The sequence below is a fragment of the Schistosoma mansoni genome, chromosome 3 (assembly GCF_000237925.1).
Source record: "Schistosoma mansoni strain Puerto Rico chromosome 3, complete genome".
Taxonomy (NCBI): domain Eukaryota; kingdom Metazoa; phylum Platyhelminthes; class Trematoda; order Strigeidida; family Schistosomatidae; genus Schistosoma; species Schistosoma mansoni.
In genome coordinates this window covers 14009531-14070744 of record NC_031497.1, presented here as the reverse complement: position 1 = coordinate 14070744, position 61214 = coordinate 14009531, and the positions used below count along the sequence as shown (strand labels likewise).

The 61214-nt window shown below is 35.7% G+C and overlaps 2 protein-coding genes across 3 annotated transcripts; one reads left to right on the top strand and one right to left on the bottom strand.

The window, feature by feature from the left end:
- Window positions 1–1917: 1917 nt before the first annotated feature.
- Window positions 1918–45796, top strand: Smp_150220.1 (putative receptor protein tyrosine phosphatase n,(ia2); the record flags this gene model as incomplete). Of its 2 annotated transcripts, XM_018799326.1 has the most annotated exons (19): window positions 1918–2072; window positions 2116–2163; window positions 2196–2367; window positions 8696–8899; window positions 9390–9853; window positions 21401–21578; window positions 23902–23982; window positions 25027–25109; window positions 27888–27946; window positions 31781–31996; window positions 33523–33650; window positions 37351–37405; window positions 38516–38666; window positions 39098–39159; window positions 40993–41220; window positions 42010–42176; window positions 42846–42899; window positions 44312–44450; window positions 45600–45796. In XM_018799326.1, the coding sequence occupies exons 4-19, from the start codon at window positions 8886–8888 to the stop codon at window positions 45666–45668; spliced, it is 2148 nt and encodes a 715-aa protein (XP_018651125.1). In that variant the 5' UTR covers window positions 1918–2072; window positions 2116–2163; window positions 2196–2367; window positions 8696–8885. The 2 variants fall into 2 exon arrangements, with proteins under 2 accessions (XP_018651125.1, XP_018651126.1); XM_018799325.1 differs by lacking the exon at window positions 8696–8899 and having other exon boundaries at window positions 45600–45668.
- Window positions 45797–48235: 2439 nt separating this feature from the next.
- Window positions 48236–51251, bottom strand: Smp_052390 (putative origin recognition complex subunit; the record flags this gene model as incomplete). Its single annotated transcript, XM_018799324.1, has 6 exons — window positions 51152–51251; window positions 50787–51111; window positions 50379–50749; window positions 50068–50343; window positions 49786–49839; window positions 48236–48592 (listed from the first exon to the last, which is right to left on the bottom strand). The coding sequence occupies exons 1-6, from the start codon at window positions 51224–51226 to the stop codon at window positions 48236–48238; spliced, it is 1458 nt and encodes a 485-aa protein (XP_018651124.1). The 5' UTR covers window positions 51227–51251.
- Window positions 51252–61214: the final 9963 nt, after the last annotated feature.

Here is a 61214-nt window from a genome sequence, read left to right as displayed (position 1 = left end):
TCCTTGATTAGTACGTCACCTCATTTGTCCTTTATTGTCGAATCAACTTATAATGCAATCTTTCCTAGCCTCCTGTAGACATATATTTTCCATATAACTATATATACGAATGTACAGCTTAAGTAAATGATTTCGTCGAAAAGAAAGTTTTCTTCACTGAATTCTCTTTTTCTTATTCAATGACATTATGAGTTATTTTAGTTATACAATGATATTCCTTCCATGGAAAAACGCCTCGCGAGATTCCTTAGGGATGTTCCGGATGAGATTTCGTTCAGAATACGGTATGTCGGGCAGTATTCTTACGTTCCCATCGGATTTCAGTAAGTGACTGGCTAGCAGGACGTCCTCAACGTCGGAGGCATTCTTAAGTGTAACACGAAACAGCCTCAGGTGGTTTAGGTGGTTAGAGTCCTTCCCCCGAGTGAGCCGTGTGACGGTCAAAGTCTCTATTCTAGGGAGTTCAAGCCTCCTGTTCAATTCTCCCCAGAGCATCCTATCATTTTTGTCCTGCATACTGAGAGGAAGGTCGGAATTGTCAACAAGGTTCATGATTATGACAAAGTCGTCACGAACCGTAATTGATTTCCCAGGTTTTCCAGGGCGCCTAGGTTTGATACCTTGTTGTTTGGATGTCGAAGCGCGTTTTCGATTCCTGGGCTCAGTGATCACCGGGCGGACAGTCTTAGGTGTAGAATGTGCGGCCAAGTCACTAACTGATTTCCGCATGGTACTTGGGATGTTCAGCTTCGGCGGGGACGCTTGGGCCTTTTCACTCCTGTCAATGTGTGTCCAACCACCCACAGGGTTTTCGGGAACCACTGTCTCGTTCAAGGACCCTTTCCTGGGGGACCCAAGTTTACTGAGGGAGTCGATCACCGTCGATGTTAAGATGGTGCTGAGTTTCAGCACGTCATCACTCGTGCTTTTACCTGCACCATCGATAGCCAACCTATCAATATCCATTTTCTTATTTGCCCTGCGCGTTCCAGTTTTCTTTACCCGTCACGATACTGTCATCTAGCAAACTCTTAGACAACTTGCCTGTTAGTAAAGTAATGATGGTACCCAGCATAACTACGGTATCAGTGTTGCACGTAACACATACCCACCTACGATCAGACTTGCTGAGTCTGCTATAGGCTGCTGCTGTTCGATCTGTACACGCTTCGTGGAACCAACCCTTGCAGTTGTCACATAGCATGCCAGACGTAACAGCGAAACGGTAACCAGGCCTTTGCATGAATTTTTCATGGCTAATGATTTAGACTGTCTTAAAAATACAAGCAGTGGATATAGGACCGTTAAAAAAACACACAGTACGCAAAAACTGGCAAAACTGGATAAAAACGGTTAACGATAAGCTAAAAGCTAGTCTTTACATGAAAACTAAAAAAAACCGATAGTGAGCTGAGGCAAAACCTAAGTTAACTATTAAGTTGAGTGAAACACAAAAAAAGAAGCAATCCACTAAACGTATAGCTCAAAATAGATTCTTTAGATCGAAAATGGTACTTTTTGCGTAAGAATACAGCGAAAGTTTGAGAAATGTAAATCACGTTAGGACTAAACTTCCCGTTCGAAAAGCGCGCGTCAGTGTCGTCCAAGATCTTCATAATCTTTACCTTGCTGTAGGTTAAATTCAGTGTTCTTTTGCGAAAATTATTGATTTAGGCCGATTAATTAATTTTAGTGTGGGAAGACTACAAAAAATGTTCACATTTTGAGTTTCTGCATATCACTTTAAATCACCATGTTCGGAGAATGAGTGAATGAAAAGATATTAGATGAAAGCAAAAAAATGAATCAGCAAAGAAAAAGATGTTCAAAAAGTTTTGAGCATCAGTCAAAGGATTTGTAGCCAAAATGTCTACTGATTTGTTTTTATGTATTGTTTTGAATGAACTCCTAACTTTTAAAAGGTGTTACTTTTGAATTGCTGCAGATGAATTAATAAATTTTAATGCATTGTCTACGAATATGGTCAATAATCATACCAATAGTTATGATTGTTGTGAGACACAACACAGGCTTTAGTTCTAGGGATGTTTTATTAAATGGTGGTTACATTGGTAAGCAAAAGTTCAAAAAATTATTTCACATATGTTTTTGAAGGCTGTCTGTACCAAGAAGTGTGTCTGACTGGGGAGATATGTCACAATGGTGAGTGACATTTATCTGTTACGGAGTTTTAGATTCTCTCTTCGGAAGGTGTGTTCCTGATAATGTTCAGGATCATTTATTTGATGCTGGCTACTCACAAATGTACAAACTGAAATCTCTTCCTTTGTTTAATAAACCACAAAAATACAACTGGGCTGACACAACTCTTCAATGTTTATTGAGAGCAATGATTCTGGAGTATGAGTAAGCGGGTTTGAATTCAGGTGTTTACACCTAATGTACATTTTTTATTTGGAGATCAATATTTTGTTTTAAAAACGAAGCAAAGTGGCTAATTTTTTTCATGATCTGTTAGTGTTATGGGCTTACAATTTTTATTTGACCCATTTATGATTTTTGCGCAAGTTTAGGCTGAATCGTCTGGAAAAAACACCATTTGTATACTTTCATCCTGGAACATTGTTTTATACTTTAGGTGCATACTATTTGCTTATTTAACTGACACATTCCGTGTATAGTAATATTTTAAATCTATCTAGTCACTGTTTCGACATACGAAAATATAGATGTGAGAATAATTTGATTTACGGTAGTGTGAAATTTCCGACAAATGTTTGCAGTCAAATTATGTAATCAAGAAGTAGTAGGTGAGCACAAACCAATGTATTTCACTTGCAATTCAAAATCAAACAGTCGTGAAGTACAAAGGAATCACTGGTCCATATAAACACCAAAGGTGTACCGTTGTAGTTCTTACGAGATTACGGTAACAAAACTTAGATCACGCATATAGGAAAGTAATTAAGTTCTTAACACTTAAGTGGCAATAGATTGTGTTTGAATATTCAAAAAGATGACACCTGAAGCTAATATTAAGACCAAATAACCTGGTATTTTCTTTATAAGCTAAAGATAGTGAGTAAGCTGTTTATATAGAAAGCCAGATAAATTTACACCACTTTTAACTGACGCAATCGGAACGCAGTTTTCCAACTTTTATATCGAAGATACATTTTCGAAATGTCTAATGAGACTCTCTTTTTCAGACAAAATGTTATTCCAAAAATACAATTATTTGGATTAGATGTTCTTCTGATAGATCTTTCATATTGTTTAACATTTTGAGGTCTTGAATTCAGTGATAACGTCCTGTTTGTAAGTAACTTTTGCCTTGAGAAGAAGTGATCTACAAATATATCATTAATGCTATCACTTAATCATTAAGAAGGTGGTTATTTTTGCAAAGGCATCCATCAATATAAACTTGTGTGAAGCAATTTATAGCTAAACTACGTAAAGTTAATCAACTTTTCCTTGTGCAATTCTTTAAGCACTTCAACCATAACGTTTTCCCCCCAATTTTATTACTTATCCAATCAATTCTATGGTTTCTTGTTGTGAAAAGCCACCCATTACTATCTAAAACTTCAGAATTCTAAAGCAAACCCAAGATCTTGATCAGATTTATTTTGATGTATGTTGTTACAAATTCGACATCTGTTTACTTGAAAATAAAATCAGTATATTGACATATTACTAAGAATTTAATGATTACTGATATATTTGGTTGCGTACAGGGTGACGAATAATCACATCAATACACCTACTTGATCAGTTATTTGAAATATGACTGACCAAATAATCCTATTACTTACAGATCTTTTAAAAACTATGGACGGAAATACTCACGCCTGAACGACGGTGATTGAAATAACAAGCAGAAGGTGCAGGTATAAAAAAATAAACTACCTCAAGAAAAGACTCATTGGGGTTTCAAAACTAATCACTGAAAAGACGATCATAAAGTCAATTTATTGAGAAAATCTGACAAGTATGGAAAAGCACCTCAGTCAGTCAGTCAGCGACAACGTAGGACCTACTCCAAAATGGTTTAAACTACAACACAAGTGAAGCTTTAAACTGAAATTCTTTGTCTTACTAGACTGATAACTTAAAATATGGGGAGAGACAAGAAATAGCGCGAAATAAGATCTATAACTAGATGTAAGAAAGATAACACTTAACTGATTGCACAAGAAAAAATCTGTAAAGAGACTGAGAACTACAAAAGTGATTTTCATAGTTCAAACGGACAAAGGATGCACTGTACTGATGGTCGATGATAAAAAATATTTCAGGAAAGCCACGAAGTTAAATGTTGATCAAAACACATACAGATCAATAAAGAGGATCCAATCGAAAATCCGGAAAACCCGATCTAAAGTATTTTAAACAAGCTTCACAAAGTAGGACAGATATCAAAACAAAATCGATGGCGAATGCAATCTAGTGGACCAGTTCTCTCTTGATCCTACAGTGAAACGAAACTACTCAGACCGAACGTGTCACTCTGTGGAACCATAATGTGCAATTTATCAGAAGAAAGTTCAAGAATATCAAAACACTTGATGGATTGGTTCAATTACTTCCTTGAATCTCTCACGCTATTTTTGGATAAGATTATTCAGATTGAAGCTAACAACGACGAAGTAATGATACCATCCCACATTACAGCGTTATTTACCAAGATTAACGAGGAACATCTTTGTAAGCATAAATGCCGACTAGCATTCAAAAGCCATGATTTATCCCCGCTTACATTAATTCACGTGTACAATCGTGGAAATAGGTTTGATTGGAAAATTGTTAGGATTTTAAATAGAGGACATATAAGGTATACCAGAAAATGTTTAGAAACGTGCACTAAAATAAATCATCAATCAATTAACACTGACATAATTTATCAACCAATTAGAAAGGTCATGGACAGATATAGAATCAATAATCAGGTTAAAGCGGGAGATTAACCGGGTCAGTATGCGGACAATGACAAGGTAAAGGAAAAAATCACCAACCAAGATTGGGTTTAACGGGACAAGTCATGTTTGGGGAAATCCGAATTGCTCACTTCTTCCAGAAGTTTCTTCTGATGGTGCTGTTTGGAAAAAAACAATGATAGCCTCACGAATAAACATCTAGCTTGGAGAACAAAATTTGACCCAAATTATCCATCTAACATGCAGGTATTCACTACCTCAAAGCTACTATTTCACTGACAAAGAAAGTATAAATGTCTGTAAACACCCAGATAATTATCACTAGTAAATAGTTCAATGAGATTGACAATCGAACATATTCTATATCTGTTTCTTTATACTTTGTGGTTATTAGAACAAACTTATAAGCTTGAATTCACTTAGTATTGTTTGTTTGGATCTTCCCATCGATGTGTTTAGGACTGCAACTGGTCAGTCTCTAATTGGCATATGTGCATACTGTGCGTATTGCCTCGATAAACTTATAAGCTGTTCTAAATAAATGTTAACGTGTAGGTTATAGTACAATGAATGAAGTGTGTAGTGAGTGTATTAATTCGAATTTTCTAACTAAATTTTAAGTAAAAAGCATATGTGCGTTCAAATACATTTTCAAGATCAAGTTTAATATAAATTTATAAATAAAGCTGACACCCATTCTCAAAAGCAAATAACGCTTATGTTCTGCATATCTTACTTAAAAATGATGAATCTACTTCATGGACTACCATGATTTTGGATATTCAGGTTTTACTAACACAGGTTTTTATGACTGTTTTGAGAGGAGATCATAACAAATATTTGGTAGAAATTCCTAAAGTAATTCATGATCACAATTGTGTAGTATAGAATGTTAGCTAATGCCCTAGAAAATAACATTTTAACCTATGAAATGAGTTTCGTTCATCAGATCAGTCAGCTACAACGTAGGACTAGGTACACATATGCATCGGTCCAAGTTGTCATGCCTCATTAGCACAACAAGATGAGTACGGAATTCATAGAAGTAGTTAATTTAGTGGTGGTAATATGTAAAAGAAAGGTTGTATATAAGGATATAGTACAGGAAGAAAGACAGATATGAAGCAATTTTAATCTCAAGTTTTAAAGGAAGATAAAGAGTGTATACACCTACTCCGTTGTGATCGATTCTGAGCTATGCCACCCAGAGTCTCCAACCATTGGTTACGATGATCACGCGGACCACAACCAAGTAGTCTGCATCTATCAACATGGCTCAGACCAGAAGATAGTGATTTCAAGCACTGATGCCACGTTTTGGTTTGACCGCCCCTAACTCTCTTCGAACCATCCCTGATACTAGTCAGCATAGCGCGTTGTGGTAATCGGTGTTCAGGCACACGTAACACGTGGCCCAACCATCTCAGTTGATAAAGATTCACAACCTCATCAACTGACTTTCCATTATTCCCTAATACCCTGTGTCTGACCTCACTATTACTTACCCGGTTATCCCAGCAGATGCGAGCAATATTTCTAAGGTATCTGTGGTCAGATACTAGTAACTTACGAGTATCTTCTACTCTTAATGGCCATGTTTCACAGCCGTAAAGTAGAACAGAGCGAACTCCCGCGCAGTATACTCGTTCCTTAATTGATAGACAGATATCTCGTCTTCGCCATAGGTGACGTAAGTTGGCAAAAGCCAAACGAGCTTTTTGAATCCGTGCTGAGATTTCGTCAGACACCAACCCATTAGGGCTGATCAGACTTCCAAGATAAGTGAAGTTGTCGACGCGTTCGACTACTTCACTCCCTATCCTTAGTTCAGGTGTTGACGCAGGCCAGTCCTGGAGTAACAATTTACATTTAGAGGGGGAGAGACGCATCCCAAATATCCTGGCATTGTTACTCAGTGCTAACAGAAGACTCTGCATTTTGTCAGCGTCTCCACCAAACAGGACTATTTCATCTGCGTATTCTAAGTCGATAAGTGGACCTCCTGGTAGGAAATCAGTTCCTGAAAATTCAGTCGACGAGAGCGTTATTTCCAACAGTAGTTCCATAATGAAGTTAAACAAAAATGGGGATAGTGGACAGCCTTGTCGGACACCACTTGAGGTTGTAAAATTAGAGGGCAGTTCGCCATAAGCTCTCACTTGACTGGAAGTGTTCGAGTAAAGAGCCTTTATAAGGTTTCTGTACTTCTGAGGTACGCCTTTCAGTGACAGACACTGCCAAAGAACCTCTTGATCTATAGAGTCAAATGCTGCTATGAAGTCGAGAAAGTGCATCAGATCACAATTCTTTCGTAAATTTCTCTTATTCCGTCCGGCACCTAACATCCTCAGTTGGGTTGATTACTTCTCGCTCATCCAGATATTATAAATCGCCTCTTTTTATATGCAAAATTTTATGTCTAGATTCATGTACTAGTCTATTTGAGCATCCATCTTTGTTAAGAGTTTGTACAATAGATTTCCAGTGAAAAGGATAATGCTTACAAAATAAAAAATAATTATGCAGTTTTAAATGTTATCGACAATCATTAATAATAGTTTGCTGATTACAACAGATTTTATGTCTTACTCGGATTATCATTGATAGAATACTCAGCAGATGCGTGGGAGTATCTTATGTGACTCCCAGTAGTAAATCGGGTAAACTAACGTTATCAATTTCGAAATTTAAAATTATATATCTCTCCTGGTTCAGAAGGATTTCTGTTATGTGAATGACTTACATGATCGTTTATTTTATTAACAATTCTGTCGATTAAATCAACTATGTGTCAAAACTAGTACATCTAGAAACGTTGTCACTGAAAACTTTTTTTCAGGGTTCTCAAACGAATAAATTGAACTGGGGAAAAGATGTGCTGGTGTTGCTTTATAAAACGTAATACTCAGAAAAATGTCTCAGTTCTGAAAAGTTTGATAAATGTTTGCAGACAGTATTTTCATGTTTCAAAATGTTTAGCTTTCACATAAACGTGGGTTATCATTAAATGCTATGCAATTTTCTCCTGATCAGAATGGTTTTACGCTTGCTGACTCATAACTTTACTTTGATAGATTTTTAAATCAAATATAGTATATGGAATAATGCTATGTAGTGTTGTCCAAATCAGGGACTAAATATAATTTCTTGAAGTTTAAACATTGGTGGAAGCTGGTGATCTGAACATGAAATTAATTGATATTTGCTAATCAGATCATTCAAGCAGAACCTTTCAAATTTTGCATGAAATACAGAAAGCCGATTATACAAAGCTTCTTGACGAGAACATTTTTATGTTAACTTATCTAATTTGAGCCTTTATAGTTTCCCGATTGTCTCATATAAGACGCTTTTATCATTATTACAATCGTTATTATATCTCGATAAAAAAAACAATCAATGGAACGGTTGACTTAATTTCTCAAGGACGGTGAAACTTTGATTTTTACTTATCGTTTTAATGAACGAGATTAAATGGTTTTGTGTTTAGTAAACTATAATTTATTAGAAAGCTGATAAAAAAAATTATTTTGGATGTTGAGAAAAATTAAATTCCCTACTATATAGGATAGAAAAAAATAACTCACAAGTAGATGTGGGAAATCAGATACCATCAAATCCTAGTGTCTTTCAATTAGATTCTCTTCGATTGTGAATAAAACTAACCCATTTTCTGATGGAATCCATCACATCTCACTTCTCTATTTGAGTAATTTTCTTCATAATTAGTAGGCCAAAATTGAGTGATTAATACTTTTGAACTTTTGTATCATTTTGATGGTGGCTGGAAAAAGTTAACAGTAGATCTGAAATCGAAGTTTGACGACGGATGGAACTGGTCGAAAAAAATAATTTGGAACTCTAAGAGAATTGATACTTCTCCATAGCTCTGAAACAGCACCATCAATCCCTACAACAAATTTAATACCTTCGGTGTTTCTTTCTGAGACTTTTTGACGTAGTTGAACCCTGTCACTGACAGTAATGCAGATAAATGAGTAAGATTACTGCTTTTTTTCCAAATGCATGAAGAAAAAATAGTAATTTTTGAGTTAATTTTATTTGTTTACACCATATTTTACTTATCTTCTTTGTATAAAGCCATGGGTTTGCTGACCAAAGTTGTTCAGCTAATCATTCAACGCTTACTTCTTCGCACTTGAATGCAATTGATCTTTATTCAAGCACAAATAGAATGCTTCAGTATACATAAAAGTTTGTGTTTAGATTATGTGTCTATCGCCGAAGGCTTTTTATTCATATAGTATTTATCAAAAATGGAAATTGCTGAACAGAATATAATTCAGGCAGTATGGTGCTTTATCCATTACATTTGAATATAACTTACTGATATGAACTGCAGATGGCGATATTTTAGTCATACTGTTTCAGTTGAGATATTTAGTAAATTCTTATCACAATTCGAAACTATTATTTTTATACATCAGAACATTATAAAAAGTGTTACATTTACTGTTTGATTTACAGATCTCATTCAATCTTTGTTGATCCCAAATCGTTTTGTTTATACCAGTATGATATAGAGGATGGTGATAATATTGATGGTCAATTTCATAGTCAGTATGTAAAACGTGATGTAAGGAAAAATCGTGGATATCCAAATTTTATGCTTAGCAACCCACTGAAAACTATAAAACCTTATTATTTTCCTGAAAATTCATATGAACATATGAATAATGACAATGACTATAATCGGTGGACTGATAATCCTATTAATAAGGGAAAGAATGCAGAAATGAAGAACAATGAAGAATTAGATCACTTCAGTAAAAACATTCAGCAAATGATACGTTTATCTGGGAATTATGAAAATAATGAGAACATAGAATTTGATGGAGAACAAGAATTAGCGAATAGATTGACGGATGATTCAAACAAAGACAACGGTGATATGGCTGACAAATTAAATCAGGATTATCTACTCTCAGGCAGTAAGTAGTTTAGTTGAATTTCTGAAATTGTTTATGTTATATCTTGTAGGTTTGTGTCTCAATCAAAATATGACTTGACGATGCCGCCAATACAGTGAATTATCGATCGGACCACTGACGCATAAAACCCGTACGAGCAGTCTAGAGTCCTTATCGGCCCTTGATTCCCGCCTAGCCCTGCCTGTTAAGTCCAGAACTCCAACAACAGCCTCTGCAGTATGAATCATTATATTTTAAACATATTGAGTTTATATACCAATCAAACAGACCACATCGTACCATAAAATAGACAATAACATTTGTACAAGGTTCGGCCAAATGTGGCTGTGAATATGGGAGGCAGTAATTAATTGACTGGATATTACTCAAGAATGGTAAATCGTATAATAATAGCTCATAGGTCAAAATAAAGCTTATAATGAGAGGAACACGAATACGGATAGTTTAGTTGCTTGACAATCATACAATAAAAATATATGTGTAATACTAGTCCAGAAATAGATTACAACAGTTACCATTCATTCTTCTCATCGGGATATAACAGTTTAATAATCCTGTGACAAGATCAAAAAGTAATTTTGACCATGATCAGATTACATTCGACAAGTGTTTTGTATCACAGAATAGCGAATATGTACCGAATACTTTTCTTATGCCGAACATTTAACTTTCAAATTTTTTAAAAGCAAACCAGCTTTTGATATCCTAACGTTACCGTACTACATAAGCAATTATTACGAAATGTTTTATATTTCTAATTTAAAAGAAAAAAATTTTACTCATCAATTTTAACTCCTGGATAGCTTCCATCGAGAAAACCAATGATCTATGTGTCTTTGTAAAATGGTATTCAGTAATCGTAGGTATTCAGCAACTATTTCACTCAGCTAAAACTATAATTTAACCAATAAGGAATATGTAATATTTTATCAGTTCATCATCAAATATGAAGTCTTTAAAAAAATGTATTTTTAATATTTATCTCTGTTTCTGATCTTATCAAGAATCTTTGGAAACAAGTGACGTACTTAGATGTGAAACTAATGTTTTTATTAAAACAATGTTGTGATACCTTGAGAGCTTTGAGACATTGCAGATCCTCATTTTATGATTTTACAATTGACTAGGTTATAGGAGTAGGAGAATAACAAATCAGTTCACTAAAATGTCCAATATTCCCCAATGATAAAGGTTTCTTCTGGAAACATCGATTGATGAAACCGTAACAATAAATCATTGGTTACGTGTAATCATTGGTATTGTGGTGTATACTACTTATGGCCGTTCTTAGTTGGTGGAGCGATTTGTCTGGTTAATTCCGATAACGAACGAGACTTTAACCTGTTAGATAGTAGACTGGTCCTTTGTGCTGAGAAGATCGAAGTTGAGAAAATCGAATTGAGAAGAACAGAAATTTAATGTATGGTTTTCGTATTTTCGCAAAACATTCTGTAATTTTGTACTACACCATAAATTGGTCTTCCTAATGTAAGGGTACATCCACTGCAGTATGGATTTGGGCTTTAACGTGACTTACCAAGTATTCCGACCACTGAATTATTTATTAATTGAAAATCTATTGCACAAGAATTTGATATGTCCAAAAGTCTTTTATTATGCATTAGATATGATTGTTTGAATTTGATTCCATTTGGAAGTATGGGAAAAACTATGTATATAATATCGAGCTTTTTCTTGTATTTCACCAAGTTTGAAGCTGGTATTAATACAGTTATATACAATGCACGTACATGGTGCTAAATCTGTTGGTTTCAGTGATTCAGTTTGCTTCTGTATAATATTTATCACAAGTGCATACCAACTAAAGATATTCAAACTGAGAAATTCTGAATGATAAATTGTAACATAAACCTATTATTATGATATATCCATGGTTATGGGTTTCTTAGTAATTTAAGGACTGCATCACCCAACCCCAAGTCTCTTATTTCAGGAGACAGTTAAAGTGAGAAGCTTAAGAAATATGCTTAATTTCTCGAAACAATTGCTCGATTTCTAACTAGTTAACTGATTGTGTAGTTTAGATTCTCTAAAAATATTAAGATTGTTTATTCGAAATAAAGATTGGCTGAAATTTCAAACTATTCAAATTACCCAGATTTAGTAAAATTTAGATTCTACCAACAGTTTACTAAAAAAAATTTTTGATTTTAGTGTTCAGAAAATTTTTATTTATTGAACAATAGACTGAAAATTTGAAGTTTAGCCAATGTGGGTTGAATATGTCCAAATTATACTGTATAGATAGTCATTAGAAATTTTTAAAATGTCCTCCTTGAAATGAACTAATTAGGAGTAGTGGATTATAGCTATTCAACTTAGTAGTTTGTGAATGGTCATTCGAAATCATTTTATGGTGGAACCTCTCAAATAAAGAATTTTGGCGAACTGTAGCTTATAATGAACGTGGTTAATCGATAGAACTGATAATTTTGAAATCTGTCTTGTAAAACCTAGACAGTAAATACCATTGGATTCGAGTTTAGAAAGAACGAGTTATTGAAAGCTTCTGTTGACTTCACATTTTGACGATTTCATCAATTTCTAAAATGTTCAATGTTAATCGGGAATTTATGACCAGTTAAAATTGTTTAAATGGCTACTAAGAATTATTTATTGACTGATTCATACGATTTTGGGTATTAACATTGAGGCTATAATTAATCAATAGGAAAAGTCAATTAGAATGACATTCATGTTAGGGATAAATATTAGACAGACAGGTTTGATAAACCAGTAAAATTCATGTAAACAAAAATTTTTGTACTTCTGATAATTTAGAAAAAAATTCTTCCTCCCTATTTGTTTTATAATTTCTCACTCGTTTCGTGCAGAAATAAAACTGTTCAATAAATCAATTTCAAGAAATACTCCCATTTTATAAATGAGATAATTTGCAGTTTGAGCAGATACACGTACTTGTTCCGTCGATCTTTCATTAAACTCAGATTTTTAACTCCAATAGTTTACACTAAGAAATATCTATCTATACATTGCGTGAATATAAAATTTTGAAAAGTGAAAATCATGTGTAGAACTAACTAGACTGAGTCTTAAAAAGTACTGCCAAATAACTAACATTACACAACCTTACAAGTGTCAAATATAATTAACTGGTATTTAAAATAGTAGGAGATGAAGACGAGGTTGAGGTAAATAGGAACTGTACACTCAATGACTGCTGACACACTTGCACCTCCCTACAGATGTTACTCTACCAATAATTGAAGAGATCAGCATGGCCATCAGACAAATCAAGGGTGGGATAACAGCAGTACCAGGCAACATACCAACCGAAGCACTGAAGCCAGATATGGAAGTAACTGCAAAGGCGCTCTAAGTCTCATTCAGAAATACTCGAGATGAAAAACAAGTGCCGACCGACTATAAAGTAGGACCACTCATCGAGACACCAAAGTAATGAGATCTCAGCCAGCGAGCGGACTACAGCGGCATCACACTACTATCAGTACTAGGGTGTTGTTGAGCCAAATGGAAGACTCATTGGACGCCCAACTGCGAGATCAACAGGCTGGATTCTGTAAGGATCGGTCATTCATAAATCAAATCATGACACCACGGATCATCGTTGAACAATCAACTGAATTGAACTCATCACCATACATCAACTACCTTAACTATATGAAGGCGTTTGATAGTGTGGATGGGAGAACATTATCGAAACTTATTCGACACTCTGAAGTTCCTCAGAAGATTGTCAACATTATCCAGAACTTATACGACGGACTGTAGAGCAAAGTAGTGTATGGAGGACAGCTAACATATGCATTTCCAGTAAGGACCAGAGCCAGACAAGGCTGTCTACTCTCCCCCTTCCTCTTTCTTCTGGTGATTGACTGCATTATGAAGACATCGACATCTAACAAGAAGCACAGAAATCCAATGGAAAGCTCAGAATCAATTAGACAAATTGAACTTCGCAGATGACTTAGCCTTCCTATCCCATACACATGAACAAATACAGATGAGGGCAACTAATGTGGCAGCAGCCTCTGCATCAATAGGCCTCATCATACACAAAGGATAAAGCAAGATCCTCAAATACAACACGGAGAACGCCAAGTCAATTACACTTGATGGAGAAACTCTGGAAGATGTGGAAACATTCACGTACTTGGTTAGTAGCATCATTGATGAACAAGGAGGATCTGGTGCAGACGTAAAGGCGAGGATGGGCAAAGCAAGGACCGCATTCCTACAATTGAAGAACATGTGGGACTCAAAACAACTCTCAACTAATTTCAAAATCAGAATCTTCAACACGAACGTCAAGATAGTCCTACTGTACGGAGCTGAAAATTGGAGAACTACTACAACCATGGTCAGAAGGTACAAGTATTTATAAACAGTTGTCTACGCAAAATACTCAACATTCACTGGCCGGATACCATCAGCAACAGCCTTCTGTGAGAGAGGACAAACCAGCTTCGAGCTGAGGAGGAGATTAGGAAAAGACTTTGGAGGTGGATAGGACATACATTAAGGAAATCACCAAACTGCATCACGAGGCACGAGCTAGCTCAGAATTCTGGAGGTAAAAGGAAAAGAGGAAGACCGAGGAACACATTGCTTTGAGAGTTGTAAACAGATATCAAGAGAATGAATTGCAACGAGAAAGAACAGAAAAGGAGAGCCTAGAACAGAGTTGGTTAGAGAATGTTAGTGGGTGACATATACTCTTTCAGGAAGAGTTACAGGTTGATGTAAGTGAGTGTTCTATGAACTCGCTAACAATTAGGCCGAGCTATGTTAATAAGTTTAGACGACACTGTTCCGATTTATGTAACCAATGGCTAGAAGTTATCAATGATGTGGCTAAGAATTCTTTGCAATTTTTCTGGTGCATCCGTTCTTTTTCTTTCCGCTAATCCAGAGTTCTTGAATTCCTCATATTTTTTTGTCTGTTTTTTTCACTATTTTATATTTTCTTGAATTGTAACTCCGATCACTAGTTTTTTATATCACTGCTCATTCTGTTACTAACTCTACTACTTAGGTATTAGGGCGGAAAATCTGATCTATCTGTGCTAATGTAGTATGGCAACTTGAGCCGAGGTGACTTTCAGTCATGGTGATTTGAACAACCGTGAAAGTGAAAGCTGTGATCCACCGATCAAACAGAATGAATATGTGGAGATAGTTTCGGGTGATAAACGGTTTTAGGTATTTGGTTCGAACAAGTTACACTATATTTCACAGTATTGAATAGTTATCCTAAGGAATTATCTTTATAGTCAAACTAAAGAAATGTTTTTATAACTGAATATTTTTCAACTTCCAAGTAGCAAAGCGTATGTTGAAATCATAGCTTAAAAGTAAAGCTAAATTTTTATAATTTTGTACAAATTATGATCTCTTGTAATTTATTTATAATTTGAACATTGGGCTTTAAAAAAACTGATTTATATTAGGTATTCCTATGTTTAATATTGTTCTCATTATACTGTAGTATATTTCAGTCACGTGGTGATGATTTCGACTCTATCTTAAGAAATGCGGCAAATCATCGATCACCGATAAATATTTACTCTATGTTAACTGTTTTTAGTTATGTAATATTAACCTGGTTGACTACTGTTCGCAATTTGAAAATAGGGACTCCACATTATGGATAATGAACTTACATAAGAAAACTACATTTATTCTTCAGCAAGCGAAGGGTATAAACAAATCGGAAATAAATTATGGTAAAGTTGATTATGAAGTTGGAAAAAATCAACTTTGCTTTCGATTATCTCATATTCAGTTTAGGAAGCATTCACTAGTGGATTTTTTGTCAACTGAATATTTTGAATGAGCCTGTTAGGATTTAGCAGTTAATACGTTTAACTTACAGCATCAGTCATGACTACTTGAATAATGTATAGGATCAGCTGAGCACTTTTGAAGAATTCAGCAAAATGACTAATTCAACAGTCAAAGCAATGGAAACACTTTTGTAATACACCGCCTAAAAACTCACATTGATTCGACTCCACTATGAATGAACGGGAAAATTAAAACAGGAACGTTTGTAAGCTATTCTCTAGTAAATCAGCATATACTTGTTTGTTAAATAATTGATTTGTAGTATGTTGATATTGTCTTATCTGTAAGCTTTCATTTGACTCATTAACTGTTGTCATACGTTTTTCCATTCACATGTTACTATTAATCAATTATAAACTTTTTCATAGTTGGAAGCGTGAGTCAATTGAAGCTTGACCACCATGGAAAACCTGGAAGCACTGTGCGGCCGTTTCGTCCTATTATGGGACTCCTCAGCCTATCGTGTGATTTATTATTTATGGTCCATCATAGTCTTGTATTTCGTGCATATAGACGCTTGGGTTTTACAGCCTGAATAATGCAAAATAATGTAAGGTACTTTTCTCGGGGTTCTGGCTGGTAACTTAAGGAATGGACTAAGACATTTCATTTTTTAACGTAATTTTTACGATATCAGTCAACTGCGTTAACAGATTCCTATCTAATGAGGCTTAAGCAGAAAAGAGACATAACAGGCTCAGTTGTATAATATTAATTTAGTTACCGGTAATGTTTTAATGGATATAATTTTACAAAGACCATATTAAATACTGTAACCGATCCTTTTCATAGATAAATTGAAATATATACTAGTTTTTTTTACCGCTTTTTAGTTCACAGTATCCTTTTTCCAATGCATTATTCAGATATTTCAAATAATAATCCATCAGTAAATTTCGTTGAAGAGACTCAATACTACTTTATTCCTCAATAAAATAGTTATACTGAATGTTGAATTTAATGTGATATCATTATGAGTGGATTATTATCTACCAACTGACTTGTATTCAAAATCCAATAAGTATATCGATTATTCAAGGCATGAGTAGCATTAGTAATGTACTTAACCACAACATTGAATGACATATATTGATAATAGCTTTAAGACTAATAATTAAAAATATATCTTGTTGATCAGTGCTAATGTTGCAAAAACATGTGCTTGACACACGTCTATCCCCTCAATATATTGGGATAGATACATTCTAGTTATATACTTTTTGTCTCACTTTCCTCTCTCACTATTTTGTATTGGTCCGGTAGTTTATCGTCACTCACGTCAAATATATTTTCAACATGTATACATGTATATGCACGATTAAGACTAACTATAATGCTGTCCCACTGAGTTCAGAAAGCCTTCATTTTTACGATACAGTTATGTCAGGATATTGTTTAATTGATCTAACTTTGTTTCACATTTGTCGGCAAGAAACCTATATTCAATTTGTGTTTGAATGCTAGATGATTGAAGACAATCAAAACGAACATCCGGACTCTGGTTTTGTGCGTGTTATGATATCTCTCATTACGACCGAGCTACTCTTATTGCTTAGTATTCTTTGAACACTTCACTCGAAATGTCCCCAAATCAGAACGCAGATGAAGAGGAACGTAATGGTATTCCAACCAAACACGATCAAATGGAATTGTGAATCTTAATAAGAAAAACTTCAATATATTCATAATTTAACAGAAGAGTACTCTAGAGTTTTCTCCAAGTATCCGCTAGCGCTGGTTGGTTGAAAAAATGACTAATCAGCCTGGCACAGGACAATCCTAAACGGAACATGTGTTAATCCAATCCATATCTTTCTAACAGAGCTCTTCAACACTAGTCATTGAGACTTTTATGCAATCCTAAAGGAAATAACATTCGCCAAAGGATATGAGCGTGCGTCAACCAGTGTCATACAAACAGTAACACTAATCTATTCAAACTCCGCCTGTAGACCCTCCGAGGGCTACTGCCGGTCCCAAGCCCGGATAAAAGAGGAGGGTTGAGCATGAAGTTAGTGACCCCATCCCGTAGAAAACTAACTCGCTAAAAAATGCTAACCAGAAAAAATAATTCAAACCATTTAGACTCTGTCCTGGGAGTCAGAAGGTCTTCATCTAGAACAGTGATTACGCCTCATGGCGAAAGCCGAGATTCTTCGGAAGCGACGAGGTCGATGCCTCTTCTGACAACCAGAACAACAATTTTTATATGTACATGGAATGTTCGGACAATGTGGGAGACCAGGAGAGTCATCCAAGTTGCTGCAGAAATAAAGATACAATCTGAAGATGCCTGAAATCCGTGAAACACATCGGACGCAGGTTGGACAACAAAGACTAGCTTCAGGAGAGCTGCTGTTATACTCCGGCCATGAAGAAGAAAATTATCCACATACGCAAGGCGTTGCACTGATGCTATCCAAACAAGCACAAAATGCACTTATAGGATGGGAATCTCATGGACCCAGAATAATCAAGGCCTCCCTCAAAACAAAGAAAGAGGGCATTACAAGGAACGTCATCCAATGCTATGCGCCTACCAACGATTACGATGAAGACGTTAAAGATCAATTCTACGATAGGCTGCAGTGAATCGTCGAGAAATGCCCAACAAAAGACTCTACCATTCTGATGAGAGACTTAAATACCATGGTTGGAATGGACAACACCGAATATGAAAACATCATGGGACGACACGGACTAGGAGAAAGAAACGAAATAGATGAGAGGTTTGCAAACCTATGTGCCTTCAACAAATTGGTCATAGGCGGCACCATATTCCCACACAAACGCATACACAAAGCCACGTGGACTTCACCGGATCACACTACACAGAACCAAATCAACCATATCTGCATCAATAAAAAGTTCAAACAGACGAAAGAGGATGTGAGCACCAAGAGAGGAGCTGATATAGCCTCAGATTATCGCTTGCTGGTCGCCAAGATGAAACTGAAATTCAAAAAGCACTGGACAATGGGGTGGATAGCATCACAAAAGTTTAATACGGCATTTCTTCGACATACTGACAGACTCAACGAATTAAAGATAGCCTCCAACAATAGGTTCTAGGCTTCTTCATGACCTACTCAGTGTAGAGGGAACTACTATGGAGAGCAACTGGAAAGAGACCGAGGAGGTAATCACTTCAACATGTCATGAGTTTCTGGGCCACAAGAAGCGCCATAACAAGAAATGGATCACTGTCGATACACTGGATAAAATTCAAGAAAGGAGGAACAAGAAAGCAGCAATCAATATCAGCCGAACAAGAGCACAGAAAGCCAAGGCACAAGCTGAATACACAGAAGCAAACAAGCAAGTAAAGAGAAGCATCGAAGCCAACAAACGTAAATATGTAGAAGATTTAGCAATGACGGCGGAAAAGGCTGCAAGAGAAGGAAACATGAGTCGAATGTATGATACAACAAAGAAGCTCGTTGGAAATTATCGTAAACGAGAACGATCAGTGAAAAGCAAGGAAGAGAAAGTAATCACCAACATTGAATAACAGTGAAACAGGTGGGTAGAGCACTTTAAGGAACTCTTGAATCGACCAGCTCCACTGAACACACCCAACATCGAAGTAGCACCCACGGACCTACCAATCGATTGTGGCCCATCTACAATTGAAGAGATCAGCATGGTCACCAGATAAATCAAGAGCAGTAAACCAGCGAGACCAGACAACGTTCCAACAGAGGCAGTGAAAGCAGATATAGTAGATACTCAACATTCTCTTCAGCAAGATTTGGGATGAAAAACAAGTACCAAAAAACTGGAAAGAAGGACATCTGATCAAGATACCAAACAAGGGCGATCTCAGCAAGTGTGAGAACTACAAAAACGCCACTCTTCTCTCAATTCTAGGAAGTCTTCAACAGGGTTTTGTTAAACAGAATGGAGGACTCCGTAGACGCACAACTTCGAGACTAACAGGTTGGATTCCGTAAGGACCGATGATGGACTAACCAAATCGCAACACTACAAATCATTGTGGGACAATCAATTGTATGGAATTCACCACCCTACACCAAATTCATTGACTACGAGAAAACATTTGGTAGCATAGACAGGACAACACTATGGAGGCTTTTTCGACACTACGGCGTGCCTGACAAAATGGTCAACATCATACGGAATTCTTATGGTGGATTGAACTGCAAAATTGTGCACGGAGGACATCTGACAGACTCGTTCGAAGTAAAGACCAGTGTCAGGCAAGGTTGCTTACTCTCACCCTTTCTCTTTCTCCTGGTGATTGACTGGATTGTGAAGGCGTCAACATCTGGGTGAAAGCATGAGATACAATGGACAGCTGGGATGCAGTTAGACGATCTAAACTACACAGATGATCTGTCCCTTCCATTGCACACGTAACAACAAATGCAGGAGAAGATGACCAGTGTAGCAGCAGTCTCAGCATCAGTAAATCTCAATATACACAAAGGAAAAAGCAAGATCATCCGACATAGCACAACATGCACCAATCGAATCACACTTGATGGAGCTTTTGAGGATGTAAGAAAGCTTTACATATCTGGGCAGCATCATTGATGAACACAGTGGATCTGATGTGAACGCGCAGACCGGTAAAGCAAGAGCAGCATATCTACGATTGCAGAACATCCGGAACCCAAAACAATTGTCAACCAACACCAAAGTCAGAATTTTCAATACAAGTGTCAAGACAGTACTACTGTATGGGACGGAAACTCGGAGAACCACGGAAGCCATCATTCAGAAGATATAGGTGTTTATTAACAGTTGTCTACGCAAGATACTTCGGATCCATTGACCAGACACTATCAGCAACAAACTACTGTGAGAGAGAACAAACCAGATTACGGCGGAGGAAGAAATCAGGAAGAAGCACTGGAAGTCAATAGGACGCACAATTTTTGTTCACTCTTCTCATATTTGTCTCCATTTCTCGGTGTAATGTGTTCTTTTGTCTTCCTCTTCTCCTTTGGCCTTCAGGATTCCATGTGAGGGCTTGCCTTGTGACACAGTTGAAATAAATTTCAACTTCCTTTGTGTCTCTTTCCAGATATTTTAACGTCAGGGTCTACTTTTGTTTGCTTTTTTGGTTTTAACTGTTGTATTCCCGAAAGTTTGTACAAAAATCTTTCACGGAATAATTTTTCTCTGAGTCAAAGAGAATTTCTTTAATTCTACAGTTCACAATTTTTTCGGCTTTTATTTTTGTCTGTAATTCGTATAATGTCTGCGTTTACATGTTCAGAACTTTTGTTTTTAAAATCAAAATATCACGGTTGAATGTTATTTACTTAGATATGTATTTGTTCGCTGTTTTTAAAACAAGGTTATCGGGATTTTACCATGAATCATTTGTCTAGAAAGTTTGTAAATTTATGCAATTCCGTCATTTCATAGAACAAGTACTTCCTTTTTGTTTTATTGTAACAAGTCAACGTAAAAATGGGTTTGAAAACCGTGCGTCGTTGAGACTAGAATTGTTCTGTAGCTTGACTACAAAATGTTTCTCAATCAGTAAATTATGTGATTTTCTCATTTATAAAGAACTTAAAGGTTTGTTTACTGATTTCATTTTCTTCACTTATCTGTCGATTCCCTTCGTGATTGAAATATTTCTATTTTCGAAAATAAGCTGTTCAGCTAAGAATTCAAATGACGTCTCATATAGTTGATTTTTTTGACAAATAATTCATTCAGAATATATGCAAGAACCATTACTTGGTGAAAAATTACCTTCTGAATCGCAGGCACAACAACAAGAAGAAACGATCATACCATCAAAATCAGTCACTAGATTACGAGCACAAAAGGTGGGGTCTGGATCATATAAACCATTGGAACGTAGATGGATTTGGGTTAAATTTGTAAATGGACCGTAAGTTATTATAATATTCAAATAAAAATTAATGAATTTCCCCATTAATGTTCACTGTTTCATAGTTTGAAGATGGAATGTAATTACTTAAACGCTTCGCTATCTCTGATGTACTGATCAAAGCTGTCACCAGGTTACTAGACAAGAAGGCTGTTAATATGGACTGGCTATTATGAGTGAGTGGACTATTAGTCTAGTCATCATCTCGGTCAACATGTTCTTGTTATTCTAGAAATCAGCGACTAAGAATGACGTGGGGATATTATTATTTGACTTTTGGGAATAAAGTTTCTCACATAATCTTGGCCTGCTTCCTCTTTACAGATGACTAGTCAAAAGTTATGAATGTGGCAGTGACTGAATTGAGACCATATAGCATAACAGTTTATCAAGATATTAAAAGATTTGATTCACTTCTTTTACTTAGTAGTTTATCTGAGTAGGTGGTAATACTGTTTCCTAGATATAAAGCTCATTTTATAACCAAGTCTGAGTGATTTGGCAGAGTAACAAGTGCTTCTTAACTTCATATGCTATCATGTCTATAAGAAATAAGTTGCAAAAGATGCACAAATTGAAGCTCATAAGTTATTTACGGATATTAAAGCTAAATATTTCGTTAACTTTTAAGTAATGAATATAAAATGCTGTTTATTTTCTTATGACATTGTTTATCTATTTTTTGAAAACTCCACGTTTATATCCTCCTAAGTAACTTCCTATCCTAATTACAAGCGTTTGGTTTATAAACGTCCCAATTTCTATGGACCTAAATTATCCGATCTCTTGGGAAGGATAATGTAATTAATTGTATGTAAGGCTGTTACATTTTGGCACATTTGTAGTCAAAATATGAGTTTTCTTTTTTTTCAAAGTTTCGAATACGATATTTAGCAGTTATACCTAATGTAACTTCGATGAAACTACATATATTTAGTCAAAATTTAAAATTATCACGGGGAATATTTCATATCTAGGATACTCTTAAAAGCGAACAACATCGAACAAGTTTCCCTTTCTTTTAAATGTAATTAACGTATTTAACAACTGAAAGAAATCCACTTTGATTATCATAAAACCTATTATCACAATTGGTCTATTATTATTTGTTTATTTCACATGAGCTAATATACCCATTCGTAAGTGTAAATCAATGTCATAAATTTAACTAGGAATCATAAATTTTTTCCTCAATATAGGTCAACTATGACAGTTAAAATATGAAAGGACACATTTTCCTCCCTCCCAGATATAAATAGAAGTTGAACGAAGAGAAATAGAATATCTAAGAAATAACTTTTCATCTTTAAAATTTAACCGAACCAAATTCGCCAGTTTATGTTTTGTTAGTGAAACCCCTTGCTTGGACTGAAACACCAAATTACCATGAAAATAAGAAACCAGCCTGTCCACGGTATTCGAAGTCGACATGAAATAGTGATGCACAAGCAATTTTATAACAACCTGATTACTCAATATAATATAAACTTCAAAAGGATATTAAAAGCGAAATCGTCGAATCACTTAACAAGTGTAATATCTGCAGCATGTCAAGTATTCAGACCAAATTGACTCTTTTCAATATAAACCAACCAAGCGATAAGTTTGGGTAGATCAACGATAGTCAAGAAACCGATATTTCCTGTAAAACTCAAGAACTTCCAAGTTCATCACAAAGTAATGCGCCAATATTTATTCCAGGAAAATAGTAAATTCGTCAATAAATATAAAAACTGGAAAAGTATTTCATGGCTTATCACATCTGAGATAGATTATATCTTGAGATGCTAAAGAAGATTTAAAGCTCGGGCAGATTTCATTGAAATTATGTTTCCTAAGCTTGGCAGTTCAATTCCAAAGCTTTAATTTGCTTTCTAGACAAGGTTATAAGCAGGAAACTTAAGAGTTCGTCCTGATGATGCTGTCTGAAAAAAAAGTGAAAGTTTGATGATTAAACCGTTTGGCTCAAAGAACACAACTTTAACAAAACAGACCATGTCAGTATTTTTTTAATTAGAAAATTTGGCTTCTTGACTTCAAGTAATATACTTCTACATGGCCAAATTATATTTTTTAATCGGTTAGCCAATCGATTACACACCTTGATTGTACCAGTATAAAATTCATTTGCCAGTAATTCATTAAAGAAATAAAACTATATCAATTTACTCAGTTGAAAATGACAGTTTCAGAAAATTATCAACACAAATTTAATAGTAAATTAAAATGTTAATAGATCAGTAATTTAGTAGAAATTTACATACACTGGAAACGATTTGATCTTAGTTACTTGATTTTATCTTTACTTTTTTCATCTCAATAGAATAACCAATCAAGAAGCACAACTCATTTTACTTAAAATATCACATGATTTAAAGCTAACATCTCCAATTTCATTTTTTTTGTAAGTTTCAAACCTTTTGTTTTTCTCAGTTATTTAATGAGTATCCATTTTTCATAGTTGAAATCATGAGTCAATTGAAGCTAGACCACCATGGAAAACCTGGAAGCATTGGACGGCCGTTTCGTCCTATTATGGGACTCCTCAACAGTGCGCATCCACGACCCCGCACTCGCGAGATTCGAATCCAGGACCTACCAGTCTCGCGCCACAGCACTTGACCGAAAAATACTGAAATCTTCACAAAACCTCTTCTGAGTGTCCATTTTGTTTTATTCTCATTTTATTATACTAGTAGTTTATGATTAATTATTATCGTTACTTTTTTCTATTGCCAAATATAATTTACACTATGTTACTTGAAAGTTAAAACAGTGAATATTTTTTAGATTGTACAATTCATTGATTGCATCATTTGTCTCTAAGATAAATGAAGAACTTAATATTGAAATAAGCATTACAGGAGAATGAAAAGTACGATCAAACTTTATTTAATTGATTAGTTTGTGTTAATTTTCTATTTTATTAAAAAATAGATTTCACCATGGACTAATGTTATCTGTAAGAATTATATCTGAAATAATTTTAAAGATTGAAATTCAAATAGTTCCAAAGTTTCACCAGGCAAACTGTCCCGAGCTTTTTAAGGGAATAATTAGTTTTCACGTTAATTATCGGGCGGAGATTTAGAATCCAATAAATTTTATTCACTGAGAACATTTCAAATATAATTTTTACATATCGTCCCTTTCAATTACTTAACCCCTAATTCCTGTCAAACTGTTCGTTCAAATTCTGATATATGTTCGTATGAAATAGACTTTTATTCGGAGAATAAACTTGTTCTATACTACTCTGGTTTTGTTTAGCACAAAACGTTTTATTTCTGAAGTTAGTGGTCTCTGATTATAAAGGGACCAGAATAATATTAGGACTTATCATCCTGGTTCATGATAAACTTTTGAATACCTATTAATCGAAACAAAATTAGTCTCTGCTATCTTCTTCTACATTGTTGTTCTCTACGATTTTCTTTAACAAATTTAGCCTTGATAAATCGAGACGTGTATTATACTTCCATGTTCCATCTAGTGCTGGAGTTTCCGCTGATACTATTGTTGATGCCCTTAGTAAGCTAAAGCAATATTTTTTAATGATTATTATTTCATTCTGTTCATCATGATAATATAAAATTAATTTACATAGGATATTTTGTAAAAAAAATATTGATGTAATTGAATAGGTATGAAGAGCACTATGTTTTGAAAGAAAAATGTAAACAAACAGAGAATAAACAGTACAATGAATGATAATTATTTCAGAATATATGCTAAATTGCTTATCAACATCTCTAAATGTCAGGAAATCTAACACTATTTCTGAATTAAAACAAGCGTGAAAAATATAATTTGGCTGATTAATGCATTATAAAGATTATTGTTCGCTAACCTATTTAGATTATTAGCATTTTTCGTCAATGGCTTGTTTCACTTACTCGTAAAGATTTGATTTCTAGAAATACATATGGGACATTTCAAAAATTTTGTTAATACTACTACAAAAGGTTGGTGATACTAAAGATTTTGATGATCCGCAACTGATAAGATTACATATCTGACTAGTTAACTAGCTAACTAACTTTGTATGGTATTTTGTACGTCACAAACATAAATTTACTGATTTCGTAAAGAAATGTCTATTGGCAACTTAGTGTATTTAATTTCACTTAATTTTAAGGTAGACATCTATTAGACTGGTTCCTTTCCTTGAGTCAGTAAAATATTTTATCATTTACTAAACTTAATTTGCACCTTACTAACTAAAATCAAAGCCGCACCTTCAGAAACAAGATTTTTATAAAAGGGTTACCTTTTTTAAATTCGCTTTTCTCCTGCCCCGTTAAAAAAGATTGAAATTTATTTGTCAAGTTAATAACCATTCTTTAAAAGAAAGTTAAATCACTGAGATGGTTACAGTATCTCAATCAATAGAAATTTCCCGTTTAACATTTTATGTAGACTTAGATTTAGTTGGAATATGAAATGGATGTGACTGATTTACGTACTATTGTCTAATAAGTAATATTTCCCAGTGGATCTTGTAAAAGGAAGTGAATATCTTCACACAATAATGTTTGGAATAATACTAAAAAGTTGATGATTAGAGTTAAACGTACAATATGTCGTTTGCACCGTGACTGAAGATTATGAATCAAATATTCATACCAACTAATAGAAGCGATTTAGTCGGAGCGAGATGCTACTTGAATACAAATCACCATTGACATGCTACATTTATTCTAGTTTCTTAGAAAATAATATGTCATTCAAGTAAGCGAAAAAACGAAATCCAAGTAAGTCCTGGCTATTGTCTCAAAAGATGATCTGATTTCTATGGAGCCTAGTGAATTTAAGTTTCATTGTGGCAATAGTATTGGAAACAAGTAATTGTTCGGCCTTAATCTTCGTCTTATCTATATAGATTTGTAACTTGAAATGTATTTATTAGTTAAAACCATTTTATTTATGAGAAAACAATGTATTGATCCAATATTATGTACTTGATTATCACCAAATCAGAGATTCTTCATTGAAATTGTAACTTTCGGAGTATTTAAACAAACCTATATATCTGTACGTATGTTACTGATCAAATCGGGTAGTTAAAAATAATTTATAGTTTGTAAAATACCCTTGTACGGCTATGGTTCGTTATTAAACTAATATGAATGGTCTCCAAACAGTGATGCGTTCTAATAACATATAAAATAAATACTTGGTTCTGACTTTATTAACTTCGCTACTAATATGAAGGTGTTTAATTTTTGTGATATGAGCTATGGAGTTTTACAAACTAAATAACAGATACTTCTTAAACAGATTTCACACGATTTTGTCCACTTCATCATAGAATAAGGATGATTCTAAGCGAAAATACACGTTGTTCTATCAAGACACGAAAATGAATGAACCTATTAGTAGAATAATTAGGGTCTGATAAAACAACGCTAACCACTTATTTAAGAGAACAGCTGTCTATAAAACACGAAGTTCAGCGAAGGGATCTCTTTTCAACGAATTTATTATCAAGCTGTACGATCGTATATATATGAAAATGTTTTATTAAAGTACTAATTCCGCGAGGAAATGTGAACACTAATAACCAAGATTATAATAAGATGAAAAGAGATCCCTTCGCTGAACTTCATGTTTTAATTTTAATGTTTAAATGGGAATTATATACCAACCGTCTATAAGGTTATTTATCATCGCAGTATGACAGCTGTTCCCAAAATAGTAGTCAACATTGAAATCACCATTGGTTATTATCAGCGGATTTATAGCTTAAGCCAGAATTTAAAAAAACGTAAATAATTAAGAAAATATAATTTGTAAAAGTGTTAATGGATTCCTTAAATACATCGGTACCCATCTTGGTGTTATTGATGTTAGTAAAGTATGAGAAGAATGAAGTGAACAATTTGAACTAGAACCTTAAACATCTCGTACTTTTTCGAAGAAAAAGCGAACGAATAAAAGTATAAGGTATAAAAACAGCAAAGTTAAGCCTATTTCTACAAGTTATTTCCAACTCAAGGTTAAAATTGACAGTTAATTAATATAAATATTGTATCTGAAAGTATGCATACAGTCATATTGGTTACCCGTCATTTTAAGATAATGTAAAGTAGAAATAACTGCTGGAAAGCATACAAAAATTTAATTAGCTTATTTAGTGAGGCTTTTTCTATTTCAAGTTGTGCGCGAAAACAGAGAAATAAACTCTTAAGGCGGGAACGCATTAGGTATTTATTTGCAGTCAATAAATCAGTCACTGTTTCCGTTTTAGCCATATTTGGATTTTAAGCATATATTTTTTTAAGTTTTACATATTTGTTTTCTTTTCAGATACAAAGATGAATTCAATAGATGGTTATTCAATTGAAGATGTTGGGTTTGGCCGTGGAGTAAGCTTGAACTTATTATTCTTTTCAATAAAAATTGATTTCATACTCTATGAATTACTATTGAATATGAACTGAGTATAACACTATTCAAACATGAGTAATACTGTTTGTGTTAAGTGAGGACTTGTTTACAGTAGTACATATTATGCTAGGAACAAGTTTTGTTAAATTGACAAACTGATACAAGCTAAGCACTAATTTTAATTAGTGAAACGATATCGAACTTAAAACTTGAAATGGTAAATCAGGGTCGATGTGGAGTGTGAAACCAAGTCAACCAATTCCGTAAGTTGTAAATTCACAAATGTATGTAGACGATTTTTTAAAAGTGGTGACATAGTTTGTTTGTCATCGATAATAGTTTGTCGAGAATAGTAAAAAATTTTTTAACTCCAAATGTGTTATTATAGCCTAATATAGATATTCATAGATCTGAAGGATTAATTAAGAATACCAAAAATATACAGCTAGGAAACAACATACTATCAGTTAAGTTGTATAGTGCGTCATTTCATGTCATTTGTGTGTGGGCTGTGATACTGCCCGGGTGCCCAAACCGAAGCAGGTGGTTTTCTTAGGGGGCCACACCCCGAGCCTTTGACCTAAAAGTCTGATCCACAAGGCAGTGGAGCATCGTGAGGAGATGCAGTCCCATGGTAGCCGGTGACCAACAATTGGTTCATTCGCCATTCGTTCCATCAGGATACTGGAGCCCATGTGCACTATTGGTTTGGAATCAGGGTTTTCCAACTCCCCTAGGTGGATCCTCCATATCCACCAACCCGGTTAAAGAGCCGGACATTCGCTTTTCGTCCTCTCACTTTCGTAAACAACACCCCCGCCACGAGAAGACAGTGAGTAGGACTTCCCTAGCAGAGGCTATATATTCGCGTGGCCATGTGAGAGCATTTCGAGAGGGAGAGTGGACTCTCCCCACTCTCGGCCGTACCAGGGCATTTGGGGGCAGTGACGCACTATACAACTTAACTGATAGTATGTTGTTAGGCGGAATTTTTCGAAGGGCAGTTCAACTGGCCTGCTGCAACATCAACCAGTTTGTCCTGCCCCCCATGGCCGGTGACGACTGATCCACCAAACGAGGCGGAAGTCCGCAAGGAACTCCAACTCTTGAAGCGCTACAAATCACCGGGCCCAGATGACTTACCTCCGGCTCTTTTTAAAGATGGTGGTGACTTTCTGGCTAAGGAACTGACGGTGTTGTTTGCAAAGGTTTGGGAGCAAGAAAGTGTTCCAACATCATGGAATGAGTCAATAGTCGTCCCTATCTTTAAAAAGGGTTCACGTCGTTCCTGTAACAACTATCGGGGTATAAGTCTACTTCCAATTGCGTCCAAACTATTGGCTTCTGTCATTCTTCGTAGGTTGTTTAAAACCCGAGAACGATTGACTCGTGAGGAGCAGGCTGGTTTTCGTTCTGGTCGAGGATGCATTGATCACATCTTCACCCTCCGCCAAATGTTAGAACACCGTCATACTTATCGCAGGCCAACAATCGTAGTGTTTCTTGATATCAGGGCTGCCTTCGATTCGTTGGACAGGACTGTTCTCTGGGATTGTCTATTGAAGAAGAGTGTGCCTGAGAAGTTCATTAACATCTTAAAGGCCCTGTATACAAACACCTCAGGCAGAGTGAGGGCATACAAACACCTTTCTCCCTTGTTCCATTCGAGCAGTGGGGTTAGGCAGGGTTGCCCGATCTCACCATTCCTCTTCAACTTTGCCATCGACGACATCCTGGAAACAGCTCTGATGGATGTAAGTAATGGCGGTGTGGATATGTTGCCTGGAGAACGACTTCTCGACCTCGAGTATGCGGATGATATTGTCTTACTGTGCGATAATGCCCAAGGCATGCAATCCGCACTTAATCAGTTGGCAATCAGTGTCCACAGGTACAGCATGTGCTTTGCACCCTCCAAGTGCAAAGTACTCCTACAAGACTGGCAGGATTCTAATCCTGTACTCACCCTGGATGGTGTGCAGATTGAAGTAGTTGAGAAGTTCGTGTATCTAGGTAGCTACATAAGTGCTGGTGGGGGCGTGAGTGATGAGATTGATGCACGTATAATGAAAGCCAGAGCGGCTTATGCCAATCTGGGCCATCTTTGGCGTCTTCGTGATGTTAGTCTGGCTGTAAAAGGTCGGATCTACAACGCGTCGGTGAGATCAGTTTTGCTCTGTGCTTGTGAAACCTGGCCTCTCCGAGTTGAGGATGTTAGACGTCTCTCTGTGTTCGATCATCGTTGTCTCCGAAGGATTGCTGACATTCAGTGGCAACACCATGTTAGTAATGCAGAGGTTCGGCATCGTGTGTTCGGGCGCAGAGACGATAATTCAATTGGTGTCACCATCTTGAAACACCGACTTCGGTGGCTTGGACATGTTTTACGAATGTCGTCCCAGAGACTTCCACGCCGTGAATTATTTGCCGACTCTGGGACTGGTTGGAAAAAGCGGAGAGGAGGTCAGTGTATGACATGGTGTCGTGGCATGAAAGAGAGCTGCAAAGGGCTAGCTTCTGTTGGTCCTTCACGACTCCCTGGCTGGGGTCCGAGAGATGGTGCAACACAGTGGCTAGAGACGTTATCAGATATGGCTCAGAATAGAAGCCAGTGGCGATCCTTCTGTAACCTTCTTTTACTTTCTACATAAAGAGTGGTTCTAACTTTCTTAACTGAAAGAGCTCTTCTGGTTGTACATTTCAGTCCGCCTTATCTTTTCATCCCTTCTCTTCCTACTTTCGTTATTTTGTGTGGCGCATATGTATCTGGTGCCCTTTTGTACCAATATATATGTGTTTAAATAAATAAATAAATAAATAAGTTAAGTTGTATAACGTAGTCAGAACGTAGTTCCGAATCGTGAGTAAATCTACTTGATATAAATTGTTGCCAGTATATGAGAGGGAGTTGTTCGTAAATATTATTATTATTAGCTTTATTTTTCAAGGGTTTAAATTAGTCCAATGGGTCTATCTCTACAAATTATGAGAGTAATATACTGTGCACTATGGATATATTCAATTTATCAGTACCGTGCGAAACAACAACAAAATTATTTTAATGCATTTTGGTTCTAGCTAATTCTTATTAACTGAATGTGATATTGTTTTATCAGCTAATTATAATTTTAATGACCTTGGGCTAGTTGTTGGATTAATACAGAGATATAAAATAGAAAAAAAAATAAACATGTAAGCCGTACACATGTCATTTGGACCTTTTATCTTAATCCGTCTCAAGATGTGTCAGATAGACCTGAATCATTAACATGCGATATCCACCAAGGTTTGTTTCTTCAATACATTTTGGCAGGCCATCATGTCTTTGAAAATATTTAATGCTGATTGATCACTGAGTAGGAAACAATGTCATGCTTGTCTGATCCTTTATTGCTGATCGAGTTCCATAAATTAAGTCGTACTGTGGCCACTAGTTTAATTGACTTGACATCGTGTGTACTCTGTTGAGGTAATGAATAGTTGAAAGTAATTGGCAAGAAACTCTAGACCTAGATTTAGTGCTAGTTGGCACTCGTCATGTTCCATGTACGGTTCGAATCCTCGACAGCCATCTTCAGAATCTGAGACGCTACCACTAAGCCACTCAGTCAGATTAACACGAAACAGTGTCCACAGTTTCTTACTGACTACCTCTAACAACAAAAGATTATTAAGTAATTGAATATCCAATAGTGACTTTAATAAATGTCTGAGTTATCATATTTCCCTTTGAAAGGATAAACATGAATATTATCACATTGTTTGTTCCTTCTTCTTTCAATGACTTTTTGCCATTTATTTTTGGCGGAAAGGCTGTGAATACAGTAAATACACATTCCAGTACAAATGCTCCTACTGAATCCCCCCAACCGTCGCTTCTTCATCGTTCTGTAGACGGTGAAACTCTAAGAAAAACTGGCCAAGTTAAATGGGAAAAATATACAATGACAATAGTTCTGTGTTCAACCATACTTACTGCAGTTGTTATACTTACAGCAATTTATATAGTTCAAATCTGTCGAACAAAGGTAATCAGTTTAAAACATGACAATTTAATATAAAGTTGTCCATTTTTCTGTATTTGATGAGAAAATATTTCGAATAAAGAGCTGAGATGTTTGCAAATTCCGTGAAGAGTTCACTGAAAAGTTAAGTAAAATTAACTCATATAATAGTTGGAATGCATGTTATGCTTTAAAATACACCCCAATTGTGTACACTAGCGAAGGCTATGTTGGGAACATCCTACCGAATGATTAAAAAAAAAGTTTTAAATGATATCAACCTTTAAGTAGTCATAAATTTGTTGCATAGCTATTATTGCAGCTCATCTATCTAAGTAACACTATTTAATGAAAGCTTACATTTTGAAATATTCTTGTTATGGAGAAAAACGTTCACAGCATCAGTTCCAATCAATTTTTTTGCTTATAAGAATGATCTTATCACCATTCATTGCCAGCAAAAAATAGTAAAGAAGGGATAATTAACTTACATCATTTTTGAACCAATTATCAGCCTATATTCCCCACTGTTTCCAGATTTCAGAACATTTCACTTAGATATTATATTGATCTTAAATGATGGAGTGATATTTTAAACATAAAACTAAACATATCAACCGAAGACTTATCGAACCATCTAGCCTACCCAACTGAGAAATGACTAACACGAACCCTCTATCATAATAATCAGGAATTACCTTCGTGGTGGATTTCTTTAGTAATCAAAAGTTATCACTCATTGAATTTTAAACCATCTTGAAATTGAGAAAGATAAAATTAACATGATTGGATAATTTCTGGGCTATACTGAAAGTGCCCATGAAGATATTGATCACTCAGTTTCTGCCTGATAATTTAAAAAAATCATGGTTTACTTAAGATCCGAAATTCCAAGGCTGAATTCTGTGTAGTGTTGGTGAATTCTAACATTAATATAGTCTGTTAAACTAGAAAGTAGGCAGTTGTTGAACGATAACTTGTTTACGGGATAGTTTAAGTGGGAGTGTACATTCAAACTCGTATGAAAGGGCGGTGATTGCAGCAGAACAGTTGTTTGATCGTAGTCTCTTTCTCTATGGACTGATTATTGATCAGTTACATTTGTCAAATCATCTTATTTATTCCCACAAATTAGTCGGTATGTGGAAGGACTAATGCATATAGAATGAAATTAATTCACTTCACTTCATGATGCATGTTGTTTTTGATTAAAAATGTTTATCAAAGGAACTAACATCATGAAACTGTAGATTACAAGTCATTGTATTTTCTACAAAGCTACTGATTAATAAATCATGTAAATTTTGTCTAGTTTTAATTGTTAAACTAGTTTTCCATCTATAGAAGTTCAGAAATTTGTTAATTATGTATATTAGGACTTTAAGATATTGTTTCTTGAATTGCATAGATATACTCTTGGTAGTAATTGAAATAATGGAAACTCTTTAAAAAAAAGATACAATAGACATGTGTTTTTATGACGATAAAAATATTGACCAATCAATGTATACAATTTTATGATCATTCAACATCTAACTTTATGATTCCAGCGTAAATCTAAAAGTGAATCAAATGAGAAATTATCTTGTCAATCAGATGATTCACCTCATCTAGAACGTAAAAAGCTTTCACATAACAATAACCTGTCTGGATCTCAACAAAGTAGTGTTTCATCTTGGTAAGTAATTTTGTTGTTTTAAATTTATTGTACAGTTCATAATTATTTTTAGTATTCTCTTGATTTTACAAAATCTCATCTATCTAGGTTTGTGACAAGCATAAATGTATAAAATAACATAGAATACATCACAAAATTACCTTCAGATTATCTAATCACCAGTATTTGGGCGTGGCCAGACCAAAATGTGGCATAAATCCATAAGTCGCTGACAAGTGGACTGAGCCATGTTGGTAGATGTAGAATACCTGGTTGGGATCCCCAAGATGATAGCAACTGATGGTTAGAGACCTTGAATGACATGGCTCAAAATCGTTTGCAATGGCTAAGGTGCATCCACTCTTTGTGTTCTCCCGAATTCTAATCTTCTGAATTCTTCATGTCCCTATCCTTTTTCTCATTCCAAATTTATTTCACTGGATTATACTCCTTCAATAACATCTTCAAACACTAATGTTTGACATAATGCTTATACTCCTACTACTTCTACCGCTATGGGATTTGAATCGACAACTGCATCTCTGTGCTAATGTGGTATGGCAACTCGAACTGATGTACGTACGTACGAAGTTCTACGTTGTGACTGACTGACTGAATCACCAGTATTTAAAAAGCCTTCATGTGGTCACATGTTCTATTGGTTTTTTTCTCTTTTTCTTAAATCTCCACTAACTCAACTAATCAGGAAATATCTAGACAAATTATCAAATCCCACACTAGTTTTTTTAATGATATCCACTTACTAACTGTGAATGTAAAAACTATTTTAGTGAATGTACTTATGGAAAATTATCATAATTATACACATGACATTACTTCCGTTTAATAATAAAAATAATATTGAAGAAAGTAATTTAAACATACACTGATTAAATTGACTATGATAATGATATTAGTACATTCACTAACTATTTGCTATCACATGAATCAACCAATCTGTTAAAAGAAAACGGTATTTTTAAATTTACGCGTGTGCTCAGTGCACATAAACAATGGTAAAAATAGAAAAATAACCTATGAGATTTAAGATATATGGCTAAATATTGACTAATTTTATTGATTTTTAAATTATAATCAAATAATTGGTCACTTTATTTAGACTATACTTATACATACGTATATGATGTTTCCAAAAAAAGTTAACTGTTATAATGAGTAATGAAACAAAATGAAACACTTGAAATACAGAATGATAAATCAGCAAACATTTTCGAGTCTATGAATAGTCGGACCTCATATATACCAGTTGAAAGTGAATTAATATTGTCTACAGATACAATGTGGGTTGTAAGACGTATGACCACAAATAATGAATGTAATACTCATGAATTACTACAAACATCAACTAATGAAAACACATTGGAACCATTTCAAAGCGTTGGGAAAGATGTATCGTTTTCATACACAGATGTTTTCATGTTAAATAAGTAAGTTAGCTACTTCTGTGTAAACAATAAACAAATCAAAAATGGATAAATGTTCACTATGTACATATAAATTGCAAAATTTGATAATCGCATAGTCTATATTATGGATATACTTTTATAAAAGATTAAGGTGATTGGATTTTTAAAAAAATCAAAAGTTGAATCAAGTCATTTTTAATTTTCTGTCTGTATTGAATGCATAAAACAATTTTCATTAGTATTCACTATACCACACTATACAATATAGTTTCTTGGAAAAATATAAAAATATTGTTAATTGTTATGTGATTAAAGTATCAAGAAATAGAGGCTCAAATGATCGTTCGGAAAATAAACGAATGAAGTACTTCCTGCTAGAAAAAGGCAAATTGAAAATGAAACGAATTTCCATCATTTCCAGGAAGTTGGTAGTTGCTGGAATGATTTGTAAAAGAAATTGATAATAAAAATGACTATAGAAGTCATTCTCTTTGATGAAATCATTTATAATCGCAATGCTATGTAATGTAACCTTTATTACTTATGATTTCGTTAGGTTTAAATACAAAACTTTCAAATTTACTCTAGTAATGCTAAATCGAGATTCACTGACTGTTCTTTTTCAATCGCTTTTACTTACTATAGCACTCTTATCAAGAAATCTATTCTGCATCATTACTACGATAAATCGCATCTATGAAACCATAAATCCACTTTACGAAATCCATTAATCCACTGATGTAAATAAGTGGTTTAGGTATGGTTTTAAATTTGAAAACTGGACAACTGTTTTATTTTAGTTTAAGAAACTTCTGATCTATATCTTAGGTTTGAATCAATTACTGCCGAACTGGAATTCTCTGTTAATATTTTCATTTTGACTAAGTTCATCTTCACTGTTTGCGTCAATTGGAATGAGGTGATGTATAACGACCTTGTTGTATGAAGTGATTTTAGATGTCAAACAATCAAACCTGATTGTGGCACAGTTGTCATGCCCTCAGACATTAAATTCATTGCAAAAATGAATCAAATTTAGAAAAAGATGCTGTGTCCCTCTTCTTTACTAATCATACGAACCGGTTTTGTTGTATTTATTGAATTGAACGGTTTTAAAACAATTTGAACATATACAAATCTGTAAACAGTGACCTATGTTATTTTGAAATGTTAGGTATATACATAAATCGTAAAGCATCGAGTACACCGCAATGTCAGTGGGATCCTAACTATAGGGAGGCCCGTTGGAGTGGTTTTGTTATGCGCTTTGTTCATGAGGGCTGGTCTACTCAAGAGCTCTGCCACATGTTCTGCTCATCTTGAATCTCAGTGAAGGGTTCACCTTCGTTGTTCCAGACGGGTCGCTCTTGTTTACCATGTTTCCCTGCTAGTTTCTTGATTGTATTATATGGTTGTTTCATATTTCCTTCTCTTAGAGCTTTTCCTGTGTAATCATTGAGTCTTCCATATATTTCCGCTTATCAGTCTCAGTGCGCTTCTTCACTCGCTTGTTTGCTTCGGTGCATTTGGCTTGTGTCTTTGCTTTCTTTTCTCTTGTTTGGCTGCTGGTGATTTATGTCTTCTTGTGCTCTCTTTTTCGAATTCTGTTCAGGCTGTTTACAGACATCCATTCATCATGGTAGTGTTTCCTCTGAGGTACAGCACCTCGTGGCACATTGAAGTTAGTGCTTCTTTGATCCTTTTCTGGTTGTTCTTCATAGTGGTTTCCTCATCTAATGGGTCCTGTAACACTTGTGACTTATTACTTAAAGCTACCTTGAATTCGCTGAACTTTTTAGTACTTCGAAGGAAAGCTGTATTGAACTTTTGTAGTGCTGTTTGTTCATTTGTGCAGTGCTTCTTCAGCTTCAGTTTCAACTTGGCCACTACCGCTGATGTATATATATATATATATATACTGGTTTTTGTAACAAATTTTGATGGAGTTTTAGGTCAGTAGAAAACAATTATTCACTGTGGGGATCTTTCAGATTCAATTATTCTTACAAACAAAGATTCTTTGTTAGGGTCTTGTGTGTTTTACTTCAACTTATCTATTACTCTAATCAGCTTGTAATAAATGTTACAATTAATTTTTGTGAAGATATTACACTTAATAAATATAAGATAAATCGGATGAATTCTTATCTTTAATTGAAATTGATCGATAATATTACCCAATGGGTATAAATCAATTTCACTATTTGAAAAATAAAAAAAATAGTTTTTCTTTCTGTAAATTAGTACATAAAATTAAAAATAGTATATTCCTTTGTTGAATTTAAATTAATCAGGTCAAGTGAACCAATCCCATGTAGTATTGATGTTCCAACTGGACATGTAATTTTAGTAAGTTCATTATATTACTTATCTGTTTTTTCGTCTCATACTTACTAAATGTTTCAAAACTGAAAAACGTTTTTTTGCCAAATTGTTTTTTTTATCTTGTTATAATACTTAAGGTTATTCAGTTTAGTATCTATGATTATATTATTAAAAAGGCTAGTACATTCACCCTTATATTAATTTGATGTGGGAAAATAAGATACAAAATATTTTACATGTGCTCTATGATGTTTCGTTTTTCGCGAATCACAGTAAATCTGTTGGGGAAGTTACCGCCATATCCAGTTAAAAAAATTGCCGAAAGCAAATATTGTTTAACCATATATGATATGGTGAGCCAATCAGAAGTAGCCAAATGAGAAGGTCCATCTATGGCGATCAAAAGTAATCTGAAGGACAAGTGCACAACATCGGCTAGGAAATGAATTGTTTTTCAAAGGGGTATATATATATATATATATATATATATATATATAATGGTTTCTGAAGTAGTTGCTACCATAATGAGGCAGAATTTTCCATGATAATGGGCAGTGTACTTAGTTCGATTGCCGGATTCAGTGATCGAGTGACAACATCAAACCATTTTTTCGACTGAGAAAGATGTTTACTGATCATAACGCTTACATTATTAAGAAAGATTATAAAAGCTTTGTTTCAATTAGTGTAAACATGGTCCGTAGTTTAGATGCTTTGAAAACTTGTCATTTCTCGGTCATCATATATCATATTAACTTGGCTTTTTGACCATTTACTTTGTTGTCATTCCATGTTCTGAAATTAGGGAGCTTAAACAGAATGCTTTACTGCATGTCCATTTGCATTATTGCTGTTTTTATGCATGATATGCATTCTTAAGGATCTATTATGGACTCAAGAGTAAGATAAAGATAAAATATAAGTGAAACGTTCCATCACTGAAGACAATTATAACAACACTCTAAAGTGATGGTAAAATTAATTATGTGTAAACACATAACCGAATCTTTCAAGGTCTAATAGTTTGAGACTCTTCATCATTTATTGGTGATATCCGTAGCCCTAAGTCTGACTTGGTAAGAAACGTTAATTTGAAATTTGCATTATCAAACAGTTTTCTTTACTTTTATGTAGTCATATATGGAAAAACATTTGCAAGATAGAAATCAACTCACAGAAGATTGGAATTCAATTGATAAGTATGTGTCTGAGGAAAGTATTTTGTATGAAGAAGGTAAAAATCCAAAAAATCAGTCTAAAAATCGAGGATGTGCACCAATACCATGTACGTTTCTGATTTAACTGTACTGTAAGTTCTAAAACTATGTATTTACCAAGTATTTAATGAATGTTAATTTCTAGGCATTTCTCTTCCACAACAATAGGTTTTTTTATTCAGTCAAAATTGATATCTAGTCATCTCTCTCAGACCAGTTCTCGATTTTCGGGATTATACAAACAATTCAAGACTTTACGATTTCCTAATGAGCATAGCAAAACTGAGTCTCTGCTGTTAAGTCAAAAGAACAGGCACTTTCGATTTAAGTTTTTTTGGGTTACATTACATGGCATTCATCATTTTTAACACTTGTTTGGTCATATTACCTGGATTATGGTAGTCTCTTAACTGGTATCAATAGAAAACTTTCAAGATTTAAAAATGATATTTCTGGACACCGTAACTTTTGACCACATATACTTTTAATGTGTTTTTAGATGATCAATCTCGAGTTAAACTTCGATCTGGCGATAACGATTACATTAATGCAAGTTTACTGGTAAGCATACATAATATTACTGTAATTTTCATACTTTTGATTATTCAAATGACAATATTTGATAATGAGATTCACTGGGAACATATAAAATAGACAATTTTCAGAAGGGTAATGTAAGCTAGAAATAGAAGAAAGAACTAAAGAGTGAATTATTTTTATTCTGTAAGTTGTACTGTTATTTCTTTCTAGAACCAACATTTAAACTCATCCATTATTTTCACATACAATAAAATCTGTAAATCAAGTGTACTAACACGTGGGCATATTATTATATACAAAGTGTATTTGCTGCAGAATATTATTTTACCAAAATAATTAGTTGGGTTAATTGTCACCGTAAGATATGAACTGGAATTTCTACACCTAGACAGATAAATCCTGATAAGACTGAAAAAGACATCTAACGGTTTAAATTCTTATTTATAACTATATCATAAGTACCTCTTTGAATAAACGTTCCATGTCAAGAAACGTTACGGCTACTGTAATTCATTAGTTTAGTAGACAGCTTAAAAATTTTAATGAACCATACACTAGCAATTAGTCTGATGTATATTTAAACTCAAGTAAGATTTAACACAAGGTTCATTAAATCTTTTGAACTAACACCGAAGTCATTACTAAGTTTACTCAACGATTCAAACCGAATGAATGAACTGTCAAATCCCGAAATCAAAACACGACTCGACTACAATAAGGTCCCGTTAATAACAATGACATAAAAAATCTATTTCAAAAGCCCCAATTATTGAGCTATTTCAGGTTTTTACTGGGTCAACGTTCAATCAAGGAAGATGTGATTCCTGCAATAGTTATACGGGAATCATTCACAGAAACTACAATGATGAATACCAATAATCTAAGCGAGAAATAAGTACATAAAATATGGGGACTGCTGTGAATAAATAGGTTTTCAAAGAACAAACAAGAAATTAAGAAGATACATTTCTTAATTAATATTATGGGTCAGAATTATTATTAATGGTCAGGACTTAATTCACTGGATAGTGAGTGTCTTACAAAACTGATTTCTTCAATCAACTATGACATTTGATCATGTTTATTTTTCTATTAATAACTTGTATATGTTAACTTATCATGTTACTCCATCATTTAAAAATATATTCTAACTAGTGATCTTATGATTTGACCTCAAATCATCCAGGGGTAGTGTAGGCTTACATCAATGATTTGGTATCATGAGGAGTCATCGTATGGCAGCTTATCATTCGTCGATTAACATCATTTTTGTTTATCTTTACAATCACGAATCAATTTTCTAAGTATCAAAGGAGTGATTACTAGAGGAATTATAAATGTATTGAATATCACAGGTTCGTGTAAATACAATGAAAAATCGTACAACAATCGTTGTCATCTGTATGCTCAAAAATGACTGACAATGACATTGGTTACTGAAAATTATTCAGTAATATAGTGCGATACACAAAAGGTAACAGCATGAAGGATATGACGATGAAAGGCACAAATAGAATTAATATTTATTGCACTGAATACAATATTTACGACAACTGAACTCAATTTCAATACAGTTCAGTGAAATTTTTAGATGACACTGATTTTTAAACAAAATGGAAGCATAATCCACAACGAGTAATTTCACAGACATTAACACATAGAAACATCAGGCTTCATGTCGTTATTAACTCAATAAAAGATTAAGTTAGTTACAGAACATTAACTTAAAATAACAATGGACTGAGACATTCAGTTGACTAAGGCGTTTTCCCCGTACATTTATAAAATAATAATGCTGAGAATTCATTGAATTTTACTTAAATACTCAAATTATTTCATTTTATTTCTACTTAGTATGACACTAATCCAAGAAATCCTGTTTATATCGCTACAATAACGCCAACAGTCAAATCAGTTCCAGATTTTTGGTTAATGGTTTGGGAACAAGGATGTGTTGTAATAGTTTGCTTAGAACGTACTGATGAATTAAAAAGAATGGATGAAATTGATCAGTTTGAATTGAATGATGCTTCAGTGAAATATTGGCCTAATGAAGGTAGTCAAGTTTATGGTTCTTTTGAAGTAAGTCTCCCAAAATCACTACTCATTTTATCCATTATATTTAGACAGTATGATGGAATTTCATATAGGATTTACCTTATTAGTTCAGTGTTTTAACTTGTAAATTAAAACTCTTGGTTAAATTTTTAAAATCCTTTTGTTTGTTTGATAAGTCCTGTGTTCAAATTGATTAATGAACGGCATGTTGTCCTGGTGAATCAACCTTTTCCTTAACGATGAATACTTAATCAAATCATTTTGGAAAGGAAATATAAAAAACGCTTTGAATATGGATTTTTAATCCACTTAATAAAGTATAAAATTGAGTGTCTGTTTAGACTTATTACTAGCATCTAGAGGGACTTAAATATCTTGTTTAAGCACGAATTTAAACTAAACATCTAATGTGTTTTATGAAAGAGACTATTTCAAAAACATAGGAGGAATTCCACTATTCATATTTGATCGATATAGTTATTCTTGTATGTTGATGCAATCTGGATAGGCGAACCAAATACTTTCACACTGAAACAAACAGACTACTTGTAATAAGCATGTTACTATGTTAACGTATAATAGTTTTAAGCATAACTTTTTGGTTTTTAGATTTTTCTCATTTATGTAGTTGTAGTCACGTCTTCATCGAACATTTTACATTTATAGTCAAATTCTTCCCCCTTAGTTTTGTTGGAAATTATAAGCCAGTGAAATGAAACTAAACGTAATACTTTGTCATAAGAAACACAGAACTATGGAGTTTCGGATATGATACAGTCGTTACTAATCACGAGAATTTCTATCTTTCGACAGGTACACCTGGTTTCCGAACACAGTTGGAGCGATAATTACATTATTCGTTCATTTTATCTTAAAAGCATTGTGACAAATGAAACACGTACCGTTACCCAGTTTCATTATCTTACATGGAAAGATGAGAATCTGATGGAAAATAGTAAGCCTATGTTGGAATTCAGACGGTAAGTTTGATTGTATTAAGTGATATTATTTACATCAAAAAGCGTTTGTAGAGGTATGATTGCTTTTCCATTAGGAAACGATTATGTGCAAAACTGTAGCAGGAATGAAGATAGAACACAACTTTTATCCAAACATAAAGTACCAACAAGGGTAGTGATCAATGAGGAAGATATTCGACATTTAGTTCTTGTGGGTGTTAGTCATCGTTAAATTTATATGTAGGTATCTAAAGATTTAAGTCATCATCAGAAGCCACACATAGGATAGATTTGTTAAATCTGAGTAATGTATATTATTACTGTGACGTAGTTCAATCGTTCAACGTTAATGAACCCGCAAAAGATATAAAGGTAGTCGGTTCGAAATCAATAAGGGAGTAAATTTTCCTCGGAAAGTACGTTAAGACAATTTTTCAAATTTATGAAATAACAAGAAACTTTAGATGATTTGGGTAATCTGTGAATAAAATAATTCCATCATATCAGCTCCCAGGTAACATAATTATTGAGTATGATACTTTCAATCAACGCAATTATAAGCCACTAGTCCTATACACTTGTATATTTCTATGGGTAAAACTTTTGTATTTAAGTGAACAACTTAGAGACTGTTACTTACTGACCTTTAAAAGAAAATCTAATTGTTTATCTGTTTCTTTAAAACTCCAGGAAGGTCAATCGTTCATTCCGGGGAATAATGAGCCCTATTGTGGTTCACTGCTGGTGAGTAAAAATCTTTCACCAAATCTTTTTAGTTATGAAGAATTCTACTGGCAGTTTCTCTTTACCTCATAAAAAATAGCAGTGAACAATAAAATCTATGATATTACATGCTAATGATCATAGATTTTGTTCTAATGTTTACTGAAATGTTTAAGATGAATTTATATTCATGAGCTGACGTGTTAATAAACCAAGTATTGTAGTTATGTAAGTTGGAAGTCGAAAACCACGTATACCTGAAGTAACAAACGCGTTTTGTAATATCAGTTATCTGATAAAATTCTCGTTCAGTTAGTAGACTAAAAATATAATGGTAAATACTCAGTAAGACGAAATATAATACTGAAAGGGACTAAAAAAAATTAGCTTGATAGAATGAATAAAGAAAATTCCATACAGTAAACGTTACAAATATGTAATAAAATGGGGAATTAGTGCACTAAATGAGTGAATATCAAATTTAAAATCAGGTTATTTAGAGTATGATATAACAGGTCAATCAGAATTAGCCAAATGAGGTCATTTGATGTCGATTAGATATTGAAGAGACAAATGCATACCATTAGCTAAAGAATACATTGATTTTTTAGGGGGGTAGAAATGTACATTTATATATAAATGAGTATTTATACATGTACTTGGTAGCCCAATAGACTTCCTTTCAGTCTTATATTCTAATTCAGTGGTTGGCTGCGCGTAGCACGGTGTGTATCAGATCAGACCTCTGAGACTTTCCATCATAACAAAGTTATTACCGTAATTTAGTTTCATATCTTACTAAGATTAATTGTGAATAACTGTTTTCTGAATTCAGTTACATGAAGTAATTTAGTACATTGACTAAAAGTCTTTTACAACGTAGGAGAAAAGATGGAACAAAATAAAAGGGAGGTATAAGAATAACGAGAAAATCAACATAAATAGAGAAAAGGAAATAAACAGGTTCGATAGTCAAATGTGAAGAATAAATGGATTGACTATTTGGACTAATTCCAATCAAATAGCATACAGTTTCTTATCACTGTGTTGCTTTTGAAGCTTCGAGACTAACAACTGAGAAGTTTCTTTCATTCAATCCAACTCGGTTATCAGGCACAATTTAGTATATTTGGTTTTAAGCCACAATTCAAGTATGAGGTGTAGCGATGCCACCCAGCTGCCTAAACGAAGCGGCAAGGGATTCGGTCTAGTAAAATGATGAATGAAAGTCGAGCAAATTGATTGTTGAGCCACCTCTTTCCATTTCAGACCTTATTGTTCATTATGGTGATGAATGACAAGACGCAGATTGTTTGTCTAGGATTCCACTTATGAGAGTTAAGCTTCATTCATGATTAAATAAGTTCGTAAGAAAATAAATTTACAACTCCCTACTGGCTCACAGATGTAATTTCTATTAATTTTATTCTTAGTGATGGATGCGGACGAACAGGTGCCTATATTTTGTTGGATCTGGTCCTAAATCGTATCACTAAGGGTGTAAAAGAAATCGATATAGCTGCTTCACTGGAACATCTAAGAGATCAAAGGCCAAATATGATTAAAACATTGGTAGGTCCCCTATTTTTTGTAAAAGAAAAAAGAGAAGGGATTAGATAATATCTACATGAGTTCATTCCAATTCTTAGGTTTTAGATTCTAAGAATATGGAAAAATAATATTACCAACTAGGTGATACAGGTTTAGTTAAATGGTGTGTGCACGGATCTGTAGGCTTATGATTTTTATTGGCTATTCTGAATACGAAAAGCTCCTTTCTGTTGAAGTTACAGTTTTGTATTTTAACAGACGTACACAGTTTAAGGTGATGAGCTAGTTCTATCGTCAGTCTACTAGTCAAGAATCGAACTGTACTCAACCACTTAACATCAACAGAGTCCATTCAACATAGTGAACTTAGGATACGTGGAAATTATGCACAGAAAACTATATGGCTGTTTTTATTGTTTTGAAACGAGTATCTCAGAAGAAACCTACCTGGGACAGTTAATCATATCGAGTTAATGAGCAATATACTTTCTCAGATCATGACAATTCTCTTGAATGAACTAGCACAACTGTGTGCTTATCCACTTAAAACTCTTACGATATGTTCTGTGATGTACAACCGATGTTGAGAAATATACTTATGTGAAGGCGAGATAACTTGTCCTTACGACATGGAACAACCGAGACGGTTAACAGTCCATGGTCTGATTTTTTTTATCGGAACCTTAGGGCCACTGTGCGTTGCAACCACCTACCCGTACCTTTTAGTCATGATTTCCATGTTAATGTAGACATTTCATTACCTTTTTCAAGTTATGCACATTGGAAATCTTACTTATAGTTGATGACAAGCCCTAAGATAGATTATATTTTGATATAGGAATTCTTCAATTTCCACGACTGATTGATATTACGAAATTTAACTGCCCGAACAGGTGCCAGATTTAATATACAAGGTGAAGAAAGTTGTTACAGGCATTCATATGACATGGCAGATTGGAAGACAGATCGCAACTTGATTTAAACTAAAGCGCCTCTATATTATGAATGAAATATTCTATGATTTGGTTTGAATTATATAACCTGAATGTTGTGTGGGACAAACACATAAGTGTGCTAACTTGCTCGTATGGAGAACAATTATTTTACTATTTAAGTATGACTAGGGACTTTTATTTGATAGCAATACTTCGTGGTTTTTCTTAAATTTAGGAACAGTATGAGTTTGTTCTCTCATCAACTGCTGAAGAAGTAGATGCAATGCTCCAACCAAGTACATGAAAAAAAAGACAGAATATCTTCAACAAAGTCAAGACAAAAAATTCACATTATCGTTTGATGTTACATTCAAATTCAATGAGATACATGTGAAATTTGTGAATAAACTGCAATGTCGAATCATGCACATTAAAACAACTCTTTTATTCTCAAATGGGTAATAACATTCTACCTGGATTTCAATAGTGAATTTAGTCATGGATACATGTACATTAAGAAAGTAGCTGTCATAGAGTATGAAACTTTATATTGCTATCGATATCACTTAAATACTTAACGATAAGAGTTTATTCGATTCGAAGTAACTAATGTGAGCTCCAAGTTAATATTGAGAAAACTTTTAATTAATTTATTCATGAAGTACTTATGTACGAACCACACTGTAAGTGTCAGGGTTAATGATACTATTCAGAGACGATTGGACCTGGGACTTAGTACACAAAAGTCGAGTGTCTTAGCCAATAGGTTAAAGCTTCAAGAAGCTCTCGTTTAGTGGGACAAACTATTACAATACACATATGCATTGGGAACACCTTAGCCATCACTGTGACGAAGTGCGTCTTCTAGTTAGAACGAATTCAACCAACAAATACTATTAATGTCCCTTAATTTGATCGGTAATAGGCATACTAATTTTCATCAAAATATCAAAACATTAACACAGGTTATAAGAGGAAGTTGTTTGACTCACTGATTCGAATGGTTAAAAGACTATTAGCTCACTAAAGTTGCTGCTACTAACAATATTCTGCCAGTGCTATGAGAAGCATAAATATTCAAGATCTGTTTCCTATGATAGCTAGGTCAACCCAACCCGGCAATCGATATAACACCAACAAAACCATGACAGGAATTTTTTAAGAATGATGAAGTAGACGTAAACTGACTTTGAGGTCAATGAGTCAGAAATGGTCACAGTTATCTTGTGGCCGTTGACAAATATTACGTGCCAAGTCACTGATCAGAATTCTGATTCTATTTTAGTCTATTATTTATTCTATACCTTAATGTGTTTGATATGCCAATTACAAGCCCGATCACCACAATTGATCGTTAGTCAAAAGCTAAGCTCCTTTCGATCTGCTTTTCGCAAGCTTCTCTCCATGCCCTGTCATGAGTTCAGGAGCAATCAGCTCCTACTACATTTATATTAAAAAAACGAATTATATCCACATATACCGCACAACATTACACTATAAAACAAAAAGTATCAATTATACACAAACAAGCCAGAAAGTGCAGGGAATAAGGGAGACTACATAATAGGCTGGGAACAAAATAATGATATTATAACTCGAAAAACCAATTACTAGCCTAGTCATGAAAAAACACAGCTAGCACCTTAGAGACAAATTCTGTCGAACATACTACTGCAAAGAACTGATCTAGTTGATTTGCTACTTAAAACACCAAACGAACAAATAAGAGCAAGATACATCATAAATAATTGGACAACAAGTCATCAACGACGTATATAAACTAATAAATAATTGCTGGTTTACCGTGTTACTTAGTTAGTGTACTATTTAATGGCAAAGTAGAGTGGAGTAACAAACTATTCATTTGGTTTAGAGAAAAATTTCGTATTTACAACCTTACTTTTTCGATAAGTTTATATCTCAAACCAAGTCCTGTGTAATAATTACTATTCATAACGGAAATATAGCCCCTGAAATTATCTTAACGGCTTGATCAAACGGACAATAAGATGGTACATTGACGTAATCTATTAAGCTGTTTTGGTCCGGCTAGCAACAAAATATTCCTTATATAGTTCACAAGAGAAAAGAGGGAGATTGAAAACGAGTTTCCTAGTACCCCTATTAGGTGACTGGAATGTTGGTTTGTTTTTTAGTCGTTCATGTAATCCTTCAGTCAATCGCCACTGCTGAAGTTTTCACCTTATCGGAGCTATATCAATGCGCATAACAAATATTTATAGACTCTGTTCGAATGCGTAATCAGCTGGAGTTACTTGTGCGATTTATTTGTCATACTTGGCTCTCATATTCGAATTAAGATTGAACAAATAATTTTATCTAAGCTACAGAGACCTTGAAATAATGTTATTGTATTTCACGCGATTAGAATAGCATTAGAGATATATTTATTCATAGACTTAGTACTATTATATATGCTTATCCAAAAAAGTACTTGCCTTTAGATATATATGTCGTTTTAAGAACTAGTGGCATTGAGCGCTACTGTGTATAACGAAAAGTCATTTCAATTACTGTTTACCTTAAATCTGGCTAGCAGGATTTAGTTGTCACTTTGACCGACTCCAGGTCAGTAAAATATATATCACCACCAATAATATAAACTGGGTAATGCCTAGAATAAGATATTTTCAATCACAAGCCGGATGACAAAAAACAAATAATTCCTTGGGTTACTACTACTAGTTCAATCTATAGAAACATAATCGCTTATATTAGGTCAAATAAATTAGGAACAAACGTTACCATAAAGTTAAATAATTTATAGGACATACGCTAAATTATCTGTAAAATACGAAGAAATACAAAGAATTTCAATACAAAATAAATAAATCAGTAAATGTACATTTTTCATGAGTTACAATTCTCTGTAAGATGAGATAACAAATCAAAGTCAACCGACTGTGCTATACTTTTAGCAATTTCTAAGCTTATCAAACAACGATATTTAGGATTAGCCAAAGGGTCTAAATCAGATATAGCGTTAACCGAACTATTCGTTGTACACAATCCAGTAGTAAATGAATTCCCAACAGATAAAGCCTGTGAACTTGGAGATAAAAGACCACATGCTGTTAAACAGGCGATTTGACTCATTAAGATACTTGTGCATGGTACTTTTGCAAATTCATTTTGTACTAGGACATAGAATATTGCCAACAAGCGGTCTAGGGTGAACATTCGAGGCCCAGTGAACTCTGCTTGTGTCTAAAAAATACAAAGCAACATAGCTTTAAGCTTTCTACATGACAAAGATGGTCATTTTATAGATAAATATGACAGGTTAAGAATCAAGTCAAATGTAGTAATATTAACATTAATAAATTCACTTTTCGGTATTCGAATGAAAATATTTAACAATTACCGAGTCATTCTGTTACGTAATGAGTAAACTGTTATTTCGTTAAATTCAGGTTAAAGCACATGAGGCTTTGGAGGGAAATAATGACGTAAATACTTACGCCTGTTACTCCTTGCGATGCACAGCCCGCCAACCATAAATCTTAAAACTACTCCGTCCGGTACTCTTCTTTTCAGTTGTGAGAGTAAGTAATCTTGCCTGACACTGGTCTTTACTTCGAACGAGTCTGTCAGACGTCCTCCGTGCACAATTTTGCAGTTCAATCCACCATAAGAATTCCGTATGATGTTGACCATTTTGTCAGGCACGCCGTAGTGTCGAAAAAGCCTCCTTAGTGTCGTCCTGTCTATGCTATCAAATGTTTTCTCGTAGTCAATGAATTTGGTGTAGGGTGGTGAATTCCATACAATTGATTGTCCCACAATGATCTGTAGTGTTGCGATTTGGTTAGTCCATCATCGATCCTTACGGAATCCAACCTGTTGGTCTCGAAGTTGTGCGTCTACGAAGTCCTCCATTCTGTTTAACAAAACCCTGTTGAAGACTTCCTGGTATTGAGAGAAGAGTGGTGTAGTCGAAGGTTTTGCCTAATTTGACAAGGTTTGTACTTTGAGAGCTTCAATACATTTCGCTTCACAGATCCAGATAATTTGGAGTGCCGTTTAGTGAATGTAAATCCTTGTAACCAGCTCAACATGGAGATTAAATTTTCATCATTCATTTGTGATTGTAACAAGGTTGATTGGATAATCATTCAAACATTACCGATGACCACATCAGCCGACACCTTCAATCTATGAATTCAGAGTGCATTTGTTAAGGTCGATATCTTTTATGACCTCTACTTTTGTCTACAGAGAGACGATGGTGCTTGATAAAGTCGTAAATAAACGACGAGCTGACTGATAAACTGTCCATTTAAATGACATACACATTAGTGATCGTGAGAACTACTTTTCAAAATACTATCACGCAGTTATGCAAACCAACATTAATGTTGGCAGCGTTATTAATGTATTAGTGAAGAACAATAACTCACTTTGTATACTTCCTTTTCCTGTTTCTTTTTACGGATACTTAAACGTCCGGAGTTCTAAATAGAATAATAAAAAAGGAAGCGAATATATATATATATAGGTCGGGAAATGGAATTCGTAAATCGAAGTGCTCAATAAATTTTTGAAGTATTAATAAAGACGAGTGTTTAAAGGGTGTGGAAGCTCTAACATTGAGAAATTCAGGACAGAGAATACTTCTAGTTAAATTAAGTCAAACATTTTGAATTAAATTTTATACGACGGAAAGTAAAATCTGTAGTTACCTTAGTCAGGAGTCTTTTGTCCAATGAGCGGGGATTATGTGAAGCCATGAATGCAGCAATAAGTAAAAATCTAGTCAAATAAGGTAATTCCAAAAAGTTTTGTCGCCCAGCGTTTTTCGAGGACAGAGAATCTAAATTTGAATTCGCATAATGACGTAAATACAGCGTAGACAAAGACTTTTTGAGATATGGTTGAGCCAGTTTCCACTGACCCCATTCATCATCCGGGGCAACCAAGCCTTTATTGACAGGTTCATCATAGGCGTTCCAATTTATCTATTGTTGTAAAGGTTAAAATCAAAGGTACTTACATTCATTAAGTGAATGAGTTCACCAGCGTTACGACAAACAGGGAAGCAAACTGTCAACAGCAAATCAACAAACCTATTGAAGCGAGATTCAGATGCATTAGCCGGTAATAAAGATGTAAGCAATCTTGCCAACTGGTCGCGAGAATAACTTTCAACAGAGATAACATAAGGTTCGAAACTGAATGTCCCGAAATTAAATTTCTCCCATGGCAATCTGGTTACCAGGACAGTGAACAATAGTGGTGTGTGAGGACCGCCTAATTGGTTTAGCTTTTCATTTACAGAAGCTCCAAGGCCGACGATTAAGGGGAGGACTAGAGATTCTCTATCGCATAGTCTCTCAGCCTGTTCGAAAATTAACCCCACACAAGCTGAAAATATAGAAAATAACAGTTTATTCAGACTTACTCTGGTCATGCGTATTTCTAACTCCGATAGCTAGTAAAATTTGACATAAGTTATCTATGAAACTGGAGGTATCTTCACAACTAATAGATAAATCAGCTTCGGGCAGATAACGACATTTAATTGACTGTAAAATCAATTCAAGAAAATATCTTGATGAAGTAGCTCCACATGTCCCTTGGGTCCCCACAAAGCTTTCTAGGCAGCTAATCAATGCCCATAACACTCCACAAGACTCTTCCAAAAGTTCAAATGTTGAGGACACTAAAACTGACTTGCCACAGCCTGGAGGGCCTGTGATAACAAAGCATGTGGATAAAGGGTTTTTCTGTAATTATCCTCGGTATCCAATGAAAGCTTATACGTACTTTACATATTAACGAAAACAGAAACTGTTGCTCCTTTTCACGACCGACCAGCAGACGCCCTGTGTGAAACGTCATTGTCAACCGAGGCGATCACTTTGGTAAAAACGGCTGAGCTCTTTCTAAAGAAAACAAATATCATATACAGGCTGACATTTAACGGCAATTAAAACGTTCTCAACTAACAATTTAACAGAAACAGTTCTGACGATAAGCACTTCGAAATTTTTTTTGTCAAAGACTGTATAATCTTAAGCTTCAATTCATCATGATCCATATTGATATAAAAAGTGGTCGGATTACACAACAGCCTGAATGTTTCATGCTAAACATGAAGAGGTCATCTTCATACAAAGCACGATTCGTTAGTGATCATTTAAATGACAATCTTGACTACATTTTGATGAACTTGGGAAACGAATTATAAATGTCACCGTAAAAAACATGACACACCTGAGATTATTTTAATCCCACTAGTTCTTCTAAAGGGTCAAATAACAACATTCTAAACAGATGGTTTGTTTATTTTAATGGATGGTGACTGGAGCACAAACAGTATTGCTAAATAGCACTCTAGTTTGGAAAACCAATACAAGTATTTAATTAGGATGACTAGGCTTTTAGTCATACAAAACCCTGACAAGGTTAAAAATACTAGTAATTCATCAATGTTAACTCAGTTATGTCTAACAACAACGGTAGACAGTGAATTATCCGATAAGCACACCCTTTGATAAGTGGATGTCTCACAAAAGTGAGGGAAAATTGATAGGATAAGGGGCAAGAGGGACTGACATCAACACCAATAAAAATCTAGACATGACTCTCAGTTCATACGATATGCGATGAAAAGACAAAAAGTTGAAGATGCCGTCTCGAAATCAGGAGGGAATTAGTGTGATCCAGCTAAGACGAGCGACTACGAACCACCACCCGTTTACAATGTGATGTATGTTGAACAGGTTCTCATCTGAAAATGAGTATTTTCCGAAATGGCTTAGGCCAACAATCGGAAGTCCTGTGGTTAAGCTTATCACTTAACCCCTGACTGTTGCTGCTACCTTGACGCGGAGATCATGCTTGTCTATCCTTTACAATTCGATATGTCTACTAAGTACCAAACTTTAGTTAAATTGTCTGTTTATGGTGACTTTATTTCTGCCTAGTCTATTGTCATATTTGCAAAAGCTTAGTTCGACCTTTGCGCCCGAATGCCCTGATACGGCCGGGGGTGAGGAGTCAGTTCCCCCTCTCGAAATGCTCTCACACAGCCAGGAGTATACAACCACGACCAGGGAAGTCCTACTCACTGCCTCGTGGCATTATTGTTATTTACAAAATCAACAGGACAAAAAGTGAGCTTTAGTCTCTTTAACCGAGTTAGTGGATACGGAGGGTTCACCTAAGGGGGTTGGAAAACCCTGATTCCAAACCAATGGTGCACATGGGCTCTAGGATCTTGAGCGGACGAATAGCGTGTGAACTAATTATTGGTCACCGGCTACCATAGGACTGCATTTCCTGACATTGGTTCACTGACTTATAGATTAGATCTTTAGATCGAAGGCTCCAGGTGTGGCCTCCTAAGAAAACCACCTGTCTCGGTTTGGGCACCTGGACAGTATCTCCACCCTTACACAAATCGAGTGGTCTATGTGGTGGTGCTTCCTTGTACCATCGTTTATCTGTTTAAATAATAATATTGTCTTCCGCAATGGTTGAGTACTTATGACAGTAAGCATCAAAACGTTCTGGAACTGAAACAAGGAAAAAATAGTAAAACCATCTAACCATTGATATCGGAAGAACTTAGAACACTCGATACTTTTTCAGCGCTAATGGGATTCAACGAAGTCAAAATATTTGTGGTATCAGTAACAATCAGACGACTCTCAGTAACAAAAATTAACCCTCTATTTGGAACTCAATACCAACTGGGATTATGGTCGACATCACCCAATTCACATAACTATGTGTATTTTTTCAACTCACTATAACGTATACGACGAACTTGTTTTATTAATCAGTATCAAATTGCACTGTCGGTTTCATGAAAAGGATAAGTAGTAATAGCCCATCAAAAACAGGTGTAGACTCTAAATGAGTACACTATATTTGAGGTGATTCGTGGCACACTTAGGGGAAAACAAAGTAGTTAATTCTAACACTATACATTGACTTGTCAATGGCCAATCTCCCTATTTTGGGATTTCCCACAAATTGTAATGGTCTTCTCCGATGTTTGGGGAAATCTTCAAAATTTAGGGGAACTTCTCCAGATCTGAGGAATTTTCGACGGTTTTATGCTATTTCTTTCAAAGTTTTTATAGCGGCTTCCCCAAAATGGATAAAATTTTTCACCAAATAGGGAGATTGGGTGCTGCGTTCACACCCAAATTTCCTTTGTTAAAATGACGAGCAACCTGTTTGTCGGGGACTGGATGACGCACAATAATACAGACGTACGAATGACAGGGAAAACTGAGGGAAAGACAGCGTCACAATGCCACAAGACATGCTATTTGCCCGAGCAGTTAAGGTCATGTCAGGGCCCGAGTATGACTTTAGGTAATAACGTTCGGTCATCCGACGATAAACGTCAAACCAATAACTGAACACCGAAACGCTAATGGAAAAGAGAACTGAAGAAACGAATAATTGTTCACATGACATGTAAAAGACGTACAAACTAGTTCCGCTCAGTTTTGAATAAGCCTCACTTGCACGAGAGGCAAGGATAAAGATAGATTTTAACAAAATGACAAGTAACTGAAGATAGTGAATATAAGAAGATTACTACATATTGAAGACACCACAGGTATTGTAGTTTGACAACACCTTAACCAGCAATACCGTTATTTGAGGTTCGGTGATGTATTTGATAGGTTATCAATATATCGATTCCACCTGTAGCACCTCTGAGGGCTACTGCCGGTCCCAAGCCCAAATGTAGGAGGGGGGTTGCGTTAGCGACCTCATCCCGTGGAAAACTGACTCGTCAAAAAACGCCAACCAGAAAAAAACAATTCAAATCATTTAAAATCTGCCATGGGAGTCAGAAAGTCTTCATTTAGAAGAGTTATGACGCCTCATGATGAAAGCCCAATTCCTTAGGAAGTCACGAGGCTGATGCCCCTTCTGACAACCTGTAATGTTTGTACAATGTAGGAGACCAGGAGAGTCATCCAAGTTGCTGCAGAAATAAAGATACAATCTGAAGATGCCTGAAATCCGTGAAACACATCGGACGCAGGTTGGACAACAAAGACTAGCTTCAGGAGATCTGCTGTTATACTCCGGCCATGAAGAAGAAAATTATCTGCATACACAAAGCGTTGCACTGATGCTATCCAAACAAGCACAAAATGTACGATAGCCTGCCGTGAATCGTCGAGAAATGCCCAACAAAAGACTCTACCATTCTGATGAGAGACTTAAATACCATGGTTGGAATGGACAACACCGAATATGAAAACATCATGGGACGACACGGACTAGGAGAAAGAAACGAAATAGATGAGAGATTTGCAAACCTATGTGCCTTCAACAAATTGGTCATAGGCAGCATCATATTCCCACACAAACGCATACACAAAGCCACATGGACTTCACCGGATCACACTACACAGAACCAAATCAACCATATCTGCATCAATAAAAAGTTCAAACAGACGAAAGAGGATGTGAGCACCAAGAGAGGAGCTGATATAGCCTCAAATTATCGCTTGCTGGTCGCCAAGATGAAACTGAAATTCAAAAAGCACTGGACAATGGGGTGGATAGCATCACAAAAGTTTAATACGGCATTTCTTCGACATACTGACAGACTCAACGAATTAAAGATAGCCTCCAACAATAGGTTCTAGGCTTCTTCATGACCTACTCAGTGTAGAGGGAACTACTATGGAGAGCAACTGGAAAGAGACCGAGGAGGTAATCACTTCAACATGTCATGAGTTTCTGGGCCACAAGAAGCGCCATAACAAGAAATGGATCACTGTCGATACACTGGATAAAATTCAAGAAAGGAGGAACAAGAAAGCAGCAATCAATATCAGCCGAACAAGAGCACAGAAAGCCAAGGCACAAGCTGAATCGTTGGTAGCGTTCCTATAGACTATATGGTTCATAGGTTCACGCTGAAGAGCCTTGAATGGTCTTTTGTCTGCTGTTTCGAGAGATCGTCGATGTGTGTCTCGATGAACCAACACATGTGCACTATGTGGTAAGTCAGGTTGAACGAAAACATCAGTTGATTGGGGTCGAGTGTAAGCAGGTTTAACTGAACGTATTGCGTTTGCAAGCCTGCTCGTGTAGGAGTTTAGGTCCATGTTCATTGAAGAAGACGAAGGATCCATGAATTCTCCTGGAAGTCGAAGTGTCGTCCCATAAACGAGTTGGGCTGCATTGTATCCAATGTCAGCTTTCACTGCATTGCGGATACCAAGTAAGACGAGTGGAAGAGCGTCTGTCCACTGTGAGACGTTTTCAGCTGATAGTGAAGCTTTTAGTTGTGGATGAAAACTTCCTACCAACCTGTTTGCTTGTGGGTGGTAGGTGGTCGTTCGGAAGCTAGTGATTCCTAATAGTGAGGTCAGACAACGGAGAAGTCCAGATTCGAACTGGCGTCCGCGGTCTGTAGTGATGGTTGAATGACAGCCGAAATTTGCTACCCGTCGTTCGATAAAGGCACGGGCCACTGTTTCAGCAGTAATGTCCTTAATAAGCACTGCTTCTGGCCATCGTGTGAAACGGTCTATGCAGGTTAATAGATAAGAGTATCCGTTTGAATCTGTTGAGGGTTCCACCAAATCCAGATGAACATGGTCGAAACGAGTATCAGGAGTTTGGAATGAGCCTAAGGGATATTTATTGTGTTCAATCACTTTTGATTTCTGGAAGCTTACACAGGAGCGTGCCCACTCCCTAAAGTCCTTATTCATACCACGCCAGTGAAACCGTTCTGCTATAAGCTTGATGATTGCACGAACATCTGGATGAAAAGATCGTGCAACTCACTGAAGACGTTGTGTTGATAATGTTTCCGCACGATTGTGCGATCCCCAACTGCAGATGCGTCACATAGTAAGGTTTCTTTGGATGCGCAGTTCAAGAGTTGTTGAGGATAACTTGTGCTGAAGATCAGTGCCTTCTTTTTGAAGACTGGCGAGTTTAAGGAGGTGGATTACTTGGAAACAGATCAAGGAAGTTATGCGAACCGAGGCGTCTACGACTACATTGTTTGCTTCGGAAATGTGTCGTTTATCTGAAGTAATTTGTGAAATGTAGTCCAGTAGTCTAGATGCCTGACGGAAGTAGTTTCCAGAAGACGAGCTCAAAGGAAATGAAAGAGGTTTGTGATCAGTGAAAAGAGTGAATTCTCGGCCTTCGATAGAGTGTTGAAAATGCTGTACAGCACAAAACAGCCAGGAGTTGCCTACAGAAAGGGCTATACCTCGATTCGGTGTCGAGCGACCGTCTCGAGATAAATGCTAAAGCTTGTCAGGTGTGGTTAACGCAGTTCTGAAAGACTCATAAGATTGTTGAGTCGGATGCGTATATGGAGATACCAATGAGTGCTTTGGTGTCTTGATGTGCAAGGATGGCTGCCTTTGCGGTAAGTTCCTTAACTGTGGATAATGCTCTACTCGCGGTATCGTCCAAATTGATGGACTTCGAATTTCCACGAACTTGATTAATTAGAGGTTTCATAAGGGACGCGCATTTCGGTATGAATTGTCGATAGAAACTTGCGAGGCCGTTTAACTTGCGCAATTGCCTAACTGTGGTCTGTTCTCGGTAATCCAGAACGGCCGCCACTTTGCTTCTAAGAAATCGGATGCTCTGCGCATCAATAGCGTGTCCTAGGAAGTCTAAGGAGTCGGTTCGTGTTTGGCATTTCTGGGTGTTTACAGTGATGCCGTGCTTTTGCAGTCGTTCGAACACGATGTTCAGATGCTGGAGGTGGGATTTTTTGCTCGGCCTTGCTATCAAGCAGTCATCAACATACGTATGTACAAAGTTGAGACCTCGGAAAACGTCATCGATGAACCTTTGGAAGGTTTGGGCAGTATTTCGTAGGGCGAAAAGCATTCGCAAAAATTCTTAGAGTAAATCGGGATTAATGATAGCGGTTTCCGGAATATCGTCATCAGCCATAGGGATTTGTTTATAGGCTTTAACCAAGTAGATTTTCGAAAAGATAGTTGTACTTTTCAAGGTAGCTGTCAAATCGTGAATGTGAGGCAACGGGTAACGATCGGGAATGGTTTTTGCATTGAAAAGCCGATATTCCCGGGTTGGACGCCAATCGTTGCTATCCAATTTAAGGACCATGTGCCAAGAGGATGCGCATGGGCTGTTTGACGGTCGAATGATTCCTAACTATATCACGTGGTCGAATTCCTTCTTGGCCAACCTCAGGTTATCGGGAGCCAGTCGGCGTGCTTTCGCGAATACAGATGGGCCTATAGACGTGATGTGATGTGTAGCACACACACTGAAATTTCGGTTGCGGTTGATATATCCCAGAGTACCTTTCCAGTAATGGTTGATATAAGGGGTCTATGGTGTACCTAATTGTGACTGGAGATAATTTATAACCAGAAAAAGGAGTTACGCAAACAGATAAATTAGTGTTTCCGTCTACTAGCCTCCGTTCGCGCTCATCAATGAGTAGATTGTAGTGTTGTAGGAGGTCTATACCAATGATTCGCATAGAAACATCTGCAACAACGAAGATTCAGTGAATGGGTTTGCGCAAACCCACGTTAAGGTAAACGTGTCAGTCGATTTTGAGTTTGGGTAATCGCAGGGTTTTCAACAATTTCGAGAAGACTTTCCACAGTGGTTATAATACTAGCACCAGTCGGGGTTATTCGTCTCTCATGATCTGGAGACAGATCACCTACATGAAGTGCTTCTTCGTGGGGTATTTGACCATTTACGGACATCACGAAACCTAAGATAACATGTAAGTGTATGATATGATTCTGTAATATCGTTCTGGTTCGTCTGAGGTCTTCTTTTTACTGAAGAAACCTTGACATTGGAAGATCCTAAGGTTTCTAGGATGCGGTCAACAGATGCATCTAGCTCGTCTACAGCGTTGTTTTGAAAGGAGACCAGAACAGTTTGCACCTGCTGAAATAATCTGGATAAGAAAAGTTGCACAAACAATCCTTCATTGAAAGTTCTTCGGCCAATTACCACTCTCATTCTTAACAACATGTCTGTTGCTGATCCATGTTTCAGATCGACTTTATCAGACAGTTGATCTAACCTTTGTCCATCGGTTAGATCTCCGCGTTTCAGAATGGACCGTTTTAGAGTTTCGTAAGGCTCCGAAACATTACTAGTAGACATACTAGGTGTGATGTACCTGTTGAATTCGCGTGGTAGTGCTATTAAAACCGCGAGGGATTGTGCGCGTGGACCAGTTATACCATGCTCAAAGAAGTTGGCCTCTGCATAGCAGAACGTGGATTCGATATTGTCCGGCCAAAAAGGCATTAGTCCAAACGAGGGTGGTGTAAGATTCTTGATCTTAAGTAGCTTAGGAGTCTGTTCCGTGACGTCGAATATAATTATGAGGATAAACGAGGGAAAAATATTCGAAAAATACTAAGAAAATATTACAATATATAAAAAATGAAGTAAAGCAATGATTTATGAAGTTCCAAAGAGGAACAGACTGACAGTTGATGTGTTGGTGTACCGGATCACGTTGGATCAACCAATGAAGACGTGACAGGAATTGTAGTTTGACGACACTTTAACTAGCAACACCCATTAAATTCACAAGTCGAAGGTTCGAAGATATATTTGATAGGTTATCAATAAATCGAGAAGTGACTGATCTAAACTGGCTGGCGATCGCAGTAGTGGTTGAGCACGGCGTTCCCACTCATGATCAAGTGCGGATGCATGACCGAGCGCCCTCAGCGAGGTGAGTTCATTAAAACTAATGTGGTTAGCGGTGAAGTCTTCGAAATATGTTTTGATTTGGTCATTTATTAGTAAATTAAACATGTATTTGCAGATTTAATTACAAGTGTGTGAATGTTAAATTGCTGATAACAACTTAATTCAATTCTTACAACAGTGGTTTCACTTTCCTTCTGGATTTTAATAGGTGAAGAGAGACCATTGCGACACCACAGAAAACCTAGACCTCCTATCTCCCGTACAACGACAAGTACAGTTGGAGATAGTCAGTGTCGCGGTAGACTCCGCAGTATTAGGCCTCAACATACACAAGCGAAGAAGCAAAATTTTGAAATACAACACAGAGAGAACCAACAAAATCAAGCTTGGTGGAGTAGCTCTGGAACAGGTGGGAAAGCACTATTGGTCTGTTGGATCCTCATTAACAGTCGATAATGTAGTAATATATTAAAACGTTACATTACAGTTCCAAGAAACCGTGATCCCCCAAGTTCCAACAGATTGCAGACTGGATGCAACGAATGATAAGTTTTACCACTAGTTAACAGTTTTTCAGTAAAAAGTGAGTTCGACAGACATTGCAGTACTACCTGGAGACTAAAAAGCTAAGGTCGCGGGACGCAATTTCGTTTTCCCCCTGGATCAGGATGTATTGACCATATCTTCATCTTTCACTAACTGTTAGAAAAACGTCATACTTATTACAGACAAACGAGTGTAGTGTTTCTCAACATTACGGACACCTGAGAATCATTGGACAGGAATGTACTCAGAGACTGTCTGTTGAAGACGACTATTTTAACCTGTATCGGACTCCAGTTAAATTTAACGCTGATGCTATCGAAATATACAAGTCACCAAAGGTCGTATATGATTATAACCTTAGCTTGCAATAGCGAAAAACGGGATAAAATACGATAAAAAATGTTAACTACACATATAACATACACTTATTCATCCGAAAAGACAGTCATGCAAAGGAAACAAGGGAAGCGAAATGAAATGAAGTGAAGTGCAGGGATAAAATGCGAGTCAACCAACACGCTTTCATCATGCGAGATTCAATGTGCATATTCAGACAGAAATATGTTATAGAAACGTATTGAGTAGGAAAAGCAATTGACACATACTCGATCATATATAAACAGTCAGAGTTTATAAGCAAATATTTAACAAGGTCAAAATGTGGCTTGACAAGAATATATAAACTGGTCAGTAAAGAAGCTACAATTACCTATGTATGCTTGACATAGTACCAGATACTACAAACGGTGTGTCCAAGAAAACCCTATATGCAAACACATCAGGCAGAGTGAAGACACACAACCACCTCTCCACTGTTCCACTCAAGCAGTGGCGTTAGGCTGGGTTGCACAATCTAACCATCCCTCTTCAAATTTGTCATCGATGACGTTCTCGAAACAGCTGTGAAGGATGTAGATAGTGGTGGTGTGAATTTATTACCTGGAGGAGGACTTTTTGCCCTTGAGTATGCCGATGATATCGTCCTAATAAGTGGTGACACCCAAGTCATGCAGTCCGCACTCAATCAGTGTCGTAGGTATGGCGTGTCTTTTATACCGTCGAAGTGCAAAGTAGTTCTAAAAGTCTGATGGGAGCCTCGATCTGCACTCACTCTGGATAGTGAGCAGATGGAAGTAGTCGAGAAGTTCGTGTATCTGGGTAGCTGAGTAAGTGCTGGTGGTGTCGTGACTGATGAGATCAGTTCACGCGTAGTGAAACCCAGAGTGGTTTGTGCCAATCTGTGCAATCTTTCGCATCTTTGTGATGTTAGTCTGACTGTAGAAGGTCCGACCTATAATTAGCATATGGGAGAGGCTTTTCCCATAAGATCTGAGCTCGACGAGTTGGGGATATTAGATGACTCTCAGTGTTTGATCATCATTGTCTCCGACATCACCATGTTAGTGATGCACAGGTCTGGTACCATGTGTTTTGACACAGAGATGATAATTCAATCGATGTCACCATCTTAAAGCACCTACTTCGGTCTCTCGAACTACTACGAATGTCGTACCAGAGAATTCCACTTCGTGTATTATTTCCCGACTTTGAGACTGGTTAGAAAACATGGAGAGATGATCAGTGTATGACATGG